We start from the raw sequence: 60948 nt of genomic DNA, 5'->3' as shown, positions 1-60948 counted from the left end.
AAACTGGGTTACTACTGCACATTCCAATAGGCACTAAGGGTGTGTGTCAGAAATGGTTGCTGCCTGTTATAAAAGGAGAGGCAGGTAGAATATTTAAACTCAAATTAAAGATGCCATAGAGTCGTAAAATGTGAAAAGAAACTTTGGATTCATAAAATGTTAGAAAGAGGAGGAAGGGCCAGAGTCAGATCATAGAATTTCAGAACTAGAAGGAGCCTTAGAACAGAGCATATAAGAGCAGTAGAGGCCTTAGAACATAGACTATTAGAGCTGGAAGGGACCTTAGAACAGAGAATGTCAAAGCTGAGAGGGACCTTAGAACAGGGAATGTCCGAGTTGGGAGAGACCTTAGAACAGAGACTGTCAGAGCTGGGAGAGTCCTTAGAACAGAGAACATCAGAGCTGAGAGAGACCTTAGAACAGAGAATGTCAGAGCTGGGAGAGACCTTAGAACAGAGGATGTCAGAGTTGGGAGAGACCTTAGAACAGGGAATGTCCGAGTTGGGAGAGACCTTAGAACAGGGAATGTCCGAGTTGGGAGAGACCTTAGAACAGGGAATGTCAGAGCTGGGAGAGACCTTAGAACAGGGAATGTCAGAGCTGAGAGAGACTTTAGAACAGAGACTGTCAGAGCTGGGAGAGACCTTAGAACAGAGAATGTCAGAGCTGGGAGGAAGCTTAGAACAGAGAATGTCAGAGCTGGGAGAGACCTTAGAACAGAGAATGTCAGAGCTGGGAGGAAGCTTAGAACAGAGAATGTCAGAGCTGGGAGGGACCTTAGAACAGAGACTGTCAGAGCTGGGAGAGACCTTAGAACAGAGACTGTCAGAGCTGGGAGAGACCTTAGAACAGGGAATGTCAGAGCTGAGAGAGACTTTAGAACAGAGACTGTCAGAGCTGGGAGAGACCTTAGAACAGAGAATGTCAGAGCTGGGAGGAAGCTTAGAACAGAGAATGTCAGAGCTGGGAGAGACCTTAGAACAGAGAATGTCAGAGCTGGGAGGAAGCTTAGAACAGAGAATGTCAGAGCTGGGAGGGACCTTAGGACAGAGAATGTCAGAGCTGGGAGAGACCTTAGAACAGAGAATGTCAGAGCTGGGAGAGACCTTAGAACAGAGGATGTCAGAGTTGGGAGAGACCTTAGAACAGGGAATGTCCGAGTTGGGAGAGACCTTAGAACAGGGAATGTCCGAGTTGGGAGAGACCTTAGAACAGGGAATGTCAGAGCTGGGAGAGACCTTAGAACAGGGAATGTCAGAGCTGAGAGAGACTTTAGAACAGAGACTGTCAGAGCTGGGAGAGACCTTAGAACAGAGAATGTCAGAGCTGGGAGGAAGCTTAGAACAGAGAATGTCAGAGCTGGGAGAGACCTTAGAACAGAGAATGTCAGAGCTGGGAGGAAGCTTAGAACAGAGAATGTCAGAGCTGGGAGGGACCTTAGAACAGAGACTGTCAGAGCTGGGAGAGACCTTAGAACAGAGACTGTCAGAGCTGGGAGAGACCTTAGAACAGGGAATGTCAGAGCTGAGAGAGACTTTAGAACAGAGACTGTCAGAGCTGGGAGAGACCTTAGAACAGAGAATGTCAGAGCTGGGAGGAAGCTTAGAACAGAGAATGTCAGAGCTGGGAGAGACCTTAGAACAGAGAATGTCAGAGCTGGGAGGAAGCTTAGAACAGAGAATGTCAGAGCTGGGAGGGACCTTAGGACAGAGAATGTCAGAGCTGGGAGAGACCTTAGAACAGAGAATGTCAGAGCTGGGAGAGACCTTAGAACAGAGACTGTCAGAGCTGGGAGACAGCTTAGAACAGAGAATGTCAGAGCTGGGAGGGACCTTAGGACAGAGAATGTCAGAGCTGGGAGAGACCTTAGAACAGAGAATGTCAGAGCTGGGAGAGACCTTAGAACAGAGAATGTCAGAGCTGGGAGACAGCTTAGAACAGAGAATGTCAGAGCTGGGAGACAGATTAGAACAGAGAATGTCAGAGCTGGGAGAGACCTTAGAACAGAGAATGTCAGAGCTGGGAGAGAGCTTAGAACAGAGAAGGTCAGAGCTGGGAGAGACCTTAGAACAGAGAATGTCAGAGCTGGGAGAGACCTTAGAACAGAGAATGTCAGAGCTGGGAGAGACCTTAGAACAGAGAATGTCAAAGCTGGGAGGGACCTTAGAACATAGACTATTAGAGCTGGAAGGGACCTTAGAACCAAGAATGTCAAAGCTGGAAGGGATCTTAAAACATAGACTATTAGAACTGAAAGGGACCTTAGAACAGAGAATGTCAAAGCTGGAAGGGACCTTAGAGCATAGACTATTAGAGTTGGGAGCATGTCAGAGGTAGGAAGGGTCTTAGAACACAGGATGTTAAAACATAAGATCAATAAAATCTAAAGAATAGGGAAAAGCCTCAGATCACAGAATGTTTGTGCAGGAACTCCTTCATTTTACAGTCCAGAGAGTCACCAAAAAGTGATCTAGATGCTTACGGTGACCTAGCAAGGTGAACTACCTAATAAACATTTATTGAATGAAATATGAAAACAACCTTTGAGGTCTTCAGAGGGTAATCTCCCACAACCAAAAGCGGTAATGAGCCTCAAGTTCCCAAAACCGTTAACTTTGGCCATAGAAGTGAAACAAGCAAAAGCATCCTTTCTGGTTATAAATGTGTCTGTGATAGGACCCAGGAGGACCTGGCTAATACAAGGCTGAGACCCCCTGGGACTCCAACTAGCCAAATGTGCATCTGGCTTCTTGGCAGCTGAAGTTTGAACAGCTGGAGCCAATACTTCTAAGTTATTCCTCCTTCTGGAAGAAAGAAGAATGAGGCATCTCAAAAAGTTCCAGTTGCTGAGACTGCAGAATGAGGCATAGGGAAAGGACCTATGAGTACTTGTCGTTACACACACACACACACATCTTTGATATGGAAAAGGACCTGACTGGTTATACCAATTTATGTTCCTTTGAACACTGAAGTTATCAGATAAGAAAATCAAGTCCCCTTTGTTGTGGTTGTTCATTCATTTAGTTGTGTCCTACTCTGTGACCCCATTGTGGGGGGTCGGGTCATAGCTGGCAGACATACTGAAGTGGTTTGGCATTTCCAACTCCTGCTCCTCTGACAGATGAGGAAATTGAGGCAAACAGGGATAAGTAACTTGCCCAAGGTTACACAGCTAGGAAATAACTGAGGCCAGACTTGAGGTCTTCCTGATTTCAGGCCAGTTACTCTATCCACTGCATTACCCTTCAAATCCACTACTTGGTCATTTACCAGCTATGAGATCTTGGACTAAACACCTAACAACTTTGGGTCTCTGTTATCTGTGAAATGAAGGAGGTGGGGAGGGTTGAACTAGAGCAGAGCATCATCAGTCTAGAATGGCCCTCAAAGGCCATCTGGTTCAAGCCCCCATGTTACAGATGAAACTGAGGCCCTAAGGTTAAAATCACTTGCCCAAAGTCACCAGGATAGTAGTCAGTACCAGACACAGGCTTTGATCATAGATCCTCTGATTCAGGGTCAGGGCTCCATTCTCTACTCCACAACTGCTTGCCTAAAGAATCTCTGATGTCCTTTCTGGCTCATGATTCTATAACTTTGAAGGTTTAGCACCCCCGTCTACATTCAATCTGTCCCAAACCCCAGTCAGGAGCACTCACCACCTCTTGAAGTTACCATTAGGACTTCAATATATACTTTGGGTTGTTTTTTTTTAATTTTATTTAATTGATTAAGAAAATTTTTTCCATGGTTACAAGATTCATGTTCTTTCCCTCCCCTTCCTTCCTCTCCCCCCACCCCCATAGCTGACACGCAATTCCACTGGGTTTTATATGTGTCATTGATCAAGATCTATTTCCATATTATTGATGCTTTCACCAGAGTGATGACTTAGAGTCTACATCCCCAATCATATCCCCATCAAACCATGTGATCGATCATATGTTTTCCTTCTGTGTTTCCGCTCCCACAGTTCTTCCTCTGGATGTGGATAGTGTTCTTTCTCATAAGTCCCTCGGGATTGTCCTGGATCATTGCACTGCTGCTTTTAATATAGACTTTGTACTTCTCTGCTTTCATGTTCTTATCTTCCTCCTCACCTCTTCCAGGAGAATAGGTCTTGGAGGGAAGGAACACTTATTTTCTCTCCCTAGTTCTTACTTAATACTTGCTCATAGCAACTACTTAGTAATCATTTGAGGGCCTATATAAAACCTTTGGGGTATAGCACAGAGCACCAAATATGGAATCAGAGGATGGAGAGTAGAAATCAGATCTTGCCTCTTCCTAATCATGGGACAGGGCAAAAGACTTCTCTAGGTGCATTCTTTAGGAATGAGGTTGTTGGAAGAGATGACCTCAGAGTCCCACCTCTGGTCCTAAACCAATGAACCTATACCCTGTATTTGGTCCATGGCTGGGACACAACCAGTGACACACCTATGACACAACAACTTAATGCCTATGATACAACCAATTACAAGACTGGTACACAACCAGTTCCCATTGCCCCAGATATTCTGTGATATGCTGGAGAAAAGTGCTGTTAGAAGAACTGAATGTGAGTCTTTCACTTAGCCATAGACTCATTTTGTGATCTTGGTCAAGACTCTCTGACCCTCCGTTTCCTCATCTTTAAAATTGAGAGGTTTGGACGAACAGACTAACATTAGTTAATCTGTATATAACACGTTAAAGTTTGTATATAGCTTTACAAATATCTTATTCGGTCCTCACAACTTTGGAAGACCGGTGTTATTTTTTCCCTGTTTTGTAGATGAGGAAGGTGAGGCAAAGGAAACCCCTCCCATGGCAGCTGACTAGTGGGAAAGATGATGGAGAGAAGCATCAAAGACTCCAGGCATTTGTTGTGACTATGGGCAAGTCACTTACCTGCTACAGGGAAGTAGTGAGAGGGCTTTCCATCTGCCTCTTCCCCCATGTTTCTAAAGGAGGGAGGCATGCTCTAAAATGTCTTGGTGTGGCTAAAGCAGAGAATTTTAGTCTGCAATTTAGTTGTTTCAGTTGTGTCCAACTCTTGGTAACCCCATTTGGGGTTTTCCTGGCAGATACTGGAGTGGTTGGTCATTTCCTTCTCCAGCTCATTTTATAGATAAGGAAACTGAGGCAATCGGGAGTAGGCAGGTGATTTGCTCACGGTCATACAGCTATCGAGTGACTGAGTCTGGATTTGAACTCAGATCTTTCTGACTCCAAGTCTAAGAATTCATCTATTGTACCTCTACAGTGTCATAGCCAACTGTGTGTCCCTTCTCCCAAGCTCTGTCTGTCCTCCCCAAAAATCTACGTGCCATTTCCGTTTCCTACAGATTCTGAATGATATATGTGGCAATAGCTTCCTCCAGCCCTACCAAGTAGCTCAGAGGTCAGCCTCTCCCTTGGGAGTGCAGAGGGATGGAATTCCCCATCCCCAAAATTCCTCTTCCTCAGCCAGATTAGCACAAAGTCTGTGCTTGGAAGACAACAAATGCCTGGGGTCCTCATGTCTGGCTGTGACTGTCATCTCTCTACACTGTCCTTTATGGTGGATGGGGTCCTATCAGCTGCTGAGGAGAGGGATGGAACCCAGGTTTCCTTTGTATTTCTAAATATTCTATTTATGCTCCTAAAAGCAGAATTCTGAGGATTTCATAGGCTTCACCAAGCCAATAAAGAAAGTCCATGACACACAAAAAGGCTAAGATCCCCTGAGATGATCTCTAGGGTCCTTGCTGGTTCTAGACCTTCTTTTACTGTTGTTTCATTTTAGTTATGACTCTTCATGACCCCTTTTGGGGGTTTTCTTGGGAAATTTCTGGAGTGGTTTGCCATTCCTTCTCTGGCTCAGTTTATATATATATATATATATATATATATATATATATATATATATATATATATATATATATATATATATATACAGGGTTAAGTGACTTGCCCAAGGCATACAGCTAGGAAGTATCCAAGGCTAAATTTGAACTTGTCTTTCTGACTTCAGGCCCAGTGCTCTATCCACCATACCACCTAGCTGCCTTAATCTTCTATAGTCCTAATCATATACCTCTCTTCCAAGGCCCACCCTCTTCTGACTTGGCAACAGCAATAGCTCCCCTTCTCCTTGCTGGGATTAGGCTACTATCCTGGTGCTAGGTGGTGTAGTGAATGGAGTATAAGACTTAGAAGTCATGGAGACCTGAATTCAAATTCTATCTCAGATACTTCCTAACTTGTGACCCTAGGCAAATCAATTAGCTTCTTATTTTATTTTATTTTATTTTATTTTATTTTATTTAGTTAGATGATTTAGAATATTTTTCTATGGTTACAAGACTCATGTTCTTTCCCTCCCCTACTCCCAACCCCCTCCCATATCTGACACACAATTCCACTGGGTTTTACGTGGGTCATTGATCAAGACCCATTTCCATATTATTGATAATTGTACTAGGATGATCTTTTAGTCTACTTTCCCAGTCATAGCCCCAGCAATCCATGTGATCAAGCAGTTATTTTTCTTCTGTGTTTCTTCCTCTGGATGTGGATAGCATTCTTTCTCCTAAGTTCCTCTGAATTGTTCTGGATCATTGCATCGCTGCTAGTAAAGAAGTCCATTAAATTCGATTGTGCCACAGTGTATCTGCCTCTGTATACAATGTTCTCCTGGTTCTGCTCCTTTCACTCTGCATCACTTCCTGGAGGTCCTTCCAGTTCACATGGAATCTCTCCAGTTCATTGTTCCTTTTAGCACAATAGTATTCCATCACCAACAGATACCACAATTTGTTCAGCCGTTCCCCAATCAAAGGGCATCCCCTCATTTTCCCATTTTTTGCCACCACAAAGAGCATGGCTCTGAATATTCTTGTATAAGTCTTTTTCTTTCAAATCAATTAGTTTCTCTTAATCTCAGTTTTCCCATCTGCATAATGGGGATATTAGTAGCACTTGCTTAACAAGGTTATTGTGAGAATCAAATGAATCAATACATGTAAAGTGCTTTATAAACCTTAAAATGCTATATTAAGGTTAGTTATTATTACTGGGACTGGACTTTCCTGCCCTACAAAACCTCTTTCTCTTAACTTCCCTAGATTCATCCATGGAAACCACAGAACATCAGACCTGCCTGGAGCCTAAGTATAAACTGTTAGAATTAGAAGAGACTGCAGTACATATCTTTAGAATATGAATGTCAGAGCTCAAAGAGACATCAAAATATGGACTACTGGGGCTAGGAGGTACCTCTGGAGCCAGCTAGTTCAGTGTTCTCATTTTTCAAAAGGGACTTGACACATTCAGTGTTATAGAATAAGTAGGTGTTGGATTCTAAACTAGAACCCAGATTAGGAAAAGAGGGAAGAAAAAAGGGAGGGAAGGAAGGAAGGAAGAAAGGTAGGCATGAAGGGACAGAGGAATGGAGGAAGGGAGGAAGAAAGGAGGGAAGGGGAAAAAAACAAGTATTTCTTAAGTACCTATTATGTGCCATGCACTGTGCTAAGTGATTTACAAATATCACGTCATTTGATCCTCACAACAACCTTGTGCTATTATCAGGTAGGTGCTATTATTAACCCCACTTTATAGACAGAGGTTAAGTGACTTGTCCAAGGACATACAGCTTGAACATGTCTGGAACTGTCTCTTATTTCTCTCCCCCTATTTCAGAGCGGTAAAATGGTCTAATGGAAATGCCACTAGGGCTATAATCTTGGCTCACTAATGGTATGACTTTGGGTGAGTCATTTAACCTGTGAGTTTCAGTTTCTTGATATATATATATATAGGATAAAAATAATGACCCTGATGCCTCAATGGGGGATTGTGGTAGAATTGCTTGGGAAAGCTGCATGCAAATATGCTCTGGCCACCTTCCCCCTCTCCCTTCAGTCACTGGAGGGTGGAAGAAGGTCTGCACAGTGGATTAGAAGCGTTGTGTCCTCTCTGCATCATCATCATCACCACATGTGAAGATGTGACTAAGTGTGAAAGGTACAAGGGCAAGATGGGAACAGAAGTGAAGGTGGGACAAAAGAGAGGCCTCATCTGTAGCTATGAAAGCTAGTATATTTTTAACTTGGCAAAATGTGGTCAGTTATTTGACCTGAGCTTTAATTTCTACTGTTATGAACTCCCTACATGTGACCTTATAGGCAATTAAAGAATTTCAAAATCTCAGTTTCCCTAAGTGCAGAACTGAAAGGACTAAGGACCCTTCCAACTCTACAGCTTTTGAAAAATAAATTCATTCCAATTGTGGGAGTTTGAGGAGCCTTTCCACTTTTAATATTCCATGTTCTAAGTATCTTCCCAGCTCTGACACACTGTCTTCTAAGGTCCCTTCTAGGTCTGACATTCTGGGTTCTAAGGCCTCTCTTCTCCCTCAGAAATATTCTATGTCTATTATTCAATATTCAGCTCTCCAGTGATACCAAAAGCCCCAAAGCTAGATATCTATCTACCCACACACATACTGGGCCCATCTGGAGCACTTAGTTCTATCTGCTCCTCCACTCCACCCCACTCCAATTGTGTTTTTCTTATCATTTCTACCCTAAGAATACAGGCACTCTAATTGAGGACCCCCAAAGCCCATCTAGTTCCTCTCAGATCTGCCCCACTTTCCCAAGCCTCCCTCAGGATCTGACACATTCCATCCCCACACCTCAGAAATGTGGAACTTTGATGATTATAATGTCACCCAGTTTTGGATTTGAAAGGGATCTCAGAAGCCATAGGATCCAACCAACATTAGAACAAAAGTCCCTATCATCCAGCTTGCAGTGAAGCGGAACCGACCACCTCTCAAGGAAACCCTTTCTGCTTTGGAATAGTGCCACTTGTTAGGAAGTTTTTAATTATTGGCCATCAGCTTCAAGCCATGCCACCTCCATTCTGGCCATTATCCCCACCTCTTCCCTTTTGGAAATTTTGGATTCTGCCCCTAGGATCCCTGGTCTACTAGGTGAACTTTTGACTTATTTTGCTTACCACCAAACCTCCATCTGTCTTTCGAGCTATCAGCTCCAGACCACCCTTTCCTAGCACCTCTCTCTTCCTCTGTCTTCCTCCATTAGAAGGTTAGCTCTTTGAAGACAGGGACCTCCTTGTTAGCTTGTATTTATATCCTCAGTGGGTAGCAGGGTGCCTGTCACAGGGTAAGTATGTGATAAATGAGTTTATCTATCTATCTATCTACCTGTCTACCTCCCAACCACCCATCCATTCTTGCATGCATCCATCCATTTATCTGTCTACACACATACTCACCTACCTATTGTAATAGGAAGAGGACATTTACAAAAGAACTTTGCAATGCAAACTTTCAAGTACCTATCCATCCATCTGTCTCTAGCTATCTATATATCTACCTATTTATTCATCTATCAATCTATCCATCCATCCATCTATGCATGTCTCTCTGTCTCTCTGTTTGTATCTATCTATTTATCCAGCTATGTAGATAGAGTTCCAGATGTGTAGTAAGGAAGACCTGAGTTCAAAGTAGTTCAAAGATACTTATTAGCTGAGGCAGCAAGGTGGCAAGGTGGATTGAGAGCCAGACTTCCAGAACAGGAAGTCTTAGGTTCAAGTCTAATCTCAGACACTTCCTATCTGTATGACTCTAGACAAGTCACTTGACCCCCAATGCCTAGCCCTGACTGCTCTTCTGCCTTGGAACCAATACACAGTATTGATTCACTATCTGTGACCTTAGGCTAGTCATTTAACATCTGCTTGCCCCAGTTTTAAAATGGTATTCATCATAGCACCTACCTCCCACAGTTATTGTAAGGATCAAATGGAATAATATTTGTCAATAACTTAGCAACAGTACCTGGCACTTGGGAGATGCTTAATAAAAAATGCTTCTTCCCTTGAGAATGAATGAATCTATTTCTTTGAGCCTAAATTTGCCTCTCTTGATCCATTCCTTGTAGTTCTGCCTTCTGAAGCCCAGCAGTGATTGTCTGATCACTCTTTCATAAGATAGCCCTTCAAACGCTTGAAGACATCTATTGTGTCTTCCCTGATGCCCTCCATCTGAAGCCTTCTCTTTGGTTTAATCTATTCTACAGGTTAAACATCTGTAGTTCTTTCCTGTGATATCCACATCATCCCATAGCAAACATCTCCAGTCTCCTTCTCTTTCTGTTCACCCTTCTCTTGATGTGCTAAGTAATAGTCTTATTAAAATGTAGCCCCCAAAATGGAGATAATGGGGTACCCATGATACATCTGAGCTACCTGCTACCCTTGAGTTCATTGATCTCTAAGGAGCCTACTTCCAGGGTTGGCACCAGAAAAATGTGAGACTTGTCAGCAGGACTCCCATCTTTTCCTATTCCCTTTCCCATGCCTCTTTCTACTTCCACAGAGACCAGAATCCTTATCTGATCATCCTGTTCCCTTCCCCCAATTTCCTCATTTGATCATCCTATCTCCCTCTCCCAATTAAATGCAAAGCAGTTAAATTGTTGTTTCAGAGGGAAGGCACTGGCCCTGGCAAAGATCAAGAAGGCCTTCATGTAAAAAAACGGTTCTTGAGTTGCATACTGAATCTGTCTGAGGCAGAGATAAGGAGGGAGTGCATTCCACACAGGAGGGACAGCCAGTGCAAAGGTTTAATGATGGCAGAGTGTGAGGAGAACAATGTACAATGAAGCTCGGAAAATAACTGGGGCTAGGTTAGGAGGGACTTTAAAGGCTAAAGAAGAATATATTTTAACCCAGTGGCATGAGGACCCACAGCAGGCTACTGATTTGTGGAATGGCATGGGTAGACCTGAGCTTTAGGAAAATCATCTTGGCAATTGCATGGTGGATGAAAAAGGGTTGAGGCCAACTAGGAGGCTTTTGTAGTGACATAGGTGAGACAAAATGAGCACCTGAACCTGGTTGTGACTGTGTTAAATAAAGAAAAGGGATCAGGAATCAGAGATGTTGTGGAGGTTAGAAATGGCAAGAATTGGTAACTAACCATCTAACTGGAGCAAAAAGGCAAGGATAACACCAAGGTTAGGAATTTGGGAGACTGGGAAAATGGCATTACTTTCCACAGAAATTGCAGAAATTTGGAGGGTAAGAATCTTTCCAGAGTATATTTTGAGACCTTTCCATAGATCCTCAGTAACTCCAATTTGAGTCTCAACCAAAGGCTATGATCCAATGCCCTTAAAATGACCGCACCTTGGTGATAGCTAACCCATGACTTCACTCACCTTAAGATATTTACTCCGGCCTGGACGACATAGAATCTGAGTCCTAGAAGGTGTGATAGTGAAATCACTTTTTAAGACTGATATATATTAATTTAAAGTCACCAAGGAATTCACTTATGAAATTCCTAAATGAAACACTCAAGTCAGAATGCAGTTTTATGGCAGTTTAATTACAATGGGGGTAAAGAGAAGGAGAGAGAGAGAAGGAAAGAAGGGGGCAAGGAAAGAGGTTAACTCAACCTTCTGGCAGAGCCAGAGGGAGTCTAGGCCTTGGAAGGCCAAGGTAGAGAAGAGAATCGGTCCTTTGACTCATGTGACCAATCTGAAGGAAAGCTGCCTGTGGACCTCCTCCCTGCTCGAGCTCCTAGAATGAACTTGTACCTCGCCCTATCCACAGGAAGTGAGTGAACTCCAGAGGCTGTTCTCTACCTCACTTCCTATGCCTCACACATGCCGATGGTGGCTCAAGCTTGGCTTGGGACAACCCAGGTGGGCAGTTAGTTATTTCTGATTTGCCATTGACTAGCACATACCCGTGTAGTGTGGGTGTGCACAATTTTGGGTGCTAGACCAAGCAAGATGGAGATTTAAAAATCACAATCCCCCCTGATGATGATTGGGGGACTAGTCTCCCCAATTGATCACTAAACATAAGTGTCCCGCACTCCAAAAATTCTAACTGCAAGTGTATACAAAATTTTACCCTCTAAGAGGAAAACTACAATAGTTGTAGATAAGGGGAAATAGAGGAAAGAGAGACAGCAAAACCAATGTTTTTCTTGGTGCATTGACAAAAGCCAATTAGGGGACAGTTCCCTTTGGCATAAGAGTGTACATTCAAAATAAGTATTCAATCAACCGCACCCCAAGGTTCATTCTGGATCTTCCTGTAGTGTAAGGGTTTAGGTGTCTTTCTGCAAATAGTTCATTCTCTGGATTCAGTTAGTTAGCAAGCTTCTTCTCTGAAGATCTATCTCGAACAAAATTTAAATCTTGGATTTTATGAAAATACAATCCCCCCTGAAGAAAGTGTTGAAAAAACACTCAGTCTATCTGAGGGTGCAAGGTTTAGTTATGAGGGTATGTGAGTTAATTCAAAAGAAAAACCAAAACGAAAATGAAAACAAAAGAAAACAAAAAACAAAAGAAAAAAGGGAAAAGGAAAAAATTAAACCCTTTATATATATATTTTTTTTTAAAAAAAGAAGAATCCAAAATCAGTATCAAAATATCAAAAATCTATGTATACAAACTTTTGAGAAAGTGAGAATGAATTTCTCACAGGCCCCTGTATTAGGGTCCAGTTAAGTAATTTCTAATCCCACAAGTCTATAGGACAGAATTCAGTAATACTTCACTTACCCATTTGCAGCCAAGGCTACAGGAAGTTGCCATACCATAGGAGAGAAAAAAGGACCAGATTTTAATTTTAAAGGGAATTGTCATTCCCTGGTCTGATTTTACCTTCATTCTCAGGGATAGAGGGAGCCAAGATGATAGCCAACCTTTGGTACTTGTCTGTAGGTATTTTCACGAAGAGTGTGGATACAAGGAAGGCCTACGTCTTAATGTATGTCAAGCGTCACAACCTCTAGTTTCACACTCAGTTCAAGTCCTTAGTATTGGCTTAGAAGTGCATCAATCCTACCTGGATTGGTTTTTGATTTGTTGACCTGTGAGCTCTTTTGGCATTATTCAGGTTATCTCTGTGCTCCTTTTTGATCCCATTTCCTAGAATCAGACACAAACATTAATCACAGGCCCATAACAATTATCAATAAATGGCAGGTTCCCACAGTCCAAAGCTGTTTGGGTATGTATTAATAATATAGCAAATATATATATATATATATTTAAACTAATATTATTGTAGAATAAAAATTAACATTGGTTGAATGTACTTTGAGTACACAGAAATGAGAAAAGAGAAAAATAAAATATTTTTAAAATAAAAAATATAAAAGAAAGGAAAAAGAGAAAAGGGAAAAAAATAATTCAATGTGTTAAAAAAAACAGTTCCACTTGTCAATGGGTAATTATCTCCAATGCATGTATAGGATACAGTCAATCAGTCTCAATAGAAGATGCTCTCTTTACATGTGAGCAATGAATCCAAGAGTCCTTTTCTCCAACCTTTATAGATGTTGGAGTAGTTAACAATATTTGGAATGGTCCTTCTCAGGAAGACTGGGTTGCTCCTGTACGCTGGAAGTTCCTGGAAGTTCTTTATATACACCTTGTCTCCTGGGTTCAGGTTGTGAAGTGAGAAGTCTAGTGGTCCAGCTTGTACTGCAGCTCCGGATTCATGTAGCTCACGCAGTTTGTGCTGTGATTCCTGTATATAGGAAGCAATAGTAGTATCTCCCCCTAATAGTGATGTATATGTCGGGGAGAAAGGCTTTGCCTGTATAGGCGGATGTCCAAAAAGCATCTCAAATGGTGAGATATGTAAGTCTCCTCTCGGCCTGCTTCTAAGATAAAATAGGGCCAAAGGGAGAATTTCAGGCCATTTTAAATGTGTCTCAGTATATAATTTTCCAATCATAATTTTTTTAAGTTCTTTATTCATCCTTTCAACTTGGCCTGAGCTCTGGGGATGATATGGAACATGGAATTTGGGAGTTATCCCCAAGCAAGAATATATCTGATTTAGGACAGAATCAGTAAAATGATTCCCCCTATGAGAATCAATATGTGATGGCAGGCCAAAGCGAGGAATAATTTCTTTTAAAAGCACCTTAGCAACAAAAGCTGCTGTGGCTTAGGCTATAGGAAATGCTTCTGGCCATCTGGTCAGTTGGTCTACTATGACCAAACAAAATTTATATTGTCCAGCCTTTGGCATCGTTATGAAATCTATCTGCAGGTGCTCAAAAGGTATGTAAGCCAGAGGACACCCACCAAAGGCTTTTCCATGAAAGGCATGTTGGTTATATGCCTGGCAGGTAGAGCAGGCTGAACACACTTTAGAGGCTATGGTAGTTACACCAGGAGCTATCCACACTCTCTTAACAGAGTCCACAATGCCCTGGGTACCAAAGTGGCCATTATTATGAACAGATTGGCAAATTTGGTGATAGAAACTTCTAGGGAGCAGGGGTTTTTCCTTCAGATGACACCCAAACTCCATTGATTTGTTTTGCTTTGAATTTTTGTTTCCATTTGTCCACTTCCTTTCTGTTATAGGAAAGTGATAAATTTAAGTCATCAGTGGTTGTTAATGTTAAAAGTAATTCAGGCACTTCTTTGGCTGCTAGCTTTGCAGCAGCATCTGCTTGGTCATTTCCCTTAGAGACACGGTCAGTGCCACCCATATGGGCAGAGCAATGAACTACAGCTAGGGCTTCAGGCAGCTGGAGAGCAGAAAAAACTTCATTAATAATTTCTGCATTAGCTATGGATTTTCCAGCTGAGGTTAAAAATCCTCTCTGGAGCCATAGCATTCCGACTGAGTGACAAATGCCAAAAGCACATCTAGAATCCGTATAAATTGTTGCCTTTTTACCCTTGGCAATTATACAGGCATGTTTTAGAGCTATGAGTTCTGCCCCTTGAGTGCTAATGTTAGAGGGCAGTGAAGCTGACCATTCAGTGGCAAATTCTGTGACTACAGCAGCTCTACTGTAGCGTATGCCATCCCTCATAAAAGAAGAACCATCAGTAAATAAGACCAGGTCTGAGTTTTTTAAGGGAGTGTCCAAGAGATCATCCCAAGGCTTTTCTGCCATGGATACTAGTGTTTCACAACTGTGTAATGGTTCTCCTGACGTTGTTAAATCTGGAAGCAAGGTGGCAGGATTAAGGGTTATACAGTGTTTTAGAGTAATATTTTCATTGTTTAGTAAGGTTATTTCATACCTTGTAATTCGCTGATCAGAAAATGCCTGTGTTCTCTGTCTTAGTAACAATGCTTCTACCTCATGTGGGCACATAATTGTTAATGGGCATCCTAATACTAGATCAACGGTTTTTGTCACCAGTAAAGCAATAACAGCCACGCCTCTAAGGCATGGTGGTGCTCCTGAAGCTATTGGGTCCAGCTGGGCTGAATAATAAGCAACTGGGCTCTGAGAAGTCCCCAAAGTCTGAGTTAAAACACCTGAAGCCACTCCTCTTTGCTCATGTATATACAAAGTAAATGGCTTGTTGTAATCTGGGATGCCTAGAGCAGGGGCAGACAGGATAGCCTGTTGTAGGTCTGACAGAGCTGACAGGTGTTCTGGCTCTAGTGTTTTTTGGGATCCTCCACGCTGTTGGGGGTATTCACCCTGAGTGTAGCATGGTCGAGCTCCATTTCTTATATATTGTTGTTGGGCATTGTGTTGGGTATTATCCTTTTCTGCATTTGGAGCACTATCATTATTTGATTGGCATTGCGGTTCCTATAGTTATTAATTCCTAAAGGTGTTATTATTTCTTTTTTTCCCATAGCCAGCTCCTACAGACCATCATTGCATGGCCTCTCTTCCTACAGAAAGAGAATATTAAAGAGCATGTTAATGATTTATCTGTGGATTCCTGCAAAGGGGCTATGGTCTCCCTTATTTTTCAATTGTTCCTGTATCCTTTCAATTTCTTTCATTGTCATTCACTGACTTATTGTGAGTCTCAGGTCTTTTTGTATGACCCTTATAGACATAGGTTGCTACTTTCCTCAGTTCTTTGAGATCCATAGAGTCTCAATCAGGACAGCTAGTTTTAAAATAGTTTTTTACTACTGAACAACAATTCTTAAAGAATTGCCTGCGTATATGTTTAATGTCCTTTTCTCTGGTCAAATCAAGGTCCATATATATGTAGTTCCTACGTCAATAAGTCTGTCCATAAAGTGGGAGGGGGTCTCATCAATTTCCTGTCGGGACAGTTCAAATTTTTCCCATGTTTCAGGTCTATCAGAGCAATCTCTCATGGCTTTCAATAATGCTTTTCTGGCCAGGGCTAGTTTTGTGTGATCTTGTGCAACATTGGGGTTCCAGTGTGGATCTACAGTTGGCCAATGGTGTGCTCCTTTACCTCTTTTCTGATTAGCTAGAGAGATGACATTACTTTTCTCTCTCTTTGTCAGAAATATATCTAACAAATTTTCCACATCCAACAAAGAGGGGTCAAAGGTTCTGAATATATTCTCTAATTTTTCTATAAGTAATATTGATTCTGTCTCAAATGATGGAACATTTTGCTTGAATTTTTCTAAATCGTCAGGTTTAAAAGGTGTATAGTGTCTTACAGACACCAAGTTCCCATCTTTATTAAAGGTGGGTACTTCCCTCAATGGAAATAAACTTCTATCCAAATTATCTAGTGTTCCTGTTTCTAGGCTTCTTGCTTCGTTCTCAATGGGTTAGGTAAGAGAAGGGAAAGGGTTGGGATGGTCAAGAGTGGTGTGGGCAGGGCAGGTAAAAGCATGGGTGGGGGGAGGGGCTGAGGGGACAGGGTTGGAGGCATGGGCAGGGGGAGGAACTGGGACTAAGGGGTCAGGATAGGCAGCAGGAATGATGGGCGGGGCCAGGGTTGAGGGGGCAGGGCGGGTGGGGGGGCAGCGGCTGGTTGGTTAGTGGGAGGAGCTGGTTGGTCCAAGGGGGCTGGGGGGGAGAGGGCTGGGGGGTCTGAGGGAGAAGTGGGTTGGATAGTGGGAGGAGCTGATTGAGAACTAGGAGCCAAATTGTGTAGGGCAGGGTGGGACAGGGAATCTGATAATGATGGAGAATGGAGAGATAAATCACTTCTATTGTGGGATGCCCTTAAGTCTCTTTTAATGTTTTGCAGAAAAGCTATGATCTCTCCCCATCTTTCTTCTATAAGCTCATCTTGTTCCACAAATCACTGATTAATAAAAGTATTTTGTTCTGCAATTTGTTGAGTAATAGAAGGAACAAGAGCTTGGTTCGGTTGGGAAACATGGTCTTGAGGGGGAGACTGACGTAATCCTATTTGTGTTTCTATCTTATGTATGGTATCTTCCAGGGCTCTCAGAGTAAATTAGATATGATGTTATAGCTCCTAGAATTACAATCCCAAGTAAAAGGAGTGCAGGGATCACGTATCACCATAGAGTCTCTGAGAACCTACTAGTAAATTCATAAATTTGGTTATGGAACTCATAAGCCAATTCTTAAATAAATCATGTACAGACTGCATCCACATTTTTTTAAGTCAATTACTAAGTCGCCTGTAACTTTTTCCTATTGTCAGTAGGTGGCTCTCCTTACTGCCTACTGCCAAGGATATATTCTGTTGTAAATTCTCCTTTCTTTTCTCTTAGGTTAGGCCTTTTAAAGGTCTGGGAGGGGTCACAAGTAAAAGCAGAGGCAAGACAATGCCCTATGCCTAAAGTACACTTTTGGGAGAGATTACAAGTGAAAAGATAGTAAACAAAGGGTAGAGCTAGGACTCCTTTTCAAAAGGAATTTTTTTTTTATGGGAGAGGTCCCCATGATCTTTCTTTAGCCCTTAGGCTAAAACTGCTAGGACCATGTGCTATTCTCCTTGAGCAAAGCCCACTTAAATTTTTTAAACTAGAGAGGCCAGGAAACAGGAAAATGGGCTTTAAGTTGGCTCACTAGCTGTACTCAGCTGTTTTTGTTGCGAGAGTGAGGGCTCCATTTTCCAGAGTTTCCTCGCTGCTAATCAGTAAGGGTCAGCTAATTAGATTTAGCTATCTATCTAGCTATCAGAGTCACACAGCTGGGAAGTATCTGAGGTCAGGTTTGAACCTAGGACTAGGCCTGGCTCTCAATCCACTGAGCCACCCAGCTGTCCCTTAAGATTAAAAGGGAAAAAAAACTGCTGATTTCAATTTAACTTAAGGTGAAAAGAGAAAAGAGAGAAAGTGTTTTATACTCACCTGTTCTGGCAGCTGTGTCTTTAAGCCGAGTTAGCTGTTAAAAGGGACTGACTGAGTGAGGAGAAAGTAGAGTGAAAGGCAAGAAAGTTCAGGAAATTTATTGAGGGGACTCGATAAACTTTCATGGTCAGCCAAAACTGTGATAGTGAAATCACTTTTTAAGACTGATATATATTAATTTAAGGTCACCAAGGAATTCACTTATGAAATTCCTAAATGAAACACTCAAGTCAGAATGCAGTTTTATGGCAGTTTATTTACAACAGGGGTAAGGAGAAGGAGAGAGAGAGAAGGAAAGAAGGGGGCAAGGAAAGAGGTTAACTCAACCTTCTGGCAGAGCCAGAGGGAGTCTAGGTCTTGGAAGGCCAAGGTAGAGAAGAGAATCAGTCCTTTGACTCACATGACTGATCTGAAGGAAAACTGCCTGTGGGCCTCCTCCCTGCTCGAGCTCCTAGAATGAACTGCACCTTGCCCTGTCCACAGGAAGTGAGTGAACTCCAGAGGCTGTTCTCTACCTCACTTCCTGCACCTCACACATGCCAATGGTGGCTCAAGCTTGGCTTGGGACAGCCCAGGTGGGCAGTTAGATATCTCTGATTTACCATTGACTAGCACATGCCTGTGTAGTGTGGGTGTGCACAATTTTGGGTGCTATACCAAGCAAGATGGAGATTTAAAAATCACAAAGGGATTTCACATTAACTAACATCTAGTTTAGTAAACAGATTCTACAACATGGGTTCTTAACCTGAATTTTGTGAAGTTTTTTAAATTTTAAAATATTGGCTATAATATAACAAAATGTTGGTATTATTGATTCTTTGTAATCTATATGTTTTATCTCATCAATTTAAAAACATTCTGAGAATGAACCCATAGGCTTCATCAGATTTTCAAAGATGGCAGTACATGACACATGGCACAGTGTTTAATAACTCCTACTCTATAACTTATCTGGAAGGAGGCCATCTAGCAAAAAAGGGAAGGGTTCTATATGTATAAAAATATAATCTTTCTTTTTTTGGTGGCAAGGAACTGGAAATTAAGCAGATACCAATACCCACCAATTGGGGAATAACTGAACAAGTTATGGTATATGAAGGTGATAGAATACTAATGTGCTTTATGATTTCTGAGAAACCTAGGAAGACTTTCCTGAACTGATGCAAAATGAAGAGAGCAGGACCAGAAAGTTTATATGATACTATCACTATTGTAAAAATGAACCATTCTGAAGCTCTTAAGAACTCTGATCAGTGCAATAATCAACCATAATGGCAGAGGACAAACACTGAAGAATTCTACTTGACCCATAATAGGGAAGTAATGGTATAATATGTAATATTATATAATGCTAATATAATAATATATAATAGAGATGATGAAATAACTTATAGAATAAGACATATTTTGGGATGTGGCCAATGTGAGAAATTTTTCTTTGACTATACTTCTTTGTTATAAGGATTTTGTATTTATTAGGAGAGGTAGAAAACTAATACATTTTACCTTCCATTTTATAATCAATACTATGTATTGGTTCCAAAGCAGAAGAGCAGTAAGGGTAGGCAATGAGGGTTAAGTGACTTGCCCAGGGTCACACAGCTATGAAGTGTCAGAGGTCAGTTTTAAACCCAGGACCTCCTGACTCTAGGCCAGGCTGCCAATCACTGAGTCACTTAGCGGCCCCCAAATCCTTAAGACCAAGGCAAATTATATTCTCTGATACTTCTAACCCTTGATCCTAATTGTCCTGCACTGGTACCTATCTCTTTTTCATAATGGGCTTAAGAGTATATGGAGTTTTCAGCAGCAAGGATGGTAAAGGATACAGAAAACATGTCACTGTTGAAGGAATTGGAACGTTAGCCTGAATAAGTGAAGTCACTGGTGAAACTGGGCTGGGACCACCATCAAATATACCACCAAGTATTTGAAGGGCTGCTATGTGAAAAAGCATTCCACTTTTCCTCCAGTGGGTAGGGGAATGAGTTACAGAAAGATGGTTTTAGACTTGATTTCAGAAAAGATTTCCTAATGATGAGAGATAATTCTCCAAGAGTGGGAATTGCCTGTAGAGGTAGCAAGTGCCCCTTTATTTTAGGTGTATGAAGCAAAGCTAGATGATCACCTGCTACAGATGTAGGAGAGTGGTGTAGACAGGAATAGATCTCCTCTAAAGTCTCCTAATTTTGAGATTCAGTGATTTGGACAACACTGGAGTTATTTGAAGCCACCTACCATGGCCTCCACCAAGTCTTCTCTTTTCCAGGCTAAACAAGTTCTGTTCCTTCAACAAATGCTTGTGAAATGAGGTTTCCAAACCCCTCACTATCCTGGTTGCTCTCCTCTGGGGCATGGATGTGGCTCTCACTGATATCCTGATTTCACAACTGAATGCCATTCCATCCCGGGGTAGGGAGAAGAAAATAACTAAAAAGATATCACCCTTGGTCATTTCTCATGCTTTTTTATTATAGAAGACTCCATCTCTTAGAATGACAGTCAACTGTAAAAAAATAATTTTCTACAATTCTCCTTTCCTATTACCCATTTAATGCTTGATCTTCCAGGGCCATCCAACAGTGCTTCTTCACATGAGGAATACAGATTGTAACATAGCTTACAGTGAGCAAGAGAGCTGCGGGAGAACACTACAAGAAAGGGCTCCTGGCCAGTCAGCTGGCACTGCACAGGAGAGTGCTGTAATCATCATGTCTAGGGCAAGAAGCATGAGACTCCGGTGAGTGGGAACACACCCACAAATCAGAAGTCAAGACACACAGTAAATTGTCATTCCATCAAGAGAACTAGAAGCAGGGGAATTGCCACATGGAAGGAAATAGTGGTAAGTGGGCATCAAGTCATATGCACAGGTACTGAGGACAGACTCTTGTGTCAAGATGAACTAAAGGAAGGGAAGAGGCTAATTTTTTCAGTAGTTACAATCTAGGGGGTAGATGGCAGTTTCCCATTATTGTATGTTTATCTTCTTTTTTCTGCTATTATGGCAAAAGCCCAGTGCCTCCTTCCACTGTTTATAGAGGCACTGATCCCTATCATCAGTGCTCACATAGAATGGACACATTGCATGACAGAGTATATTAGGATGCCTACCTGCTCTTTCTAAGCCCACCTCCAGATTTCTGTGTATCTCAAGCACCAAAAAAAAGTCTTAGTGTTGTTTTTTCCCCTCCAAAAGGTATGTGAGAAAGTTCTTTTTAAGAGTTCAATCAAGTTAGTTCTATTTACACTGCTCAGGTACCAAAAGAAATACTTCTGAACTTGACCATGAGCAAATCACTTGCCCTCCCTAAGCCTCAGTTTCCAGGAGAACTTTGCTCTATGTAGTCAATTCTAAGACTATTCCAAAACATTTCCACTAGATTACCTTTGAACCCAGAGAGAAAAAGAAGAGGACAAGGCTGCATGTATGGGATTAGGTGGTAGCCTCAGGTACACTTTCAGTGTACCTAGCATTGCTTCTAATCTAATCTAAACAGCATACCCACTACTACTTCATAGAACAAGAAGGTTGGATTAGAGAGTCTTTAAGATCCCATCCAGGTCTAACGACACTTTGTGTTCTTGAGTTCATTCCAATATTTCATAGTCTTTGGAATCCTAGGTTCTTGTCCTGGTTGTCTTCTGGACTCCCTAACCATCTTAGGTAAACAAGACTAATTCTAAAATCACCCAGGTTGAAGTAATTGCCTTGGCCATCCGGTCTCCAGATTCTCTGAAGACTTGGGAAATTGTCACTGGAGCCAAGCCAATGGGTTCTCTTTTCTTATTACTTCCTTGATTTTTATATAAATCTGCCATAGACAAGAAGACCTGTTTTCTGGATGGATCCTCTTCTTGGGCTGATGTCTTCTCCCCAAGGATCAGAGACCTCTCCTGAAATTCCCCAAAGCAGAAGCCCAGGGTTAACTGAATCTCTGTCAGCTCCTCTGTTGGGCAAAGTTTAACCAGATTTCCACTCATTTGCAGTCACATAATTCTGGGTGATTCAGAAACAATGGAGGCATTAGGAAGAGTAAGCTCAGAACAGTGCTCTGGAAATATCCAAGTCCCTGGAAAAAAGAACCCTTCAAACTGGGTTCTGTTATGGGATCACTTCTTCTTCCTCTTATACATTTATCACATTCCAACTTGCAATGTCATTAACTGTACACATGTCTCATCACCTTCTAGACTGTCAGCTCCTGGAGAACAAGGACTGCTTCTTATCATTTTTGCATCCTCAATAGTGCCTAGCAAAGGGCTGTGGACAGCGTAGGGATTTTGAAATATTCATTCAACTCAATAAATGCTTATCAAGCAGCTATTATGTATAGAACATTGTGCTGTGCGCTGAGGGGAGATACAGAATTTAGGGAAGACGTGGCCCTGTCCTCATGGAGCTTTCAGATTACTAGAGGGAGAAAACGAAAACACAAATGACTGTAATATACAATGTTACATTAAATTCAATGCCATAAGCATTTGCTAAGGGCCAGAGATACAAAGACAAAATCAAGAACAATTCCTGCCCTCCAGGAGCTTACATTCTTTGGGAGGAATTGGACATAGGTAAGTAAATACAAAATATATACAAACTAAATACATTGTGATCAGTACATCGGAGAGGAATGAAATAAAGTACTATTCAAGGTCTAAGGTGGAGAGTAATTCATGATCTCTGGAGAATAACAGAGAAGACGTTTGGCATTTGAGTTATTGTGAATTATATGAAATGTTTCCTCTCCAGATTTTAATGAACAAATGATAAAAGGATTCAACAGCAAGCGGGAAAAGATTAAAATCAGGGCCCTCTCCTGAACCTTATTAATTTCTGGAATGCTTGTTTGAATTCTTCATTAAACCAAGTGTAAATTATTGGGTTAATGAGGGAATTTAAATAGCCTAACCATGTGAAAAAGTCAAAGATGGCTGGGTGGAGCCAACAGGCATCTCGGCAGATGGGTAGGACCAGAGACACGACAAAGAAAGGGAGCCAGCAGATGATGAAGGCCCCCAGGATAATCCCCAGGGTCTTGGTAGCCTTCCTCTCCCTGGCTGCTGAGATTCTCTTCCTTTCCAGGAGGCTGCTAGCTAGCTTGATTTTCACAGGACCAATAAAAAGTGGTGAGCCCCCCGGATGGGGTTGCCCCTCCTGGAGGCTGGAATTGATGGAACACAAGGAAGTGCCGGCAGAACCAGTGATAAGATGAGCAGTGGTGAAGTGCTTCCCATACAGAGAAGGTGGCTTCAGGATCCGAGTTCGAGCAGCAGCATAGATCCGGCCATAGAGAATAATGAGCAGCACAGATGGGATATAAAAGGCACCACAGGTGGAGTAGATGGTATAGGAGATCTGCGATGTGTTCACCAGGCAGTCTGCCAGCTCTTCATGGGCTTTGGCCTGCCTCCAGAAAAGGGGGGGAATGGAGATACACACAGAGATGACCCAGACCATGGCAATCATGGCCGCTGCCCGGCCAAATGTACGGCGCTTGCTGTATTCCAAGGCATCGGTGATGGCCCAATATCGGTCCAATGCAATGACGCAGAGGTGGAGGATGGAGGCGGTACAACAGGTGATATCTGAGGACAGCCAGATGTCACACATGATCTGCCCAAAGGTCCAGGTTTGAGTGACAGTGTACGCGATACTGATGGGCATCACCAAAATGGAGACTAAGAGGTCCGTCACGGCCAGGGAGCCGATGAGATAATTGGCTGGTGTATGGAGCTTCTTAGTAAGGAATATTGTGATGATCACAAAAGTGTTAGAGAGAATGGTGGCAAGAGTGATGATAGCTAAAATCACAGCCAGAGAGATCTTGAGTGCCTGGAGTGTCTGGGCATCCCATACCTCCGATATTTCTGTTGAGTTCAGGGGTTTGCTGGGAGGGCTCCATGGAGAGTCCTCAGCTGACTGGTTCTGGAGGGGCATGCTAGAGGATATCTATCCTTCCATCAGCTTTCCACTTTCACAAACCTTTCTGGGGTCTCAGGACCATAGAATGAGTGGTAGTCTGATTCACCCTTCTATTGGGTAGGGACCATAAATCAAAGGGAAAAGGTCATGAGCCCAGGCTGCTGGAGGCAACATGATATTTAAAAAAAAAGAACACAGGAATCTTGAGATCTGGGTTCAAATCCTCATTCTGGATTTTAATTATTTTTGTGTTCTTAGACATGTCACTTCCCCTCTTTGGGAATCTGTAATGTGAGGCAGGTAAATCCTTTTTTAAAATGCTCATCTCTTTCTAAGTACTTTCAAACTGACAAAGTAATATCCTCACCATCCTGAGAGATGGGTAGTGGTCTCCAGCTCTTATACTTTAAGATTATAAGAAGCCATGCAATATGATAGATCATTGGGCCTTAAGTCAGGAATATACCACCACAGATACTAGGTCTGTGTCCTTGGACAAGTCACCTAACCTCTTTATACCTCAGTTCCCTCTTATAAAATGAAACAGTTGGATTTGATAACGTCTAAAGTCCTTCCAGCCCTAAATTCATGGTCTTTTTATTTTATAAGCATCTTTATCTTTATAAAGTAGAGGTTGGAAGAGAAGGTCTCTAAAGTATTCAAATATAAATCCCATGAGCCTGTGATGGTATGAAAAATATGCCAAAAAGATTTCCAACTAGGAGCTCAGTGCTATTTCCCTTTATAACATGTTGATCAGTTTTGCTGAAAATTCTTTTTCTCCTTCCTCTCTTTCTTTTTCAAATAAATTCTTTATAATGAAAGGCGACTCTCTGGGAGTAGGAAGGGGAAAGGATGTAGGGGAAAATTTAGGTGATTTAAAAACTAAAAATAATCAATACAAATCTATTTTTAAGTTATTTTTTTCTACAGATAATAAATCTTCATGAATAAATTTTGAAATTTATAACCAGCTGGCCACAACATGGTAACACTAATGTCAATGTCAGGATGCTCACTCATGATTCTGGTTTTAAGATTGGGTGGCTCACCCCACTCCCAAATGTTTTCTTGGTTTCTGAACTGGCTGCCATAATTTGTTTGTTTTTCTGACGTAGTTAAATTCCTGATGGCCTAAAATCAGAGACCACCTACGTATTCTGAAAACCAGACTCCATCAGAAGGTGCTATGATTATTCAGAGTTCATCTTAAAACATGATGAGAGGTTGTTGTTTTTTTTAAAACTCTTTTACATCTGCCTTCAATGCATAATACCCGGGGGTGTGGAGAAGTTTAACAAATGCTTGTTCATCCATTGATTGGTCAGAAGACATGAGTTCACATTCTGGTTCTGCTGCTTGTTGGCTGTGCCATCATAGGCAAGTCACTTGCCATCTCAGGGACTCAGTTTCCTCATTTGTAAAATAAGGGAATTGGATCAGATATTCTTGGGGGTCGCTTCCAGCTTTGACATTCTGAGATTTAATGTTTACTACCTACGCATCCCATGCTGGGAAATTGGTTGGGAAGGCCCTTTTCTGACAGGCCTGAATTCCACAGAGAGGGAGATGCCCCCAAGGGTTCCACTCAAAGTGCTGTCAAATGTGGAATGTAAAAGATGGAGTTCCCCAGGTACCAAGGTTTCCAAATATGGCGATCAAAGGCAAACAACAGGGCAAATCGAAGATTGCAAGCTCAAGGCAAAGAGCCAATTTTCAGCAGGAAAGCTGGCTCTTCCTTCTTCAGGAGTTTCTAGAGAAACAGAGACCGTTAGCAAAGATAGTACCAAGCTTCTGGCTTCTCATTCATGACAATCTACCTGTGTCCCCTGCCTGGAATGCACTCCCTCCTATACCTCTGCTTCTTGGAATTCCTAGCCTCCTTCAAAGCTCAGCTCAAGAACTACCTCCCAGATGAACTTTCCAGGTTCCCCCTGATGGTGATGCCCCATCCCAGCAATGACATTTTGAATGCAGTTATTTGTGTGCCTATTCTCTGCCACCATGGAATATAAGCTGCTTGAGGGCAGGAACTATCTGTTTTATTTTTGTTTCACTAGTGTTTGGCAGATAGTAGTAGTCCTTTAATCAGTGGATTGACTAAAATTAATTGAAGATTGGGCATGTAGGTGGTTTGTGAGATAATTTGACCCCTATGCTTACTCCCAATCAAGATTTTTCAGTCTGGCATGATCAACATATATTGCTTTAGCTAGATTATTTAAAATATGCTTTCTTATACCAGACTTTTTAGGCTAGAAGGAGTAGGTTTAAGACTGTATACTAAGAGTGTGCTTGCTTAAACCACAAAAATGTCCTAGCTAAGGCCCTTCACCCATGTGGCTTGATGAGTAAGTGCCAACAAGGGGAGGAAAACCTCTGGACCGCTACCCTCTGACATTTTCCCCTTACCCAACTTGGAGAGATAAGTATTCCATTGCTCATCGTATGACCTCCTAGTCAGCATTCAGTGTACATCAGCAAAGATGTCCCTTATCTTACCCCTCTTGTGGCCACTCATGGAAAGTCCTCTAGTTATTTTATTAGTCTGTGCCCAACATCTGGTGGGATTCTGCCTGCCTTGTACTTAACATCAGGGGAACAACTGTAGGGTCGTTATGCAACACTCGGGTGGAGATCTACCAGCCTGTTACCCTGAGATTCACCAGCCCTTACTTTGTGAACCCCAATATGACCATAAGAAAACCAATGAGATTTTTTAAAACTCTTACCTTCTCTCTTAGACTTGATTCTAGACACTAATTCCAAGGCAGAAGAATGGTAAGGGATAGGCAATAAGGGGCAAGTGACTTGCCCAGGTTCACACAAGCTAGGGTGTGTCTGAGGCCAAATCTGAACCCAGGACCTCCCATTTCCAAACCTCACTTTCTATTCACTAAGCCACCTAGCTGCCCCACCAATGAGATTTTCTATTTTGGGCTATCCCATCTGAATTATCTGGGGCTTAAATCTATAATCTTGTCCTATGGAGCACAAAGTGGTCTTAGATCATGAAGAAGGTCTGAGATCCTATTAGTTTAAAGGGGTCGGTTCCCTTTAATAGTTATTGGCTCAGAGCTCTGTCTCAGTGAGTTTATTTACAGATTGGGTCATTTCTGGCATGACATGATGTACTAAATAGGGTGTTGGAGTTTTCCAGGGTTTCTTTAAACCTTTCCCTTCTATCTTGGAATCAGTGGTAGGTATTGGATCTAAGGCAGAAGAGTAGTAAGGGATAGGCAATTAGGGGTAAGTGACTTGCCCAGTTAGGAAGTGTGTGAGTCCAGATTTGAACCCAGTGCCTCCCATCTCTAGGCCTGGTTCTCTATTCACTGAGCCACCCAGCTGCCCCAGGGAGATGGATTTTGAGTCAGGAAGCCTCATCTTCCTGAGTTCAACTTTGGTCTCACACACTTATTAGCTATGTGACCTTGGGCAAGTTACTTCATCTTGTTTGACACCATTTTCCTATCTGTAAAATGAGCTGGGGAAATAGCAAACCACTGTAGTACCTTTGCCAAGAAAATCCCAAATGAGTTATTGAAGAGTAGGACACAACTGAAATGACTAAATAAACAATGTCAAAATTGGAGATGCAGAAAGTTCAAGGTCTTTCCCAGTGGTAGCCAAAACTATGTGAAAAGATGTGTTTTTGAAACTTAGAGGGGGCAGCTGGGTGGCTCAGTGGATTGAGAACCAGGCCTAGAGATGGGAGGTCCTGGGTTCAGATCTGGCCTCAGACACTTCCCAGCTGTGTGACCCTGGGCAAGTCACTTAACCCCCATTGCCTAGCCCTGACCATTCTTCTGCCTTAGAACCAATACACAGTATTGAATATGGAAGGTAAGGGTTTTTTAAAAATGCAGTGGATGGGGGAGCTAGGTTGATCAGTTGATTGGGTCAGTTCTAGAGATGGGAGGTCCTGGGTTCAGATCTAGCCTCAGATACTTCCCAGCTGTGTGACCCTGGGCAAGTCACTTAACCCCCATTGGCTAGCCCTTACCACTCTTTTGACTTAGAACTAATATTGAGTATTGATTCTAAGATAGAAAGTAAGGGTTTTAAAAAAAGAAAGAAACTTAGAGCCACATACACAAGTGTGGGGTCAGGCAGATAGCTTTTCCTCCCTATCAAGATTGGTCATAGACTGTGGAGTGATGAATGGCTTATAATCTTTAAAATTTATAAAACATTTTATGATAAAATCACTTTATGGCACTGGTATTATTATCCTTACTTTATCAGTGGGGAAACTGCCTCAGAGAGGTGACTACACTTACCTGAGGACACACAGCTCATGAGGAGGAAAGCTAGTACTTTAACCCAGGCCTTCCAAATCCAAGACTAGTACTCTGGTGACTCCCAGCACCCCTTTCTTAGGGTCATGGGAGCACAGCCTTATATAAAAAAATAATAGGAAGAACAGAACGCATCATTTATTAAGCAACTTCTATGTGTAAGACACTGTGCTAAGTGCTTTATAAATGTTATCATAAATCCTTACAACAATCTTGGGAAGTAGGTACTGTTATTCCCATTTGATAGGTGAGGAAACTGAGGCAAGCAAAAATGAATCACTCAAGGATATACAGCTGGTGTCAGAAGGTGGATTTGAACTTGAGTCTTCCTGCTTCCAGGCTCAACATTCTATCTATTCTACTAATTTTATCTGCTTCTGCGGGAAAGGAGAAACTGCCTGCCCTGCTCTGCCCTGAAACTTGAGCCCTGAGCCCATAGGGGATAAAATCACAAAATCATGCCCACTAAAGAGTCACTTCTCCTGTCCTAATAGATGAAAAATAGGATGAGAGGCTGTATGTGCCATCTTTCATCTGCCCCACTCCCCAGACTTAGTCTTGAAGAACAGGGCATGGTACACTGCCTATAATACAGACACTGAAGGAAGCCTTAGCTTGGGAATCAGAATACTTGGGGCCTAATCTTGGCTCTGTCAAATCCCTTCTCTTGGCCTCTTTCCTCCTCTACAAAATGAATGTTAAATTAGATAGATGGTCCCAAAGGCCCCTCTCAGCTCTGACCTCATGTGTGCTAAGGGCTCCCTCCCAGTTCTGACATCCTGGGTTCTAAGGCTCCTCCCAGCTCTGACATTCTGAATTCTAAGGTCCTTTCCAGCTCTGACATTCTGGGTTCTAAAGTCTCTCCCAGCTCTGACATCCTGGGTTCTAAGGTTCCTCCCAGCTCTGATATCCTGGGTTCTAAGATCTCTTCCAGTTCTGACATTCTGGGTTCTAAGGTCCTTTCCAGCTCTGACATTCTGGGTTCTAAAGTCTCTCCCAACTCTGACATCCTGGGATCTAAGATCCCTCCTAGTTCTGATATTCTGGGTTCTAAGATCCTTTCCAGCTCTGACATTCTGGGTTATAAGGCTCCTCCCAGCTCCCAAATTCTGTGTTCTAAGTATCTTCCCAGCTCTGATATCCTGGGTTCTAAGGGTTCTCCAGCTCTGGCATTCTGAATTCTAAGACACCTCTGACATCCCATGTCCTAAAAGTCCTCCCAGTTCTGACATTCTGTTATCAGGTCCCTCCCAGCTCTGACTTTCCATTTCCTAAGATCCCTTCCACCTCTGACATTCCCTATTCAAATCCCTTCAACTCTAGCATGTTATCGTCTAAATGATCCTTAATTTCCAGCATTGTGTTCTATACCAAGGGCCATTTCAACTCTGGGGTTTTGTGTTATAAATTTCCCTTTAATCTCTGACATTCTGTGATTTTCTGAGATTTTTTTCCCCATTTGGCATTTATGATGACAAAGCATAATTCAATTCTCACTATAAACTTAGGATGCAGATAGAGAAAATACTATTATCCTCATTTTATAGATGAGAACACTGAACCTCAGGGAAATTAAATGACTTGTCCAATGTCATAGCAACTTATTGGGGGAGGCAAGCTGAGAACTGAGAACTGCTGACCCCTGTCCCACAACCCTTCTCTGTCCCTCATTACTCTCTCCCCTGTACACAGATTGTCTTTCTTATTAGCATCTATGTATTTTTTTTTCTTCACTATGGTTCTTGTGTGCTACTTTATCTTTGTCATGGAGGTAACCCTTGGTCCTTGGAGTCTCTGTGTACTAAGGGAATATTAGCTTTGGCTTATCCTACTAAGCTGAGAAGGCTATGTCTATTGACTGTCTGAGACAGACCCACTGGATCCAAAAAGATGGTAATGGTCTAAAAATGTTGGACTGAATTTAATAAAATGAAATCTGATAAATGTAAAATTATACATGTGGGTGCAAAAAATCAACTGCTCTGGTACAAGATAGGGGAGATGTGGTTAGACATGGCTCTGTCTGAAAGAGATCTAGCAGTTTTAGTAAATAGCAAGGTTAAAACAAGTTAACAATGTAAAATGATGACCCAAAGACTAATGGAGTTTTAGGTTGCATTAAGATAGATATAGTGTTTAAGGACCAAGAAGGTGATGGTCCCGCTATTTTCTGTCCTGATCATACTATACCTGGAGTATTGCGTTCAGTTCTGGGAGCCACCTTTTAGGGAGGACATCAATAAACTGAAGAGTGTCTAGTCCAAGCTGAAGGAAGGACCTTGAGCTCATGGGTTATTTAGCCTGAAGAAGAAAAGACTCAGAGGGTACGTATTTGATAGCTGCCTTCAAATGCCCCAGAAGATGCCATGTGGAAAAGAGATTAGACTTTCATTATTTGCTTGGCCTTAGTGGGCAGAATCAGGAACAATGGGTGGGATTCACAAAGAGGCCAATTTAGGTTTGATGTAAAAGGGAAAACTTCCTAATAATGAGAGTTGTCCAAAGGTGAAATGGGAACTAATGGGCTCTCCTTCCCTGGAGGCTTTCAAGCAAAAGCCAGATAACTTATGTCGGAGTATGTGGGCATGGAGATTCTTGTTCTAGTGTGGGTCCTTCCAACCCTGGGAGTCTGTCATTCTGTTTTCTGAGGACCAACCCAGCTGTGTGTAGAGTTTTATATGCTGGAAGACAAGCCACCAGAAGACAGATTTCTTTGGTCACAGGAAGACCATCTCATAAGACAGAGCTTTGGACTTATTAAGATTTTTCCATAATGCTTTGCTTTCCCCAACAAACTCATCACTGGGAAATCTCATTATCCTGGAAGACTGAAGCACTCAGTATTCATATCTCATCAGTATGGACTCCATGGACTTCAGAGCGTCTACTTAAAGAGGGGACTCAGCACAAGCCTTCTTCCCATTTCCCACCAGCTCTACTGCTTTTGGATTTCATCATGTCCCTCTGCTGGATCCCTTTCTGTCTCTTGACACACCCACACCTCTTGCTTTTTTATGTGTATTTTCTTCCCCTATTAGGGCAGCTAGGTAGTGCAATGGATAGTGTACTAGACCTGGAGTCAGGGAGATTTGAACTTTCTAAGTTCAAATCTAGCCTCAGATACTTACTAGCTATGTGACCCTGGACAAGTCAATTCATGCTGTTTGCCTTGGTTTCTCCATCTGTAAAATGAGCTAGAGAAGTAAATGGCAAACCACTCTAATATTTTTGCCAAGAAAACCCTAAATGAGGTCATGAAGAGTTAGACGTGACTAAACAATGAAAATATTGCATTACATTTTAATTGTAATTTTTACATTATAAGCTTCTTGAGGGCAGGGACTATCTTTTTACTTATATTTGTATCTCCATCACTTAGCACAGTGCCTAGCATATAGTAGGCACTTAACAAATGTCTATCAACTATTGACTATTTTGAGATTATAAATATCATTGGCAGAGAGCCCACCCTTCAAAATATTGAAATCTTTAGAGAATTATAGTAAGTACTCAAGTGTGCAAAGTATATCTCAATTAAATAATAATCCTTTTAAGAGCAGGGACTGTCCTTTCTTTTCAACCCTTACCTTCCATTCAATACTGGATATTAGTTCCAAGGCAGAAAAGTGGTAAGGAATAGGTATTAGAGGTTAAGTGACTTGCCCAGGGTCACACTAATATGAAATGTCTGAGGTCACATTTGAACCCATGATCTTCTATCTCTAGACCTGGCTCTCAATCCACTGAGTCATCTGGCTGCCCCTTCTTAGTTTTTTAGTATTGTCTACCAAAGCTTCCCAATTTTGTGCTGCCCACCCCAGCCAATCCCCACCAGGATCATACCTCCAGAGAGCATACCCTCCTCCCTGAGGGAGTTAATCCACTTAGCTTTGCTTTTCCCTCCCAGAACTGAGTTGTATGGGATAGATGAATAAGTGATTGTAATCTACTATATCTAACTGACCATGGACCATGCTTCATTTACTTTCATGGATCCTGGTGAGTGACCTAGCCATCTGTCCTGTTGCCATCTCCCCCCATCCCACCTTGAAGCAGCACCTATGGACCAGACTTCTAGAGAGACTGCCCTCCACCCTGAGGGAGTTAGTTCGCTCTCTCTTCTTTGGAACTCCATCTTTGTTGTTGTCCCAGTGATGCCACTAGTTGATGTCTAGACTTGCACATGAATTGGATTTAAGGGAGGCAGGGCAGTCTTCACTCTCTCTTCCAGAGTCATCAAAGTCCAATGGCAAGACAAGCATCAAGATGGCTGTCCATGGCCCCTGATGCAGTGGATGTCCTTGGTGTCTGCCTTACCAATCAGGCTCAAAGTGCCCCCCAGAGCCAGTTTCATGATATGTAGGGTGTTCATGGAGGACTAGCACCTCTGCTGCGAGGGCTTGCCAAGCTGCTCATGCCCTTTCAGTGTCCATCTTTTACCCAACTCACACCTGTGGCCCCAAGATGCTGTAAGCAGCCCTGGTAAAACCGTCTTGGCAAATGGGCTAAATCAGGTTGGAGGTAACCAACAGGTCTCAAAACCAATAGTGAGTTAGGGAGATGTCTGCCTAAAGTATATGAAGACTTCCCGGGCTAGAATGGGCAGAGAACAAGCTCTTCCAACAGTCCACTTTGGGACCAAGTGGCTGAGTGTGTGCGATCAAACTCCTGTAATCCACTATATCTAAGTGGACCCAGGACAAACTTCACATGTATCCATCCAGCCATAATATGGCCATTTGCACTGAGGCCAATCCATGCTACTCTTCTCCCCCTTCCCTCTTTCTACCTCTTGTTCTGGGAACAGGAATCAAATTAATCCTCCCATTCCATCTGGTGAGGGCATGTAACTCAAAATGCCTTATTGCTCACCACTCTTGTGACACCCTAAACCAAACTTCCCCCATTTAAGGAGCAGGCTCAGGTCAGCCATCAACTCATTTCTGAGAGAATTGATTTTTTCACATACTACATTAAATCTTATATCAAGGGCCTAGAGGAGAAAGGCCTCATTTGCTGTATTTTAGGGAGAATTATTGTGTGTTCCTGTATCCGGGATCTGGGTCAGATTCCATCCAGTCCCCTGTTTTTTGTATTTTCTTTATCCTTAGAAATTCCCCCCACCCCCCAATGCCTTCCCTTTTAACAGAATTTGGTTAATAAATGAAAGGGACAAGAATGATTTTCCTGCACATTGTTCCCCATGATGTGGGGATGGAGAGGGATGGACAGTTTGATGGACCACCTCCTCCTTAGTTACTATAGAGATGTTTGGGGATGTTCGAGGGAGGAGCTCCTATAATTCCATTCATTGAGCATCCTGACCAAGATTCGAGGTCTCTGGTCATTGAGAGAGGACCATGGACCTATGTCATGTTATTGGTTATGATACTGGCCTAACCAATAAATGGATACAATCAATAAACTGATATTCTTACCCAAAATCAGTCTCTCCAGATCATTTTAAGTTTAACATTTTCCACCTGGCCACCTTACTTCTCTGAGTTTTCCCTACTCTCTCCCTCCCTGTTTTCTCCTCATCTCCCCCTTTTGGCTTCCCCTTTGTCTTGTCTTCCTTCATTAGATTGTAATCTCCTTGAGGGCAGGGACTGTCTCTTTTTTCTACAGCGCCTGGGACATCATGGTCACTTAATAAATGTTTATGGACCACTGAGCTCCCTTCCTCGGCTGCCATCACTCCTACATAAGGAAATGCACCTCCCTTCCCTGAAGAGGTTGGGACTACATGTGTGGAATATGACATATGGGAGCAGGTTTGGTGGCTGTGTTTGTCTGGCTCCATTGTTTTCTTTTTTCTGGAGGAAGGGAGAGGGTCACATTGGGAAATAGCAGCAATATAAAAACAAAATATGTAAGATAAAAAAAAATTTTTAATCAAGTGCTGGGGCAGCTAGGTGGTTCAGTGGATAGAAAGCCAAAGACCTGGGTTCAAATCTAGCCTCAGATACTTCCTAGATACATAACTGAGCAAGTTACTTCACCCCAATTATTTAGCCCTTGCCCTTCTGTCTTAGAGCTGTTACAATGGCAGAAAGTAAGGGTTTAAAATAAAATAAAATGTCAAGTACTATATAATTTTCATATTAAGGGTTGGGGCGCAGGACAAGCCCCTGGAAGGCAGGTCTCGTCTCATTTTTGTATTTAGATCGGCTCTGCTTCACACAGTGTTGGGTCCAGAGGAGACATTCCCGAAATGCTCATTCATTCATTTACTCTCACCTAGAAGAGAGCTTAGCACTGTTCTGCTTAGACTCTGAAGACAGAATGAGATTCAACAGGTAGATGCAGCAGATTTAGGTTTTACATAAACATTTTTCAACCATTAGAGCTATCCAAAAGTGGATGGGGCTCCCTCAGGAGGCAGCAAAGAGCTAAATACTGAGAGAGTTCAGTGGGATAGAGCAGCTCCTTAGAGTTAGGACTATTCAGATCCTGTCTCAGAGCCCTACTAGCTGTGTGACCTTGGGCAGGTCATTTTCTTTCTTTTATAAATTAAAAAATATTTTAAACCGTTACTTCTGTCTTAGTATCAATTCTTTAAAACAACAACAACATCTAAATGATTACTTACCTTTTAGAATCAATTCCAAGGCAGAAGAGCAGCAAGGGCTAAGCAGTCGGGGTCCACTGAGTGACCCAACTGCCCCTTTAGTATCAATTTCAAGGCAGACGATAGGCAAGGATAGGCATTTGCCCAGGACCACACAGCTAGAGAAAGTCACTTTAGCTTGACTGCTGCCAGCCTCAGTTTCCTCATGAGTAAAGTGAGGACAAGAACATCGACTTCTCAGGATTATTGTGAGTTTGGAATGAGAACATATTTATTAAATTCTTTGTAAAATCTTAGAGCACTATTATTAGCATCATTAGCAATACTATTATTAGTGAGATTCCCTTGGCAAAGGTCTTCAGGGGAAGCTTCTCTGATAACTTATTCGTGTTGCTATAGGGAAGATCCCCATAGCGACGTGATGGGACTAGGGGTTCTCTGAGGTCCTTCCCAGGGCTGAAGTTCTACTTCTGTGTTTCCACTCCGACATTCTGTGGTCTGATATTCTATGTCCATTCATTAATTCAACAATCACACATCACACCCTTACTATGCACAGAGCTTGGTGAGAGGTGCTGGGAAGATAGAGAGTTTGGATAGTCTAGCAGGGGATTCGGTGCAGACACAGATAATAGCTACAATAAAATCTGATTTGATAAAAGTACTGATTGGTGGCCTCGCAGTGGCACAGTAGATGGACTACTAAGCCTGGAGTTGGGGATACATGAGTTCAAATCTATCCCCAGACATTTATTGGCTGTGTGACTCTGGGCAAGTCACTTATAGTTTTCTCAATTGCAAAATGGGGATAATGGCACCTACCTCACAAGGTGGTTGTGAAGATCAAATAAGTTAAAACAGTGCCTGGCTCATTGTAGGCACTATAAAATACTTCTTCCCTCCTTTTTTTCCAAGTCATGTGTTTGATTCTAGGGAATACTAAAATATCTGGTAAGTGCATTAGAGCAAGGCGAGCAAATGATATTCTAAGGGAAAGGGCCCTGACTCACTGGGATGTGGTTAGGAAATAGTCAGGGAAGGCTTCCTAGAGGAGGTGACAATGGAGTTGGGTTGTAAAGGATGTGTAGGAATTTGGTAGTTGCAGAATTGAGGGAAAGGTATTTCAGGCATTGTTGTTGTTGTTCAGTCATTTCAGGCATGCCTGACTCTCCATGACCTCATTTGGGGTTTTCTTGGCAAAGATACTGCGGTGGTTTGCCATTTTTTTCTCCAGCTCATTTTTTTATGAGGAAACTGAGGCAAACAGGATTAAGTGACTTGCCTAGGATCATAGAGCTAGAATCAAATCCATGCCGAAGGATTTGAGCTTAGGTCTTCCAGATTCTAGGTGTGGCAATCTATCCCCTGTGCCATCTAGCTGCCCTTTCTACCTAAATAACTCTCTAAATAAAAATAAACTATCTAAATAAAATAAAAGCTCAATACCTAGCTATGATAGGTTGGGTCTCCCACTCGTACCTAACCTTGTTTAAATCTGGGCTTTGCTTCCTGATTTTTTAAGCAGCATAGTAGAGTGGTTATGGACAGCTGGATGTCCATAACCTGCTAAATAACCTGGCTAAAGCCCCAGGAGTCAGAAAGACTCATATTCCTGAGTTTGACTCTGACTTCAGATGAATATAACCTGTATAACCCTAAACAAGTCACTTCACCCTTTTTGTCTTAGTTTCTTCATTTGTGAAATGGGCCAGAGAAGGAAATAGCAAAGCTCTCCAGTATCTTTGCCAAGAAAACCCCAAATGGAGTCACTGAGAGTCAAACACAACTGAAAATTATTGAACTAAATAAATACCTACTATGTGCTAGGCACTGTGCTAAGGACTGGAGATACAAAAGAGGCAAAAGACAGTCCTTGTCCTTGAGGAGCAATCTAATGGGAGGGGAGGGGAGACAAGAAGCAGATGAATATATACAAACAAGCTATATAAAGGATAAATAGGAAATAGTCAGCAGGCAGAGAGATGGATGTGAGAGATGGTCAAAGAATAGAATTCACTTGGAAACTGACCTCTTCCTCTGGGAAGCAATAGTAGTATTGCCTTGATTGCTCTTCCCAGAGCAAGGGGTTGAAAGTTGGGAGAAGGGGCACCTAGTTAGTTCAGTGGATAGAAAGCCAAGCCTAAGTATGGGAGGTCCTGCGTTCAAAACTGGCCTCAGACCCCTCCTAACTCTGTGACCTGGCCACGTCATTTAACCTCAATTGCATAGCCCTTGCAACTCCTCTGCCTTGGAACTAATACTTAGTATAGATTCCAAGACAGGAGGTAAGGGTTTTTTTAAAAAAGAAAAAAGGAAGAGGAAAGAAAGAAAGAAAGAAAGAAAGAAAGAAAGAAAGAAAGAAAGAAAGAAAGAAAGAAAGAAAGAAAGAAAGAAAGAAAGAAAGAAAGAAAGAAAGAAAGAAAGAAAGAAAGAAAGAAAGAAAGAAAGAAAGAAAGAAAGAAAGAAAGAAAGAAAGAAAGAAAGAAAGAAAGAGGAAGAGAGAGAGGAAGGAAGGAAGGAAGGAAGGAAGGAAGGAAGGAAGGAAGGAAGGAAGGAAGGAAGGAAGGAAGGAAGGAAGGAAGGAAGGAAGGAAGGAAGGAAGGAAGATTTAAATATGCAGATGCATGGTAGAAAGCTGGTAGTGAAATATAATCAGTGGGTAGACTGAAGCTGGGCAAACATGGTAAGATTTCCCCAATCAGAATAGCACAGCTTCAGGATAAGAGCAGGCGATACAGTTAGAAGAGTATAGCAACAGCAGTGGAGGGTGGCCTGGTCTGTGTTGGGTAGGGAAAGGGTTAAGGTAACAAAAAGAAGGGCAGATATTCAAGAGTCTGTGAATCTATGATTCTATGGTGGCATTCGAGGTGGATTGAGTAAAATCACATTGGGAGGGCAAGGGTATAGCTAGGTAACACAGTGATTAGAGTGCCAGATCTGAAATCTGACCTCAGACACTTCCTAGCTATATGACATGATACTGAGCAAGCCACCTAATCCTAATTTTCGAGCCCTTGCCACTCTTTTGTCTTAGAATTGATTCTAAGACAGAAGGTAAGGGTTTTGGTTTGGTTTTTAAATCACATTAGAGGAATCCTTCAAAATGCTCTGAGGTACTGCAGCAATCTGGAACTTAATAATTAATAAACATGAAAGAGTGCTACAAGCAGCACAGTGAAAACACTGGGCTTGGAGCCAGAAGACCTGAATTGGAATCCTGGCTTGACTACTTCCTCCCTATCTGTGACCTTGAGCAAGTCATGAACCCCTCTTTAGTCACTTCCAAATGGAAGGAAGGAAGAAAGAAAAGAAGAAGGAAAGAAAAAGAAAGGAAAGAAAGAAAGGAAAGAAAGAGAAAGAAAGGAAAGAAAGAGAAAGAAAGGAAAGAAAGAGAAAGAAAGAAAAGAAAGAAAGAAAGAAAGAAAGAAAGAAAGAAAGAAAGAAAGAAAGAAAGAAAGAAAGAAAGAAAGAAAGAAAGAAAGAAAGAAAGAAAGAAAGAAAGAAAGAAAGAAAGAAAGAAAGAAAGAAAGAAAGAAAGAAAGAAAGAAAGAAAGAAAGAAAGAAAGAAAGAAAGAAAGAAAGAAGGGAAGGAGGGAGGGAGGGAGGGAGGGAGGAAGGGAAGGAAGGAAGGAAGGAAGGAAGGAAGGAAGGAAGGAAGGAAGGAAGGAAGGAAGGAAGGAAGGAAGGAAGGAAGGAAGGAAGGAAGGAAGGAAGGAAGAAAATGAAGGAAGGGAATCCCACTCCAGTGCTTTTCCTACCAAAGCCCACTGCCTTTAGCAAACTAGCTATTAATAGTTTAATGGAAAGTACATTGATCTTAGAATGGGAGAGCCTGGATTCAAATCTTAGCACTGTCACTTCCTGTGAATGAGTCTCAGTTTCCTCATCTGTAAAATGAGGGCTGTGCTGGCCCATAAGAGGTACTTAATAAATGTTAGGTGACACAGTGGATAGAACACCAGCTCTGGAATCAGGAAGACCCTAAGTTCGAAGTCATTTAGTAGCTGTGTGACCTTGTGCAAATCACTTAATCCTGTTTGCCCTTTAAAAAAAAAGATAAAAACTGCTGGAAAAATTGGAGGACAGTGTGGGAAAGATTAGGCTTAGATCAACACCTCACAACCTACACCAAGATAAATTCAAAATGGGTGAATGACTTGAACATAAAGAAGGAAACTATAAGTAAACTAGGTGAACACAGAATAGTATACATGTCAGACCTTTGGGAAGGGAAAGATTTTAAAACCAAGCAAGACTTAGAAAGAGCCACAAAATGCAAAATAAATAATTTTGACTACATCAAATTAAAAAGGTTTTGTACAAACAAAACCAATGTAACTAAAATCAGAAGGGAAGCAACAAATTGGGAAACAATCATAAAAACCTCTGACAAAGGTTTAATTACTCAAATTTACAAAGAGCTACATCAATTGTACAAAAAATCAAGCCATTCTCCAATTGATAAATGGGCAAGGGACATGAACAGGCAGTTCTCAGCCAAAGAAATCAAAACTTAATAAGCACATGAAAAAGTGCTTTACATCTCTTATAATCAGAGAGATGCAAATCAAAACAACTCTGAGGTATCACCTCACACCTAGCAGATTGGCTAACATGACAGCAAAGGAAAGTAATGAATGCTGGAGGGGATGTGGCAAAGTAGGGACACTAATTCATTGCTGGTGGAGTTGTGAATTGATCCAACCATTCTGGAGGGCAATTTGGAACTATGCCCAAAGGGCACTAAAAGACAGTCTGCCCTTTGATCCAGCCATATACTGCTGGGTTTGTACCCCAAAGAAATCATAAGGAAAAACACTAGTATAAGACTATTTATAGCTGCGCAGTTTGTGGTGGCCAAAAATTGGAAAATGAGGGGATGTCCTTCAATTGGGGAATGGCTGAACAAATTGTGGTATATGTTGGTGATGGAATACTATTGTGCTAAAAGGAATAATAAAGTAGAGGAATTCCATGGAGACTGGAACAACCTTCAGGAAGTGATGCAGAGCGAAAGGAGCAGAACCAGGAGAACATTGTACACAGAGACTGATACACTGTGGTACAATCAAATGTAATGGACTTCTCCATTAGGGTCAATGCAATGTCCCTGAACAATCTGCAGGGATCTAAAAAACACTACCCACAAGCAGAGGATAAACTGTGGGAGTAAAAACACCGAGGAAAAGCAACTGCTTGACTACAGGGGTGGAGGGGATATGACTGAGGAGAGACTCTAAATGAACACCCTAATGTAAATAGCAACAACATGGAAATGGGTTCAAATCAAGAACACATGTGATACCCAGTGGAATCATGCGTCGGCTATGGAAGAGGTGGGAGGAGGAAAAGAAAATGATCTTTGTTTCCAATGAATAATGTTTGGAAATGACCAAATAAAATAATGTTTTTTTTTAAAAAAAAGGTTTAAGGGATACCTGGGTGGCTTAGTAGATAAGAGAGCCAGTACTGGATTCACATATGACCTCAGATACTTCCTGTATATGTGACCCTGAGCAAGTCACTACATTGCCCAGCCCTTGTCACTCTTCTGTTTTAGAACTGATAAGACAGAAGATAAGGGTCTAAATAAATAATTTAAATTAAATTAATAAATAAATGCCAGCTGATGACTGTCTTGATCTCCCTTTACAGGACCCTGGCAGGCAAGAGGAGGGGCTTGTCACAAACCTTTATAGTAAACCCTATGAATAATATACTGAGTTGTTCGGGTTCATACTACCATCTACAGGAGACAAACCAACAAGAGAACAGATGGCAAGATATACTCTGTCAACAAGCTTTTACTAACCACCTACTATGTGCCTATGCTAGGCACTGGAGATATAAAAACAAAAATAATGCACTTCCTGCCTTCATAGAGCTCACATTCCATCCATCACAAAGATGAAATATGACCCATTCATTTTCTGCTCTTGTTAAAATCTTTAGCATTTATCTGACACTTTCATAGTCATTGTCTCATCAGCATCTCACAACTTTCCTGTCAGGGAAGCCTGAGAAGGATTATCCCCTCCCCCATTTTCCAGATGTAGAAACTGAGTCCCATAGAGAGTTGAAAGCCAGGAAGTAGCAAGGGAGGGGGCTCAAACTGGGGATCCTGGGTTAGCACAGCCCCTATGTGATTACTACATGTTTATGCCCTTGTCATTTCGTCTCTACCAATCAAGGATGTTTTTTACTCCATTAGCTCCCTCTCTCACTCCCTTGCTTATTACAAAGCAAAAGCTTCAACTGGTCCCATTTCTCCTCTCTGATCCCATCACTTGATGATCAACTTTCCACATAATTGATAAGGCTAAGTGGCTCTCCTGGGGCAATCTGCAAGGCAATATTTTCAGGCCCCTGGGGATGCCCTGCCAGGCTGATACCCCAGTCTAGCCCCAAGGGAGTATTTTAGCTGTTGAAATCAAGCCACCGAGTCAAGAACAGGGATTTAATCATCCCTGGCCTGGATAAACAAGGTACTAATTACATGAATTAATTTCCAAGAAATTAAACAGTTAGTCCTTTGGTATTTATATGATCCAAATGGGAAAAATGATCACATCTTCAGTTTTTCAGACAGGTTCCCTAATTCTGCTCCTGTCTAGTTCCTGTCTAGGTCTGTTCCTGTCCTGATGTCTCAGAGGTCATCCAGACCAACCCTTACCTTCTACATCATATCTAATGAGGGGTCACAAGTTTTTGACTGAGGACCTCCCATAAGGGGGAACCTCTTCTTCTGGGGCAGCCCATTCTGCTGTCTGGAGAATCCTTGTAAGGAAGGGCAGGCTATGCCCAGATGCTGCACAACAGGGCTGGTTGTGGATTGTTCTATGCCACCCAGGCCAACTGCCAACAAATCAACATCTATTTTTAGGGAGGTGCTTCGCCCAATGCTAAGGTAGTTTGGGGAATCAGACAGAGAGACAGAGATGAAAGAGAAAGAAGAAAATGTGACAGAGAAGAGACAGAAGGAGACAGTGCCAGAAGAGAGGGGGAGAGAGACAGAGACAGAGAGAGTGTGAAGTGAAGAAAGATCTTAAAGAACTCATCTAGTTCAATCCTTCCTTTATATAACTCTCTGAGGTTCAAAGAGTAAAGTGATGTATCCAAGGTCATCCAGGGAGTAAATAGCAGAGGTGGGATTTGAACCCAGGCCCTCTGCTTCCTAAACCTGGGCTCTTCCCATTGTATGACTTCCTCAAAACCAGCCCCAGTCCACTATGCAGGCAATTAAATCCAAATCAATAAATCTGAAAAACATTCAACCAACCCCTATTGTTTACTGGCATAGTCCCTCCTGGAGGAACACAGTATATAGAAGTGTATATGTAGGCAGGTGAAGGGAGGATGTAGGGAAGGCAAAGGAGAGATCAGAAAGAAAGTCTGAACTGGTGGGATATGGGAGTACTGTTAGACAGGGGTCAAGGAAGGTTTCCCAGAGGTGCTGGCACCTAAGCCAAGGAACTAGCAGGATTTTGAAGAGTAGAACCATAAAACCTATTCCTGGAAAGCTCCAGAGTTTATCTGGTTAGCCCTTTCATCTTACTGAGAAGGAAACAATAGGACTTGCCCAAGAAAAGAATAAGAATTGATATAGAGTCTTCTATGTGCCAAGCACTGTGCAAAGTACTTTGCAAATCTTTTTGCATTAGATCCCTATTTTGCAATTGAGGAAACTAGAGCAAATAGAAGTTAAGTAACCTGGGGGCAGCTGGGTAGCTCAGTGGATTGAGAGCCAGGCCTATAGACAGGAGGTTCTGGGTTCAAATCTGACCACAGACACTTCTTAGCTGTGTGACCCTGGACAAGTCACTTAATCACCATTCCCTAACCCTTACCACTCCCCTGCCTTGGAACCAATACACAGTATTGATTCCAAGATGGAAGGTAAGTATTAAAAAAAAAGAAGAAGAAGAAGTTAAGTAACCTGCCCAAGGTCACACAGATAGTAAATGGTAAAAGTAGGATTTAAACCCAGGCTCTCCAACTCCAAGGAGTTGAAGAAGAGAATATATTTCAGGAATGGGGAGCAGCCTGGGATAAAAAACACAGAGGTGGGAGAGAGCCTATATGGGGGAGCAACACAGTTTAGTCTGGCTGGAATATAGTCTGTGAACAGCAGTAATGGGAAATAGGTCTCAAAAGATAGGTAGGGGCTAGATTACTGAGGGCCTTACATACCGGGCTCATGAGTTTTTATTTCATTCAAGAGGTAGTAGGGAGCCATGAGAGGTTTGTGAGCAAGGGAGTAGGATGGCCAGACCTGGACACTAGATAGGTGATTTTGATAGCAGTGTGCAGGATCCATTGAAGAGGGGAGAGAGTAAAGGCAAGGAGGTCGTTTAGTATCTTATTATAATATCTCCTGCAGCACTCATGTAATTGGAGAGAAGGACCCAGATGTGACAATTGTTACAGAGATAGAATTGATATGACTTGGTGTTGGGAATGAGAGAGAGACTTGAGTCAAAGATGCCTCCCAGGTTTTGAGCCTGAGTCCCTGAGGGAGCAGAGAGGATCCTCAAAAGAAACGGAGAAGTTAGGGAGAAGGGAAGGTTTGGATGGAATTATCCAGGAGGCCAATTGGACCGGGAAGTTGAAGACGGAGATTTGGGCTAGATCTAAAGACTTTAGAAACACTTACAAAGAGATGATAAACAAAGCCATGAGAGCAGGCAGAGAGAATATAAAGAAGATAAGAAGGTTCCATATAGGGTCAAGGGGGCACCTACACTTGGGAAGTGTGGGAAGAGGACTATAAAACAAAGCTAACTGATGAAGGGGAAAAGACCAAGGAAGGCATATAGGATCCAGAAGAAGGGCCAAGTGCTACAGAAAGGCCAACAAAGGTAAGAGCTGAGGAAATTCCATTGGATTTAGTGATTGAGACAGGCATCCTTGGTCAGCTCTTTTAGGGTTCAATGGTGAAATCAGATTGAAAAGGGTTAGGGATTGGCTACCACCTGTTCATCTGGCCTTTTTTCTAGAACCCTGATATGTTAGAACTGGGAGGGACTTTAGAACACAGAATGTCAGAGCTAGAAGGAGCTTAAAGCATAGAATGGATCTTACATTATAGAAGGTCAACACTAGGAAGTCAGCTCTAGAAGGGGTCTTAAAATATAGAATATCAGAGTCAGAAAGACCCTTAGAATATCAAATAACAGGGTTGGGGGGGACCAGAGTTAGGAGAAACCTAGAAAGTCAGAGGTAAAAGAAGCCTTCAAATATGGAATATCAGAACTAGAAGGGACCTTAGAACATTAGGGAGGAACTCTATAACATAGAATGTTAGAGCTAGAAGGGCCCTTAGAACACAGAATGTCAGAGCTGGAAAGGACCTTAGAGCATCAAATGTTCAGAGCTGGGAGGGGGCTTAGAACAAAAAAGGTCAATATGTGGAAGGGCCCTTAGTACAGAGAATGTTGGGACTTGGAGGGGACTTAGAATAGAAAATGTTAGAGCTTGGAAAGCCCCCAGAACACAGAATGCAAGAATTGGGAGGGCTATTGGAAAACAAAGTGTCAGATCTGTTGGGGACTTTAGAACATAAATATGGAAAGAATGGATAGAATAGAACTGTGTTGGCAAACCTATGGCATGCGTGCCGGAGGGGACTGCCCTATCCCCCCTCTCCACACATGCCTGAGAACATTTTTCACATCACCCACCCCTCTGCCCAGCAGCCCAGTGGGAAAGCTTTCTCCCTCCCCTGTCTGGGGTAAAGCAGGGGGCTCACGTGCACTGTGAGGGTTGTAATTTGGGTACTCAATCTCTAAAAGGTAGGATAGAACATAGCCAAAGAAAGCCTCTGGTCCATCTCCCTCCACTTATAAATGAGGAAACTAAGGTTCAGAAATGGGCTCACTCAGGTTCATATGGGAAGCTGGCTGGAACAGATCTCTGACTCCTGCACCAGGGTTCTTTTCCCAAACTGAATAGAAACTCTCTGATGTCCATTCCTTTCTGCCTTTGTAGCTCTAGTACCTCGCATAGTGCCTAGTATAGAACTTGCTGAAGTGAATTGGACATGCCACATTGCCTAGAGTCATGCTGGCCCCTCCATTTTACAACTGCTCCTTCTGTTCTGGAAGTTTCCATGGATGCTCAGCTGCTTCTCTCCCCAAATCCACCCATTTCCCTGATATACTAAGAAAGGCCAGTGAAACCCAGGCTTTAATTTGAATCCTCTAGCTCATTTCTTTGTGTAAAAGTTTCCATTATGTCCATGTGGGAAGAGCTCAGCTAGCCACTGGAGGGTTGCATACAGCAATGATAAGGATTCTCCTTACCAAGGCTACCCATCATTCCCTTAAGAGGTAAGTCTCCAAGGAGGGTCTGCAGCACACAGAGATTATGTAACATGTCTTTGGTTGCTAGAGCTACTAAGTTGGAGATCTCGAGCCCTCCATCCATGGTATATTAGGGTCCAAGTATGCTGTCGTGGAGAGGGTGAGTGGAGAGAGAGTGAAGAAGACCAGAGTTTGGATGCCACCAAAGACATTTCCTAGCTGTGGGACCCTGGGCAACTTCCTTAATCTCTGGGGGCCTTTGTTTCCTCACCTGTAAAATGAGAGGGTTGGACCAAACCTCTAAAATCCCTTTTAGCTCTAACTCGATAATCCTATTGTCTCAATTCAGTTTGTAAATGCCCACTCTGTGCAAGGCAATGTGAAGTTTTCCCAGCACACATCCTAGACTGAGAAAAACCAGCTTAACAAGCTCCCCTCCAGCCTTGAAGAAGACGGGAGAAGATGAATCTCCTACCTTCTTTTGCAGAGGAGGGGACAATGGGAGCGGAACACTGCAAATATTAGCCAACTCGCTCACTTTTTCCCCTCTTTTTGTTTTTAAACAAGGGAGGGCTAACTGGAAGGAGAGCAAGAGGGGACATACAGACAAGAGTTCAGCACATTTTTAAAAATTCTACGGTTGCAGCCAGAAGAGAGAACCCAGCTTTCCCCCCTTCTTCTCTGTCTCATGAAAAGAATGCAAGGCTGGGAGTTAGGAGACAGGAGTTCTAGTCCTCCTTGCTGCTAGAACTTCCAGTATGATTCTGAACAACTTATTTGACTTTTCTCTGATCCTTCCGTTATTCACTTCTAAAATGTTACAATTCATCTAGGTGATCTTTAAAAATTCTTTCAGGCTTAACATTCTGTGTTCTAGGGGCCCTTCTAGTTCTGACATTTTATGTTCTAAGATCTCTCTCAGCTCTGATATTCTGTGCTCTAAAGTCCCTGAAAGTACAGCTATTCTACGTCCCAGGCCTGGCATTCTTTGCTCTAAAGGTCTCTCTCAGAAAGCCCTTCTCACCCCGGATATTCTGTGTTCTAAGATCCCTCCCAGCTCTGACATTCCATGCTCTGAGAGCCTTCCTGGCTCTGACCTTATATTTTAAGTTCTAGGTTCCCTTCTAGCTCTAATAATCTATGAGGTAAAGGTCATAGGCTCATAGCCTTAGAGCTGGAGAACATCAAGAGCCCATTTAACAGATGAGGAAACTGAGGCCCAGGGAAATTTGATCCCAGCTCCTCTGACTTCAGTCAGTACCTTCCAGTTCTGCCATTCATATCAGTGTGCATCCCATACCTTAGCCAATGAGATCAGTGTGAGGCTTTGAACAGAGGAGTCAAGGCTGGGGGTCTCTTTGGGCTTCGATAGGAGGAGGGAGGCACGAGCAGTGCTCGCCACCAGGGGGCAGGGCCGAGCTTTCCCGCGGCCTCCCGGCGGCCACGTGGGGCACAGCACCTGTGCCCGGCTCCTGCCCTCCAGCGCTAGGGAAGCGAGAGCGGGCACAGTGCGAGGGAGGTGCTGGGGCTGGCAGAGGAAGAAGACACACACTTACCCGGGGCTCTCGGAGCATCCGCCCATCCTCCAAGGCTTCAGGCGGCAGCGCTCCTTCCCCGGGCAGAATGGGCTCCCCGATTGAGGGACCTGGAGGGCAGAGGGGGGAGGTAGAGGTTGGTACCACCTTGTCCCGAGTCCCCCCACCCCCCCCCCACTTGTCTCCTTCATCTCGACTTTCCCTGGGCATTGGGCAACCTCTGCCAGAAGCCCCCTACCCTACCCCGAGCTGCAGATGCCCGACCCCAATGCTCGCCACCGCCCTGCCCCGGAGAGGGAGGGGCGCCCCGAGATCCGATGGGGAAGGAGGGAGGGAAGGCCAGGGACTGGGAGGAGGGGGAGGCACCCAGCGATGCTGCTGCTTCCTAGCGGGAAGCAGGCAGGGGGCAGGGGAAGGGGGGGGTGGAGGGGTACCCCCCCAGCTGGGAGCCCCGGTTGGAGCGGGCAACAGACGCGTGCTAGCAGCTCTCTTCCCTCTCAAGCAGCTCAGGCTGCAGCCCTTCTGGACGCTCAGGTACTTCAGAGGTGCCCCTGAGATAGGGGGGAGTCCCATGGGGCAGAGTGGGGATGGGGGGCGCGTCTCTTACCAGCTGGCCAGGCGCTGTCTGGACAAGGCTCTGAGCACCAGTCTTCTCAGATCTCCCGATGCAGGGGGGCTGCTACCTCGTTGTCCCTCACCTTCACCCCAGCCCTCCTGGCACCCTACCTTGCCTCATCTTCTCTCTTTCGAAAGCCCTCGCCCTTCCTTTCTTTCTCCTGACCTTTTTCTGTCTCCTGCTCCTGCTTTTCCCTCTCTCAGGTCTTTCTCTCCCTCTCTCTCCTCCCCTCCTGCTCAGTCTCTCACCGACTCCTCCTCTCTTCCCCTCCCCACTCGCCTTCTCCTCCCTCTCTGCTCTCTTTTGCTACCTCTCCCCCCCCCCTTCTACTCCTCTTTTCTCTCTTCCTAGCTCTGCTCAACTCCCCCACTACCCCACCTTCCCCTTCCCCTCTCTTCTCCCCTTTTTTCTCCATCCTTCTCTCCTCTCTCTTTCTTCCTGTCTTTTGTATCTTCCCTTACTCTTCTCACCTTCTAATGAGAGAAAGAGGCTTCCCTCTCTTCCATTCTCCATCCTTTTTTTCCTTTCTTTTTTTTTTAAATTCTTATCTTCTGTCTGAGAATGACTATGGATTCCAAGGCAGAAGAGTGGTAAGGGATGGGCAGTTGGGGTTAAGTGTCCTGCCCAGTCACATAGGAAATGTCTGAGTACTGATTTAAACTCAGGACCTTCCATTTCTAGGCCTGGCTCTCTGTCCACTGAGCCATCTAGCTGCCCTTCATCCTTTTTTTTTTAACCCTTACCTTCCATCTTAGAATCAATACTGACTATTGGTTCCAAGACAGAAGAGTAGTAAGAGCTAGGCAATGGAGGTCAAGTGACTTGCCCAGGGTCACACAGTTAGGAAGTGTGTGAGGTCAAATTTGAACCCAAGACCTCCCATCTCTGGGCCTGGCTCTCAATCCACTGAGCCACCCAGTTGCCCCCCCCCCCATCCTTCTTAATAATAATAAAAATAACTCATATATGATCTTACTATGCTTGAATTTCACAATATTATTCCTTGAAATGCATACATTGCCTCTATGGGGTAATACTTCAGGATCCCCATTTTACAGATGAGAAAATTGAAAGTGAGAAATAAAGTGATGGACTAACTCTTCTCTCCTTTCTCTGCTTTTCTCCTCTTAGTCTTCCCTTCTCTATACCCCTCTGGGCTTGCCCCAAGGCATCAGTGGATTCCATCCCTATAGGGTTAGGGGCAAATTGCCTCAGAACAGTGGGGAAAGAAAAAAAAAACATTGATTTTTGAGTCTGCCAGACCTGGATTCAAATCCTGACTTGGCCACTTCTACCTGGGTGGCCATGCACACTTCACTTAACTAGAGTTTCTGACCCTCAGTTTCCTGCTCTGTAAAATGAGAGGCTTGTCCTAAGGTCCCTAGATCTATGATCCTATTATCCTAGTCCAGCCCTAGGAGGTAGATAAAAGCTGGTTTCTTTTCCTCTCCGCATCTGTATGCAGGAGACAGGGACCAATCTGAGATCTACAGACTCTTCAGTCTGACCTCCCTACTGCTCAGAGGCATCTCCATTCTTTGATAAATATTTACAAAGAGCCTGGGTGCTTTGCTTGGGAAGGGACAGGACAGGAAATAGGAAAGGGTCCCAGGGAGGCAGATTTTACCTCAGTGTAAAAGAATTTCCTCCAACAGAGCTGTCTAGTCTTAGAACAATAACAACAATAATACTGGCTGATATTCATATAGCACCCACTATGTGCCAGGCATTGTGCTAAGCACTGTAGAAGTATTATGTCATTTGAGCCTCATAGCAACCCTGGTAGATGCTATCATTTTGGGGGAAGAAATTTAATTTATTTTTACCAATCATATGTAATAACAAATTTCCACAGAGTTTTTCCAAAGTCCCATGATCTACACTGTCTCCCTTCTTCCCTTCCCTCCCTCCTCCTAGAACTGTCAAGTAATTTGATCTGGATTATACATATGTTATCATTCAAAACATATGGGAGTTGTTATTATTATCCCCATTTTACAGATGGGGAAACTGAGGCAGAAGGGGTTAAGTGACTTGCCAAGGCACACTTTTAAGTGTCCAGAGTTAGATTTGAACAGAGATCTTCCTGATTCCAGACCTTCCAAGACACTGAATTCCTTGTCTCCTATAGAGTTTCCCTACCTAGAGCCATAAGAAACCACCACAGCCATCTAATTTACTTTCTCTTTTTACAAATGAGGAAACTGAGCCCCAGTAAGGTTAAATGATTTGCCCAAGGTCGTGGGCAGTAACACTCAGGGCTGAAATCTGAACCCAAGCCCTTTGACTCCAGATGCAGGGCCCTTTCCACTGCCTTGTATCAGTTACCAAGTGATTATCTGACTGGGATATTGGAAAATGCATTTATTGAATCAGGGAGTAATGTTACATACTTGTGTAAAACATATGACAGCCTACAGGAAGTTATATTTGTGTTCAGGCAAAAACCTCCTGCCCCCTCAGGGGTCCACAGGCCCCCTAAAGTCCCCAAGCTGGGGATCACTGACTGATAGCTGGTCTAAGCCAAGTTATAGGAGGAGTTTGTCCAGGAGACAGGTTATAAAAGTGCCCCCAGAATAGGAAAAGAACCTCACCAGAGCAGGGTCTATAAAATCCAGGGAGGAGAGAAGATGAAAAAACAGAGTGTTTGGAGACAATAGGAAAATCAATCTAGAATTAATGGGGCTGAGGGTAGCTGGGTATCTCAGTGGATTGAGAGCCAGGCCCAGAGATGGGAGGTCCTGGGTTCAAATCTGACGTTAGTCACATACATCCATGTTGTGTGACCCTGGGCAAGTCACTTAACCTCTTTTGCCTAGCCCTCACCATTCTTCTTCCTTGTAACTAATACACAGCATTGGGGTGGGGAGTGGAAGATCAGATTGGAGAAATCACTTTGGAACTCTGTGAGGGACCATAAATATTGTACCTTCTCTAAAAGAAAGGAAAGCAAATGCATGGAGAAATAGATTGGAGTCAGGACAGGGACAAGACCTTGAATGCCAGGCTAAGGCACGGCAGATACTCAGAGAGATACTCCTAGAAAGTTGTCATTGGCTTTAACTTTGTTAATATTCTTTGCAGTTTTGCATCTAACATTTAAGCTTTTCCAGTCCCAGATTCAGGGTTTGATATTATTGGTCTACCTCCTGGTTCTGAGTTCAGATTTCATCTCTCCTTATTACCACTGTCATCTTGACCAGGTCACTTAATTTCCTCCAGACCTCAGTTTCCTCATCTGTAAAATGAGGGAGTTAGAGTGGGTGGCCTCTGAGGTCCTTTCCAGCCTCTAAATTCTCCCAGAATTCAGGTTCACTGGCTGATTTTGGTGGGGGAGTATTTTGAAAGGTGTACTGTCTGCTGGGGGTGAGGTGGGGAGTATGGAGAACTGAGGGGGGCAGGATAGAGGGGTTGTGAAAGGTGGATGGAGGAACTGAGGGGCTGAATAGGGAGACTGAGGGGCTGGCGAGGGACTTCGGGGAGCAAGACTGAGGTACTGGGGGAAAGGAAGAAACTTAGAGGGTGAAAAGGAAGTGGATCTTGTCTCAGGATCCTGAGGGAACTATAAATCCAGGTTCTAGGCTCTCTTAGAGAGTACAGAGTTTGCAGGGGATTGGCCAGGAGACCAGACTTCAGAGATCTGGGATTATAGACAAAACAGGGTGAAAGCAGGAGGCTGGAGATTACGGTTCTCCGGGAGGGTGAGAAGAGCAGGAAAGGGCAGGGTGACCTGGGTGGTTGCAGGAAGGGTCCAGAAGAGGTCTGTGGCCTGGCATCCTGGGAACTTGCCTTGCCCGCTGCTCGGAGGCTGCCCAGAAGAAACAATCGATCAGCCCACTGCCTGATGCCCTTCTCCCCACCGGATGGAGATCTGCTTCCTATAGTCTTTCTGTGAAACCCCAGACCTGGCTTGGGCTCCATCTCCATGATGAAAATATGCAGGGAGTTGACTTCATTTTCCATTTGTTGTTGTTTTTTTAACTTCAATGTTTAGCTCCATTTAGACAGGGCTTAAAGCAAAAGCATTGAAAATATAACTGAAGAATTCCATCAAAGCTGGGCATAGCCCAGGCACAAGAAGAGATTCAGCCTTGGAAAAGCATCCTTGACAGCTATTTCCAGAATCTCCCCCAAAGGAAAACATTATTGAAATGCAGTGTAAAGTGACTGTGGTCAGGCAGGAAAGTTCACTCCCATGGCTCTGGATCCAGAGGATGGGGCCCTTGGAAGCCTACCGAACTCCTGCTCTTCCTTCAAGACCCTTCTCAGACTCCACCTTCTCCATGACGCATCTCCTGATCACAGCCCTGGTGCTTAGGTGGCACCATAGTGTGAAGAGTCAGGAAGACCCTTCTTCTGGAGTTCAAATCTGGCCTCGGACACTGGTCTAGCTACTTACCACCCCGCACAAATCACTAACCTTTGCCTCAGTTTCCTCATCTGTAACATGAACTGGAGAAGGAAATGGCAAGCCTCTCTGGTATATCTGCCAAGAAAACCCTAAATGGGGTCACGAAGAGTCAGACACCACTGAAAAACAACTGTATAACAACAGCAAAAATAATAGCCCCACTCCCTGAAAGGCTGCTACCGGCATCCGTGGAGGGAGAACTCAGGCCCTTGAGATGAAGATTATATGGTTAGTGGATAGAGTACTGGACACAGACTCAAGAAGACTTAAGTTCAAGTCCTGTCTCATAGAATAACATCACTTAAGTCCCAGCATTATTGTGGGATCAAATAAGAGAATGCTTGTGAAACACTTTGCAAACCTTACATCACTACATAAACAATAGCTATTGCTATTAATAATAATTATTATAATAGGGGGCAGCTGGGTGGATTGAGTCAGGTCTAGAGATGGGAGGTCCTAGGTTCAGATATTTCCTAGCTGGGTGACCCTGGGCAAGTCACTTAACTCCCATTGCCTAGCCCTTACTGCTTTTCTGCCTTGGAACTGATAATCAGTATTGATTCTAAGACAGAAGGGAAGGGAATAATAATAATAATAACAATAATAGCAATAATAAAATAATTGAGAAGCACTTGCTACATACCTAGTTGGTGCCAGGTACTTTGTTACGTGATGGGGACACAAAGATAAAAATGAAACAAGCCCTGACTCAAACAGCTTGAGATCTAGAGGAGAGGCAGCATGAATATTCTCAGATCAGCAAGTACAAATAAGCATATAATAAAGATGCAGAAGGCTCCAGCAGCTGGGGAAATCAGGAGATGTTCAGGAGAGAAGCTGGCACTTGAGTCAAGCTTTTCAGGAAAGCAAGGGTTCTAAAAAGCAGTGTCCTTGTTTCCTCAATCCCTTAGCACACTCTTGGCACATAGTAGGTATTTAATAAATGTTTACTGTCTGTCAGCAGGGATGCCTTAAAGAGGCGCAGGCAGGATGCCCCATTCCTACCTCCCAATATTTGCCGATGGCTCAGGGCTACACAACATCAAGCAGGAGGGGCTGGGGAATATGGCTAGTATGGCATTCTGGCATCAGAGTGGTACCAGGAAAGAGGCTCCAGGAACCAAGTATTGAAATCAGGAAGTCACAATTTCTGACTGTGCTTTCCCTGAGCCTCAATTTCCTAATCTGTAAAATGAAGGGGTGAGACTTGGTGATCTGTAAGGTCCTGTCCAGGTCTAAATTGATGTCTCTCACCTGCCCCATTCCCTTTTTATTCACAGCCAGCCCACACCTGGTATTCTCTGAAATGCAAGTGCCAGGCAGACAGGATAGCACTTGTGAAATTGATGCCAACAAGAAGAGGCTGATCACTACCTCCCAATCCTGCCCTGGCACCCCAGAAGCAAAGGAAAAGCTTTTTGGAAGGTAGCCAACTCCTAACATAGACCAAGAAGAAATCTGGCTTCTTTTTTGGACTATACCCATCATTTCACTGGTATAGGGAGGTCCCAAGTGAGGGGCTCTCTCCCTATTCCCCTCTGCCCATGCAGAGCAGCACCTGCTCAAACTTTTTTCTGAAATCCTTACCTTCTATCCTAGTAGCAATTCTAAGAGAGAAGAATGGCAAGGGTCAAGCAATCAAGGATAAGTGACTCGTCTAGAGTTACACAGCCAGAAGTCTCTGCGGTCAGATTTGAACCTAGGTCCCAATTTAGGCCTGGCACTCTATCTTCTGTGCTACTTGACTGTTCCTCTAATTATTTTTTTAATCCTTTTTGGACAGGATTACTAATTGTGCAAATGGGAGGACATTATCGATATTGTTTACCCTCATTTTAGCAAAGCTTTTGTTTAAAAAACAAAAAAGCTTTTGTGGTCATCTATTCCTCCATTCTCCCTACTCTACATCCTCCTAGAAAGGTATCCCATATAACACGTAGCGGTCTTGCAGCTACAAGATATTCTTGCATGGTTTGAGCACCTGAAAGGGAAGCCGGGGACTGAGGGAATATGGGTGGAAGGAAGGACATGAAGAGAGAAAATGGACCCAGAGACATAGGTGTCATGAGCTTCACGCTCAGCTTGTCAGCTCCTCCTCCAGTGGTGAGGGAGAGTGACTGACCCCGAATGAGGGAGCTGATCTCTTTATTAAGGATAGTTGCACAAGGTGGGGTGGGTGGCCGGGTGGCCGTCACCCAATCGGTACATCAAAAGTTTTAACAGTTTAATGCCAAAGCCAAAAGGATGGATGATAACACAATAGATCTCCAGGTATCTCTTCTCCTTACCAGAAAGTGGGCACCAGTTTTATCTTAGGAATGCATGTGTGGATCTTTGCCATTCCAAAGGACCCTAAAACTGATCTGTGAGCTTACACACAAGAGAGAACAGCAGACGTTTGGCTTTTAAGATCAACCAAATTTGAACCCATCCAAATTTAAGGATTTGGCAATAAAGCATGTGAAATATTAGAAACATATCCATAAGTCTCATCCACGAGCACTTTGCTCATTCGAGTCAGCTTTTGAATACATCTTTAATACCTTCATGATTCGTTATGACTGAAACCCTTCATAACAAAAAGTATTTTTTAAACAAACAAGAAAGGGGGTAGCTAGATAACTCTGTGGGTCTGGAGACAGGAGGTCCTGGATTCAAGTCTGACCTCAGATACTTCCTAGCTGTGTGACCCTGGGCAAGTCACTTAACCCTGATTGCCTAGCCTTTGCTGCTCTTCTGCCTTGGAATTGATACTTAGTATTGATTCTAAGACAGAAAGTAAGAATTTTTTTTAAAGAGGAAAAAATTAGCATAGCTAATCAACATATTGAAAAAAATCTGAAAATATGTGCAATGTACATGTGTGGTCTTCCCACATCTGTAAAGGAATGGAATTGAGCGTGTCTTCTCATCTCACTTCTTCCCAAGCGTCTACTGTTCTTTATGATTTCACAACATTCACCCTTCAGATTACTTTGTCACAGTGTTCTAGTCACCTAGTATTGTCTTCTTGGCTCTGTTGGCTTCTCTCTACATAGATCTTCTCCCAATTCTCTATATTCATCACATTCTTCATTTCTTACATTAGAGTGATATTCCATTACATTAACAGATTGTAATCTGTCTAGCTATTCTCCAAATAATGGGTTTCTACTTTGTTGTCATTTCTTTGCTACCATAAGAAATGTTGTTATAAATATTTTGGTGTATATGGGGACTTTCTTGCCTTTATTGGAGTATAAGCTATAGAATCTCTGAGGCAATGAATATGTTTATGATGTTCACTTAATTTGCTTAATTCCAAATTGCTTCCCAAAATGGGTGGACCAATTTGCAGCTCCACCAACAATGCACCAGTGGGCTTATCTTCCTACAACTCCTCCAGTATTGATTATACCCATCTTTTGTTATCTCTGACAATTTGCAAGGTTTGAGGTAAAACCTCAAAATGGTTTTAATTTGCATTTCTCTTTACTAGTGATTTGGTGCTGACTTTCATGGGGTTGTTAATAGTTTTCAACTCTTTTGACAACTGTGTATTAGCATTGCACACACATATTTTGTTGTTGTTCAATCATGTGTAAGGTCTATGAGGCAAAGATACTGGAGTGATTTGCCATTTTCTTTTCTAGTGTGGCCCCATTCTACAGATGAAGAACTAAGGGGTTCTAAAATCTAGCTAAATAATATCCATAATTTCCCCTCATCTACTAGTTTAGTAATTCTGTCCAAAAAGGATTCCTAAAAAATAATTAAAAGAGCGACTAAGTGGCTTGATGGATAGAGGACTGAAGTGGATAGAGAGATGAAGATTTCTTAACTTAAAGGGTTAAGTGGAATAATGTGCCCAGAGTCACATGACAAGAAAAGGGTCTGAAGCAACATTTAAACTCAGAGCTTCTTGACTCCAGACCCAGTGCTCTATCCACTGCACCATCTAGCTGCCCCCTACAAATATAAAAATATATCTATATATAGAGACATGTACATATTTATATATATACATATATATACTAATTGTTTATATATCTTGAAGACCAATGAGTTTGAGAAAAGAATAGATGGCAAATTTGCACAACACAAAGCTAAGAGGAATTGTTAACCCAGCGGGATGATAGAATCAAGAGTCCAAAAGATTTTGACAGCCTGATGTATGGGGTTGAATCTAGCAAGATGAAATTTAATAGGGACATATGTAAAGACATATACTAGTATCCAAAAAAATCAACTTCACATCTACAAGATGGGGGAAACTTGGACAGATAAAAGTGAATTATAAAAAAGATCTGGAGGTCTTAGTGGACTTCAAGTTCATTATGTATCAGCAGTTTGATATGGCAGCCAAAAGAGACTACAATTTTAGACTGCATTAATCACAGCAGAATAGATGATTATATCACTGTTTTCTGTTCTCACCAGACCTCATCTGGAGCATTTTGTTCACTTCTACATGCTATAAAGAAGGGCATGAATGAGCTGTAGTGTATCTGGAGGGTAATCAGGGTATTGAAGGGCCTTAAGTATAGACTACAGTAGTGAAAGCAAACCTTTTAGAGATGGAGTGCTAGGCCCCACCCACACCACACCCCCAAGATTGAGTGCCCTGCCATGTACCCCCACCTTGGCCCTTGGCCCCCTTGCCCCAGGCAAGGGAGGGAGGGTGCATTCCCTTTGGGAATGTTGGGCAGGAGGTGGGGTATGATGAGAAGATTGTGTGGAAAAGGAGAGAAGAATGGCCCAAGCAATCCACTCCCCTCTATCTCTGCTCCCCTCTAACTATGTGCCACACTGTGAGCTATACTTGCCTCAAACCTCTCCAACCCCACCACAGGAATCACCTTCACCAAGACTAAACAGGCTGCCATCTGTGCCACACCCTCATGCATCATGTAAACCCCCTCCTCCGAACCAGTGCCTTATCCCAGATAGGAAGAGAGGAAGCATTCCCATTGGCCTGCTGGGCAGAAGGGCATATGAAATGAAGAATGTCCTCAGGTGCATGGAGATGGGGAGGGGAGCAGCTCCACCCTGAGTCCCTCTGGCTTTCTAGTAATGAACTCTCAGGCAACTGCAGGCATGCCCTCAGAGAGGGCTCTGTGTGCCCTTTTTGGTACATGTGCCTTAGGTTCACCATTCAGGCCTACAGGATGAATTGAGTCTGAAGAAGAGAAGACATAGATGGGAGGGTTAATGGATGACATAAGAGCTGGCTTCAAGTATGTGAAGAGTTGTCCATGTGAAGAAAGGATTAGACTTCTTCAATTTAGCCCCAGTAGCAAAGATAAGTTGCAGAGAAGTTGCTTGATACCAGAAAAAAGTAGCCTAAGAAGTGGGGAGCTGTCCAAAGTCCAAAATTGTACCTTCCAGTTCTGACATTCTGTGTTCTAAAGTCCCTCCCAACTTTGACATTCTGAGTTCTAAGGCTCCTCCCAGCTCTGACATTCTAGGTTCTATGGGCTCTCCAAGCTGTGACATTCTGGGTTCTAAGGTCCCTCCCAACTGTGACATTCTGGGTTCTAAGGTCTCTCCCAGCTCTGACATTCTCTGTTCTAAGGTCTCTCCCAGCTCTGACATTCCTTGTTCTAAGGTCTCTCCCAGCTGTGACATTTTTGTTCTAAGGTCCCTCCCAACTGTGACATTCTGGGTTCTAAGGTCTCTCCCAGCTCTGACATTCCCTGTTCTATGGTCTCTCCCAGCTCTGACATTCCCTGTTCTAAGGTCCCTCCCAACTGTGACATTCTGGGTTCTAAGGTCTCTCCCAGCTCTGACATTCTCTGTTCTAAGGTCTCTCCCAGCTCTGACATTCCTTGTTCTAAGGTCTCTCCCAGCTGTGACATTTTTGTTCTAAGGTTCCTCCCAACTGTGACATTCTGGGATCCATGGGCTCTCCAAGCTGTGACATTCTCTGTTCTAAGGGCTCTCCCAGGTCTGACTGTGTCTGACTCTTTTTCTTCCCAGCTCCAATATTCTCTGACTGTATGTGGCCTGAAGCTTTTTTTGTAACCTTTCTGGGATCAATGCTAATGAATAATGCACAGGTTCTTTTTGTCTTTCCTTAGCCCACATCAAAAGTAAATAAATCATTAGTAAATAAACAAATGTTCTCAGTAGCCACACCTCCCTCCAGCTTAGTTCCACTCAGGCACTGGTTTGACTTTGGCAGTTGCAAAGGGGATGACTGAGTGATTCCGAATGCAGTGATTCCCAGAATAGGTTCAATTGCTGATGCCCCAAGGAAGGCCCTGATTTAGCAATTATCGGTCCATTCCATTCAATAAATATTTACTAAGCACCTGTTTTATGGCCAGCCTTTTGCTAGGATTGCATGCAGGGGAGAATGAAATGCTGAGGGGCCCAGCCCTTATTGAACTTAAAGAAGAAAGAGATGCCCATGAATAACTATGATAAAAAGTAGAATTGCAGTGGGATGCACACCTGGGAGGGTTGGGGAAACCTGTGGGACCTGGGACAAATCACTTCCAGACTCTGGCCTTAGTTTCAGCCTCTGTCAAATGGGAAAGTTGGATGAGATCAGCTTTAAGACCTCTTCCAAGGGGGCAGCTGGGTAGTTCAGTGGATTGAGAGCCAGGCATAGAGACTGGAGGTCCTGGGTTCAAATTTGGCCTCAGACACTTCCCAGCTGGGTGACCCTGGGCAAGTCACTTGACCCCCATTGCCTAGCCCTTACCACTCTTCTGCCTTGGAGCCAATAAGACAAAAGGTAAGGGTTTAAAAAAAAAAGACCTCTTCCAGTTTTTGACTGTATAAAAAAAAAAAGAAAAGGAATTTTTACAAAGGATTGTAAGATTTGAGATGGGAGAAATCACTTCTGGTTAGAAGGATCATGGAAGACTTCAAGGTGGTGGAAGCTTCTGAAGAGAAGACAGCCTGGCTCTAATCTATCTTGTGGGATGATAGATTTAAATCTGGAAGAGAAGTTAGAAGTCATCAAGTCCAAGTCCAATTCCATCATCTGCTCCCTTCTAGTCTCAGAGAATTTCCTAAAGCCTTGTGAGGTGACTAACCCAGGATCACATAGCCAGAATGTGTCAGGGACAGGGCTCAAGCCCAACTCTGAAACAATCTCTCTTTCCATTACACCAGTGCTTCTCCTGTGCTTTCCTTGATATTAATATTTATAGAATTATAGATATAGCACCTCTCCCATTTCTCAGATGAGGAAACTGAGGCCTAGAAGGAAAGGAAGAGGTTAAGTGACTTCCTCAGGGTCACATAGCAAGTATCTACAAAAGGATTTGAGGCCAAGATTTTCTCTATTGTTATTCCCTTCTTTCTTCCTTCCTTCCTTCCTTCCTTTCTTTTTCTTTCTTTCTTTCTTCCTTCCTTCCTTCCTTTCTTTTTTCTTTCTTTCTTTCTTCCTTCCTTTCTTCCTTCCTTCCTTCCTTCCTTCCTTTCTCTCTTTCTTTCTTTCTTTCTTTCTTTCTTTCTTTCTTTCTTTCTTTCTTTCTTTCTTTCTTTCTTTCTTTCTTTCTTTCTTTCTTCCCTCCTTCCTTCCTTCCTTCCTTCCTTCCTTCCTTCCTTCCTTCCTTCCTTCCTTCCTTCCTTCTTTCTTTCTTTCTTTCTTTCTTTCTTTCTTTCTTTCTTTCTTTCTTTCTTTCTTTCCTTTGTGTGTGACTGGGAACCCCTATCTGTAGAATTCAGTGGCCTTTCACAGATCTACTGTTTCTTTTTCTTTCTTAAAAAAAAAATCCTTACTTTCTGTCTTAGTAACAGCTCTTAAGACAGAAGGACAAGAGTTAGACAAATGGTGTTAAGTGACTTGCCCAGGATCACACAACTAGGAAGTATCTGAGGTCAGATTTGAACACAGGTTCTCCTGTCTCCAGACCTGGTGTTCTATCCACTGTGTAATCTAGCAGCCCTGTGGGTTCTATTTCCAATCTGGGTTGTTCACCCTTCCTTAGGCAGCCTTGGTGTCCCTCTGCTCTTAGAGCCAGACTTATTGAAATTATGGTAAAGATGGTGACCACTAGGAAATATATCTTGTGAAACAGCAAAAAATAAAAGGAAATAAAGGGAAGGAAGGAAGGAAGGAAGGAAGGAAGGAAGGAAGGAAGGAAGGAAGGAAGGAAGGAAGGAAGGAAGGAAGGAAGGAAGGAAGGAAGGAAGGAAGGAAGGAAGGAAAGAAGGAAGGAGGGAAGGAAAGAAGGAAGGAGGGAAGGAAGGAAGGAAGGAAGGAAGGAAGGAAGGAAGGAAGGAAGGAAGGAAGGAAGGAAGGAAGGAAGGAAGGAAGGAAGGAAGGAAGGAAGGAAGGAAGGAAGGAGAGAGAGGAGAGGGAGAAAGAGAGAAGATAGAGAGAGGAAGGGAAGGAGGAGAAGGAGAGAGTGGGGGGAGAGAGAGAGAGATGGAGAAAAGAGAGAGAGAGAGAGAGAGAGAGAGAGAGAGAGAGAGAGAGAGAGACAGAGAGACAGAGAGACAGAGAGACAGAGAGACAGAGAGGGAGGGAGGGAGAGAGAGAGAGAGAGAGAGAGAGAGAGAGAGAGAGAGAGAGAGAGAGAGAGAGAGAGAGAGAGAGAGAGAGAGAGAGAAATCATTTACAAAGTATCTACTTCTTTGCCAGGCACTTTGGTAAGCACTTTTACAAATACTGTATATCTCATTCAAGTCCCTTACAAGGTAGGTGTTATTATTGAGGCAGACAAAGGTTCAGTAATTTGCCCAGTCACAAATTAGTAAGGGTCTGAAGTTGGATTTGAACTCAGGTCTTCCTGACTCCAGGTTCAGGGGCAAGGGGAACCATGCTCTCACTCTGGCTAGTGGATCAGCATGAACAAAATATATTGGACTGAAACAGGGAAATGCCATTGCTGTGTAATTACCACTATGTTTGGTCCCAGAAAAAAGAAGAAACAATGTAACTCCCAACCTTCTTTTCGGAGATGGGGGACTATGGGTGTTGAATATTGCTTATTTTATTGTGTGCAGCCAAGTGTTGTTTCAGTCAATCAAATGTCAATTTTTTTTTCTGAATAGTTTTTGTTCCTCTTTTTTCCTTTTAAGGGATGACTCCTTGGGTAGCAGAGGGGGAAGGGCTACATTTGGAAACGAAGGTGAAGTAAAAGCCAAAGATATCAATAAAACAAGATAAAAATGGAATGGCTACACAGCAAGGTCATTTACAGTCCTTTCCTCTTTTCAGCCTAAGATATTTTGTTTAGATGGACTAGGTACAATTAAAATCTCTCTCTTTCCCCCTTCTT

At 43.0% G+C, this 60948-nt stretch overlaps 1 protein-coding gene across 1 annotated transcript; it reads right to left on the bottom strand.

Moving 5' to 3' along the window:
• Positions 1-18302: 18302 nt before the first annotated feature.
• On the bottom strand, positions 18303-24007 carry HTR1D (5-hydroxytryptamine receptor 1D). The gene has a single exon (XM_056795604.1). It carries the CDS (start codon positions 24005-24007, stop codon positions 22874-22876), a length of 1134 nt encoding a protein of 377 aa, XP_056651582.1. The 3' UTR covers positions 18303-22873.
• Between the last annotated feature and the right edge of the window lie 36941 nt (positions 24008-60948).

This window comes from Monodelphis domestica, chromosome 4 (genome assembly GCF_027887165.1).
Source record: "Monodelphis domestica isolate mMonDom1 chromosome 4, mMonDom1.pri, whole genome shotgun sequence".
Taxonomy (NCBI): domain Eukaryota; kingdom Metazoa; phylum Chordata; class Mammalia; order Didelphimorphia; family Didelphidae; genus Monodelphis; species Monodelphis domestica.
This window is presented reverse-complemented; position numbering and strand designations above follow the sequence as displayed.

What these genes read in the sequence shown, in the direction of transcription:
- HTR1D (XM_056795604.1), bottom strand. Translation starts at nt 24,007, where the DNA reads ATGCCCCTCCAGAACCAGTCAGCTGAGGACTCTCCATGGAGCCCTCCC.